The sequence below is a fragment of the Vigna unguiculata genome, chromosome 9 (assembly GCF_037176805.1).
Source record: "Vigna unguiculata cultivar grain cowpea cultivar isolate G323 ecotype 2 chromosome 9, ASM3717680v1, whole genome shotgun sequence".
NCBI classification, from domain to species: Eukaryota; Viridiplantae; Streptophyta; class Magnoliopsida; order Fabales; family Fabaceae; genus Vigna; species Vigna unguiculata.
In genome coordinates, this window is record NC_140800.1 from 23,498,166 (window position 1) to 23,570,254 (window position 72,089).

At 38.4% G+C, this 72,089-nt stretch overlaps 1 pseudogene; it reads right to left on the bottom strand.

Moving 5' to 3' along the window:
• Nucleotides 1-8,625: 8,625 nt before the first annotated feature.
• On the bottom strand, nucleotides 8,626-38,385 carry LOC146883689 (putative L-type lectin-domain containing receptor kinase S.7 pseudogene; annotated as a pseudogene).
• Between the last annotated feature and the right edge of the window lie 33,704 nt (nucleotides 38,386-72,089).

The following is a 72,089-nucleotide window of genomic DNA, read 5'->3' on the forward strand; positions in this document are numbered from 1 at the left end:
AATATATTCATCTTTGTTCCTTTCCAATGGTTGCAATCCGTGGAGCACTTTGCCTGCCAACACTACCCCACCTTGATATGTAACAATAAATAATTCCATGCGTTGTGTTTGACGAATTTGCTTCTCATCAGCGGACCAAATGCATAATAAAGCACTATGGACAAGCTTCCTTTTCAAACATGGAAGTTGGTATGTTTCATTCACATGCATATCCTTTTGTTCATGTAAAATGACATCACAAACTGTAGAAGAAAAAACATTGACAGATAAACTTTCCATCATATTTTTCTCTACTTCCATTTCTTTTTCTTCATTTTCCCTTCCTTCTACAGTTTTTATTGCTTCTTTTTTTATTCTTTCTTTTTCTATTTCCTCCTTCAGCCTATGTTGATCCTTACTGACTTGCCTTGGTGTCATAAATCTCAACTTCACTTTATTTCCTTCGTGCCTCAAACATAAGGAACGTTCATCAAGATTAAGTGTTTTAAAACAAAGTCATGCCCATTCCAAAAGAAGATGACAAGAGTCCATGGGACAACATCACACAATACTCTTGTATAATAAACTTCCATTCCTATTCCAAATCTAGATAGCCAAGCAATGAATACCAAATGATTTGGATGCAGAGGGTTGGATTCGTTTTACTGATCTATCAAGGTCTGAATGCTAATAAGCAAGATATTTGAGAAATTATTTAAAACGAAAGAATGGAAACATATAAGAAGATGGAGCAGAAATTGATCGACATCACACTTCCAAGAATGGAAGATAAGCCTAAGAGTTTAAACACACATAGTGATAAAGGACCTTTGACAAAACTCAGGGATTCTTGAATCACTCAAGAACTTAGGAGAATCACTCTCACTAAGACAGAAGAAATAAAACTCTGATATTTTCTGAATAAAACGCAACTTGCTTTCATTGATGAAAGTGGTTCAGTTTATATAGAAGATTTAACCATTAGAATGACAAAAGACACATAAATTTCAATTACAATTCGCTTTGAGCTATTAATGATCCACTCAAGCTAATTATGATACACTACTTAATGGTTGATTGTAACTGAAATTAAGGCTACCGAAAGTCATCTACAAATTTAAGCAATGGTCCTCTTGATCTTCCAAGGGCTGGTTCTTAAGTTGGCATGTGGACCCTTATTACAACTTGAAAATAAAGAAAAACTAAAGCGCATTAATTGGTTAAGCCAAAACACAATTTGGTAAGCCAATTTTATAAAGCATTGGGCCCTTATTTAAATAAAAGAAACTGCATCAATGTGGCGCATTAGTCATCCTCCATTTGGCCCATACGCAATTCACATCATACCCTCCTTGATGGAGGCGTGGTTCGGGACCATCAAGGGATTAGAAAACAGATGATGGAATCATGCCTAGGATCTTAAAAGAGATCTCAAATTAGCTTCAGATCGTAGAATATGAACTCTTTTATATTTTTTTGTAATATTTTTGTTTGGGTTTTTTCGGACCTTAAGTTATGTTGGACCTTTTTGTGTTTCGGCCCATAGTATATAAGCCCTTATGAGACACATTTGTATTCAGATTTGAGTTATATGAAAATTTGAGTTTTCTCTCAAGTCTCGAGGTTCTCCTCAGAACCACCGATCCTTATCTTTGAATCTCCGATTCAAAGTGGCGGATCTTCCTCACTTATCTTGGAACCTCCCCCAAGTGGCGTGAATTCCTCCCGTTCCGAAAACCCCCAAATCGACGTCTTCATTTTTTCCCCTTTTCATTTTAGGGTTCATACCCATTCCTGTCCAAGACGAAATTCATCCCCAAATCCGTGATGGTCCTTCATCACTCCTTCTTCGAGAAGATTCGTCCCAAATCTTAAGACTTTATTTTTCTACTAGTTTTAGTATATGTTTATTGTGATCTTGTGAAGGACTTTATTTTTCCACAACTTGAAACTAATTCTCTTCCTCCAGGATCAAATTCAATTTGAATATATTCATCTTTGTTCCTTTCCAATAGTTGCAATCCGTGGAGCACTTTGCCTGCCAACACTACCCCACCTTGATATGTAACAATAAATAATTCCATGCGTTGTGTTTGACGAATTTGCTTCTCATCAGCGGACCAAATGCATAATAAAGCACTATGGACAAGCTTCCTTTTCAAACATGGAAGTTGGTATGTTTCATTCACATGCATATCCTTTTGTTCATGTAAAATGACATCACAAACTGTAGAAGAAAAAACATTGACAGATAAACTTTCCATCATATTTTTCTCTACTTCCATTTCTTTTTCTTCATTTTCCCTTCCTTCTACAGTTTTTATTGCTTCTTTTTTTATTCTTTCTTTTTCTATTTTCTCCTTCAGCCTATGTTGATCCTTACTGACTTGCCTTGGTGTCATAAATCTCAACTTCACTTTATTTCCTTCGTGCCTCAAACATAAGGAACGTTCATCAAGATTAAGTGTTTTAAAACAAAGTCATGCCCATTCCAAAAGAAGATGACAAGAGTCCATGGGACAACATCACACAGTACTCTTGTATAATAAACTTCCATTCCTATTCCAAATCTAGATAGCCAAGCAATGAATACCAAATGATTTGGATGCAGAGGGTTGGATTCGTTTTACTGATCTATCAAGGTCTGAATGCTAATAAGCAAGATATTTGAGAAATTATTTAAAACGAAAGAATGGAAACATATAAGAAGATGGAGCAGAAATTGATCGACATCACACTTCCAAGAATGGAAGATAAGCCTAAGAGTTTAAACACACATAGTGATAAAGGACCTTTGACAAAACTCAGGGATTCTTGAATCACTCAAGAACTTAGGAGAATCACTCTCACTAAGACAGAAGAAATAAAACTCTGATATTTTCTGAATAAAACGCAACTTGCTTTCATTGATGAAAGTGGTTCAGTTTATATAGAAGATTTAACCATTAGAATGACAAAAGAAACATAAATTTCAATTACAACCCGCTTTGAGCTATTAATGATCCACTCAAGCTAATTATGATACACTACTTAATGGTTGATTGTAACTGAAATTAAGGCTACCGAAAGTCATCTACAAATTTAAGCAATGGTCCTCTTGATCTTCCAAGGGCTGGTTCTTAAGTTGGCATGTGGACCCTTATTACAACTTGAAAATAAAGAAAAACTAAAGCGCATTAATTGGTTAAGCCAAAACACAATTTGGTAAGCCAATTTTATAAAGCATTGGGCCCTTATTTAAATAAAAGAAACTGCATCAACGTGGCGCATTAGTCATCCTCCATTTGGCCCATACGCAATTCACATCATACCCTCCTTCTTCGAGAAGATTCGTCTCGAATCTTAAGACTTTATTTTTCTACTAGTTTTAGTATATGTTTATTGTGATCTTGTGAAGGACTTTATTTTTCCACAACTTGAAACTAATTCTCTTCCTCCAGGATCAAATTCAATTTGAATATATTCATCTTTGTTCCTTTCCAATGGTTGCAATCCGTGGAGCACTTTGCCTGCCAACACTACCCCACCTTATATGTAACATTAAATAATTTCATGCGTTGTATTTGACGAATTTGCTTCTCATCAGCGGACCAAATGCATAATAAAGCACTATGGACAAGCTTCCTTTTCAAACATGGAAGTTGGTGTGTTTCATTCACATGCATATCTTTTTGTTCATGTAAAATATAATCACAAACTATAGAAGAAAAAACATTGACAAATAAACTTTCCATCATATTTTTCTCTACTTCCATTTCTTTTTCTTCATTTTCCCTTCCTTCTACAGTTTTTATTATTCTTTCTTTTTCTATTTTCTCCTTCAGCCTATTATGATCCTTACTGACTTGCCTTGGTGTCATACATCTCAACTTCATTTATGTCACTCGTGCCTCAAACAAAGGGAACGCTCATCAAGATTGAGTGTTTTAAAACGAAGTCATGCCCATTCCAAAAGAAGATGACAAGAGTCCATGGGAGCAACATCACATAATACTTCTTTCACACACTGTTCTGTACTGAATTTGATCCATGCTTGATTCGGATAAAAGGTTGTTGGTAATTGCCGTTTCTCCACCAATCTTTCGCTCACAACATTGTTGTCGCTTCCGTACGCGAATGCAACTAAACATGGGTGACCTTCAATTAAACACCTTGTATAATAAACCTCTATTCCTATTCCAAATCTAGATAGCCAGGCATTGAATACCAAATGATGTGAATGCAGAGGGTTGGATTCGTTTTACTGATCTATTAAGGTTGGAATGATAATAAGCAAGAAGTTTGAAAAAAATTATTTAAAACGAAAAAATGGAACCATATAAGAAGATGGAGCAGAAATGGATCGACATCACACTTCAAAGAATGGAAGATAAGCCTAAGAGTTTAAACACACATAGTGATAAAAGACCTTTGACAAAACTCAGGGATTCTTGAATCACTCAAGAACTTAGGAGAATCACTCTCACTAAGATAGAAGAAATAAAACTCTGATATTTTCTGAATAAAACGCAACTTGCTTTCATTGATGAAAGTGGTTCAGTTTATATAGGAGCTTTAACCATGAGAATGACAAAAGACACATAAATTCAATTACAACCCACTTAAAGCTATTAATGATCCACTCAGGCTAATAATGATCCACTACTTAATGGTTGATTGTAACTGAAATTAAGGCTACCGAAAGTCATGTACAAACTTTAAGCAATGGTCCTCTTGATCATCCAACGGCCGGTTCTTAAGTTGGCATGTGGATCCTTATTACAACTTGAAAATAAAGAAAAACTAAAGCGCATTAATTGGTTAAGCCAAAACACAATTTGGTGAGCCAATTTTACAAAGAATTGGGCCCTTATTTACATAAAGGAAACTGCATCAACGTAGGACATTAATCATCCTCCATTTGGCCCATACGCAATTCACATCATACCCTCCTTCTTCGAGAAGATTCGTCTCGAATCTTAAGACTTTATTTTTCTACTAGTTTTAGTATAAGTTTATTGTGATCTTGTGAAGGACTTTATTTTTCGACAACTTCAAACTAATTCTCTTCCTCCAGGATGAAGTTCAATTTGAATATATATATTCAACTTTGTTCCTTTCCAATGGTTGCAATCCGTGGAGCACTTTGCCTGCCAACACTACCCCACCTTGATATGTAACCATAAATAATTCCATGCGTTGTGTTTGACGAATTTGCTTCTCATTAGCGGACAAAATGCATAATAAAGCACTATTGACAAACTTCCTTTTCAAACATGGAAGTTGGTGTGTTTCATTCGCATGCATATCCTTTTGTTCATGTAAAATGACATCACAAACTGTAGAAGAAAAAAAATTGACAAATAAACTTTCCATCATATTTTTCTCTACTTCCATTTCTTTTTCTTCATTTTGCCTTCCTTCTACAATTTTTATTGCTTCCTTTTTTATTCTTTCTTTTTCTATTTTCTCCTTCAGCCTATGTTGATCCTTACTGACTTGCCTTGGTGTCATAAATCTCAACTTCATTTATCTCACTCGTGCCTCAAACAAAGGGAACGCTCATCAAGATAGAGTGTTTTAAAACGAAGTCATGCCCATTCCAAAAGAAGATGACAAGAGTCCATCGGAGCAACATCACATAATACTTCTTTCACACACTGCTCTGTACTGAATTTGATCCATGCTTGATTCGGATAAAAGGTTGTTGGTAACTGCACTTTCTCCACCAATCTTTCGGTCACAACATTGTTGTCTGATGAAGGATTATCTTGTTCCTTTTTAATATTATTTAATATGGTGTGAGTTGATTAAGAAAGCTAAGCGAAATCCCTACTAGACATTAAGATAGCAAGTTATCTAGATGTGAAGGTTCCTTTCACAAAGCTCAAGAGAAGAAGATGATGGATTGATTCAAAATAAAAAGGAAATGGAAAGCACATAAACCATAGAAAACCAAGAACAATTAAAGGAAGAAGAAAACATAAAATGGAAAGGAAAGAAATGGTAAAAAAATGTGAGAAGCACGCCACTACAAGGCTAGGCTAGAAGCCATGGCAACCTTGAAGATGAGTGGATGTGTGCCGCCACTTGCTATGCAGGATAAGGCTTAAAAGTTTCACTCCCTAGGGAGGAAACTCTCACAAATGATTGAGACACAAGAGTGTTTTTACTTCAAAATGTTCAACCCTTTTACATGTCTAGGAGCACCCCTTATATAGAAGAGTTTATGGGCCTCTAAGCAAATAAAAGATACCTAAGGATGTCTGTACAAAAACCTAACCCTAGCTTCTAGAAACTAGGTCAAATAAGGTTTCAAAAATGAGAGACAAAAGAGCCAACTATGGTGTGTGCAAGGCTAATTTCGTTCTAGCACAAAAGGAGACAAAGAATGTGTCTCATATGTCTCCAAAAAGTGGCCAAAGTGTGCTAAATTCAAAGGAGACCAAAGGTACATAGGTACACTTGCTTTATGCCTTTTTCTTTATGCTTTATGCATTTATGCTCCCCAATCACCATGCGCCACCTAGCATTGCTTTCTTACTCCTAATTAACCTAGAAAGCAAATAAACATAGATTAGCATGTTGGCTTACGTCAAGTCAACTATAGTCAACAAGTCAAACCTAGTCAAAGGTCAACAAGTTAATTAAAGTTGATTCAACTAAGTCAACTTAGGGAATCAAAAATAACAAAAACAAATGAAAGGGATGAAGGATTAGTGAACTTCCTTTCTAAACATGCTTAGTCTTCTTAAGCATGTGCCTCCATCCTTGGTTGGGGTCAATCCTTCATCATCCTCCCCTTCTTGGAGAGAATTTGACCACAAATTCTTTAAGCCTTTGTGGATGGAACTTGACTTGATTTGGGGTAGGATTTGCGCCTCCCTTTTATGAGCTTTTGTTCCATCCTTTCTAAGGGTATTACCCCTAGCTTTGGTTAGGCCATCTTTATTTTCTAGACTACTCTTCCTCTCTTGCTTATGCTTTGGGCCTTCCTTTTTGGCTTGGGAAGAGAAGGAAGAGTGATGCACATCTTGCTTTGGAAGAATTTTTTGGTAGGCAAGTAACACCTTGGTGAAAGCTTGCCCCTTTTCTTTTTCTTCTTTATCTTTTCTTATTATATTTCTATTCTTATTAACTTCTTGAGGTGATAGAGGTAGTAAAGTGGTCTTTTTCCCATTTATGAAGAAAATGTATTCGTTGGTATGGCCATCATGTAAAGTTCGTTTATCAAATTGCCATGGCCTACCTAGTAAGATATGTGTGACTTCCATGGGAACAACATCACATAACACCTCATCTTTGTAGCTTCCTATAGAGAAGTTAATTAGGACTTGTTTATTGACATCTATTTCTCCCTCTTTACTTATCCAAGCAAGCTTGTAGGGCTTAGCATGAGGAATGGTCTCTAAGCTAAGCTTTTCCACCAACCTTGTGCTAGCTACATTGGTACTACTTCCTCCATCAATAATTAGAGAGCAAACCCATTTGTTAATTTTGCATCTAGATTGAAAAATGTTTTCTCTTTGAGTTGGCTCAAGCTCACTTTGATCTTGACCTATCATGCTCCTTAATAACATAGGGTCTTTCTCAAAAATTTTAGTTTTACTAGAGGAAGAAGATTCTTTTGAAAGAGAATGGGGAGATGAGTGTTCACTTTCAACATCATTACTCTTCTTTAAGATCACGGTCCTTTTGGTTGGGCAATTTAAAGCAATGTGATTATAACCCAAACATTTAAAACATTTAATGGAATGGTGAATGTGATCACTTGGTGACTTACTTTTACTTAGTGGTTCTTGATGAGAGTTAGAAGGGGACTTATCATGTTTCTTTTTATCCTTTCCCTTCCATGAGTGACTAAAGTAATTGTTGGGTGAGTAACTCTTCCTTGCCCTTCTTTTTCTTTTCAATTGAATTTCAATACCAAGGGCAAGTGTGAAAACATTTTCAAGAGTGGAGTACTCATACAACTCTACTTGGTCTTGTATGTCTCTCCTAAGACCACTAACAAATCTTTTTATTTTCTCTTTGTTAGTCTCTTTTATTTCAACCCTACGCATTTGAGACTCTAATTCTTTAAAGTACTCACTCACACTCATAGAACCTTGGTAAAGCCTTTGGAGCTTCAAAAGAAGTTCCTTCCTATAGGAGGGAGGAACAAATCTAGCGCGCATAAGAGTTTTAATGTCCATCCAAGAAGCCGCGGGTGGCCCTTGGTCATAATTCTTACAAACTTTATGCCACCAAGTATTGGCATACTCCAAAAATCCTAAAACTACTAGATCAACTTGTGTTTGATCCTCTACATGATTTTCATTGAAAATTTGATCAACTTTAGCTTCCCAATCAAGGAAGACTTTGGGATCACTTCCTCCATAGAACTTAGGAATCTTTGGAGTTTGCTTCTCTTGTGATGGGTTGCGCCTAGAATGCCTTCTTTTCCTAGCCTCTCGTTCTTGCTCTTTAGCTTCAAGTCTTTGAATGTGCTCTTGGATTCTTACACTAGTGCAGGGAAGTTAAACAACAGCGGTTATTTTTCGCTTTTGGTTTCAGTTTCGCACCCGAGGCATATACTGCCGAGGTAAAAAGACAATCCTTTATGCCTCGGTTGTCAACCCGAGACATATTGTGAAGTTAGTGCCTCGGTTCTGGTTCAACCGAGGCCTAAGATTGTATTAGAAGATACTGAAGATACTCAGGGGCAAGGTACCCATTATTCCAGCCGTCAAAGTGGACACATGACTCTTATCATGATCCATCAACTTTTCCAATCCGAAATCCCCCAACCTAGGATTCATGTTTCCATCCAGCAATATGTTCCTAGTTTTAATGTCCCTGTGAACCACTCTCCGCTCACATTCTTGGTGAAGGTAAACCAGCACAGAGGCCAATCCAACAACGATGTTCACCTTGTGAGACCAACTCAACAACCTTCCCACTTCAGGTTCCGTGTAAAGCATCTTGTCTAAACTTCCATTGGCCATAAACTCGTACAGCAGCAATAGCTCTCCCTTCTCAACACACCAACCATGCAGCTGAACCAAATTCTTGTGCCGAAACCGGCTATGATGGAGAGTTCAGACAGAAACTCGGTCTTCCCTTCGTGAGAGTGCCGCGACCTTTTCACTACAGCAATGGTTCCAGAAGAGATAAAGAAAGCCTTATACACCGTCCCAAATGATCTGTGACCAACAATCCTACTCGGATGAAACTCTCTTGTCGCAGACTTTAACTCTTTGTAATCGAACGCCCTAGGACACGCCATGAAACCATTCTGAAACTTTTCTTCTCTCTCACCCTGAAACTTTCGAACAAAGACATACCCCAAGACTGAAAAAACCACAAAGAAAGAGACAGATCCCGCAACAACCACACCAAAGCCAGAGCGTGAACCTGAAACTAGAAACAGAAGCAAAACCCCCTAAGCCAGAGCGTGAACCTGAAATAGGTACAGTTCCCACCACGGAAACATTGTGAGGGTGCAGCCTCGTTCTTGCGGGACTGTCAAGGTGCGCTGGACGTTGGAGAAGAAGAAGAATTGCAGAAGTGTGTCGCTACTGTAGTGAAGAAATTTAGGGTTTTTAAACCCTACAAAGGATACTGCCTCGGTTATTTGAAATCGAGGCATATTGTCTCATTATATGCCTCGGTTATAAAAGAACTGAGGCATATTGCTTCAGTAAAAAAAAATTCAAATTATGGGTCAATGCGAGTGGTCAAAATTTTTAGCTGTCTCTACTGCCTCGGTTAAAAAAGAACCGAGGCACATTCGTCAGTAAAAAAAAATAAAATAAAATTATGGGTCAAAGCGAGCAGTCAAAATTTTTTTTAAGCTATATGCCTCGGTTGGATTGGCAACCGAGGCATAAAAGATGATTTTAATTACAAAAATGCCACCGCGTGTTTATATGCAGCGGGTGCACAGGAACCGAGGCATATACTGCGATGTAAAAACTCTAAAATGCACTAGTGTTAGGTCACTTTGCTCCTTGTCTTTTCTTAATTGTTCAAAGGCCTCCTTCCTAGACAACTCCAAATCCTGAAGCAATCTCATCAATGTATTGTTTTTGTTTGGTGTAGGTGCATTTGATGAACTTGCCATGATTCCTACAACAAAAGTACTCAAAGCCAAGACAAAATAAATGAATTAGGGGTTAGACAACATGAAAACCGAGACCAATTCCAACCCAAGTGTTTAGATCACTCTCCCAAAAAGTAACAAGGTAACGCTACACTCAAAGCTCCTCCAAAGAAGTGAAGCAAACACTTTTAAAAACTTGTTCAAAACCTTTCAAATGCAAGACAAGTGATTCGGCCACAACATCCCAAGAGTTTCAAGAAAAGAAAACTACTAAGACAAAACAAAGAACACCTAGTGGCAAGCAAGAAAAGCACAAAAACAAGGAAAGCTAAACTCTAAAGAAGAAAAGTTTGAGACAACTTTTAACAAGACTAAAACAATGAAAAGCACTTTTAAGGACTCTATGGAAAGCATTTGAACAAGCCAAGATTATACCTCAAATTATGCATACACCATGAAAGATCATAACCAAGTCAAAACATGGAACTAATTTGCCAATATCACCCAAAATCCAAGTATAAATTTTGGTAGCATAACACCTTGTAAAAATGGCTAAATGGATTCACCAAACATTGTAAAAGCTCTCGGCCAAACTGTTTTTGGTCTTGAAAACACTTTTTCTTTTCAAAACTAGGTACTTAAAATTATGAGAAGGATGTTTTAGGGTGTCTTGAACACTTAGTTCCTTAAAATTAGGTCAAAATCAATTTCAAGGAGCATACAACAACACAATGCATAGATCTCATGCAATAGTTCAAAAACTTAGAAACAAGAACAAGAAAACTCAAATAAGCATATGACAAGAGACTGAAGCAAAAGTTAGACACATTTAAAGACTCAAACATGACATACACAAAGACACAAACATGTAGCTATCATGCATTTAAACTCATGGATTTGAGGCTCAAAGACTAAGCATCAAAAGACATGTTATCCAACCACATTTAGGAGCAAAAGAGTCACAAAACCGAAGCCAAAATTGCCACAACATAACCTGAAAACGTTGTTTTTCGTATTCTTGGCAGCTCTGACCTTTGCTTACTATTTCAATCATAACTCTCTCCACAGAACTCAAAATGCGTTAATTCTTATTTTGTTGGAAACTAGACTCACAGAGCTTTATTTTGATATAAAGAACGTTACTTTTGGACCACTGAGCTAGCTGCAGTATTTTTTTTTCAAAAACGCACACGTTGCTGCCAGCACTGTTTTTATGTGGACCATTCAAAGATAGCTACACAAGACAAGGTTAGAACATGAAACCACCATATTCAAGGACAACCTGGCTCTGATACCAAATGATGAAGGATTATCTTGTTCCTTTTTAATATTAATGAATATGGTGTGAGTTGATTAAGAAAGCTAAGCGAAATCCCCACTGGACATTAAGATAGCAAGCTATCTAGATGTGAAGGTTCCTTTCACAAAGCTCAAGAGAAGAAGATGATGGATTGATTCAAAACAAAAAGGAAATGGAAAGCACATAAACCATAGAAAACCAAGAACAATTAAAGGAAGAAGAAAACATAAAATGGAAAGGAAATAAATGGTAAAAAATGTGAGAAGCACGCCACTACAAGACTAGGCTAGAAGCCATGGCAATCTTGAAGATGAGTGGATGTGTGCCGCCACTTGCTATGCAAGATAAGGCTTAAAAGTTTCACTCCCTAGGGAGGAAACTCTCACAAATGGTTGAGACACAAGAGTGTTTTTACTTCAAAATGTTCAACCCTTTTACATGTCTAGGAGCACCCCTTATATAGAAGAGTTTATGGGCCTCTAAGCAAATAAAAGATACCTAAGGATGTCTCTACAAAAACCTAACCCTAGCTTCTAGAAACTAGGTCAAATAAGGTTTCAAAAATGAGAGACAAAAGAGCCAACTATGGTGTGTGCAAGGCTAATTTCGTTCTAGCACAAAAGGAGACAAAGAATGTGTCTCATATGTCTCCAAAAAGTGGCCAAAGTGTGCTAAATTCAAAGGAGACCAAAGGTACATAGGTACACTTGCTTTATGCCTTTTTCTTTATGCTTTATGCATTTACTTTACTCTCCCCTTCACATCATTTATGCTCCCCAATCACCATGCGCCACCTAGCATTGCTTTCTTACTCCTAATTAACCTACAAAGCAAATAAACATAGATTAGCATGTTGGCTTAAGTCAAGTCAACTATAGTCAACAAGTCAAACCTAGTCAAAGGTCAACAAGTTAACTAAAGTTGATTCAACTAAGTCAACTTAGGGAATCAAAAATAACAAACACAAATGAAAGGGATGAAGGATTAGTGAACTTCCTTTCTAAACATGCTTAGTCTTCTTAAGCATGTGCCTCCATCCTTGGTTGGGGTCAATCCTTCATCACTGTCGCTTCCGTACGCGAATGCAACTAGACATGGGTGACCTTCAATTAAACACCTTGTATAATAAACTTCCATTTCTATTCCAAATCTAGATGGCCATGCACTGAATACCAAATGATGTGAATGCAAAGGGTTGGATTCGTTTTACTGATCTATGAAGGTTGGAATGCTAATAATCAAGAAGTTTGAGAAATTATTTAAAACGAAAAAATGGAAACATATAAGAAGATGGAGGGGAAATTGATCGACATCACACTTCCAAGAATGGAAGATAAGCCTAAGAGTTTAAACACACATAGTGATAAAAGACCTTTGACAAAACTCAGGGATTCTTGAATCACTCAAGAACTTAGGAGAATCGCTCTCACTAAGATAGAAGAAATAAAACTGATATTTTCTGAATAAAATGCAACTTTCTTTCATTGATGAAAGTGGTTCAGTTTATATAGGAGCTTTAACCATCAGAATGACAAAAGACACATAAATTTCAATTACAACCCACTTAAAGCTATTAATGATCCACTCAGGCTAATAATGATCCACTACGTAATGGTTGATTGTAACTGAAATTAAGACTACCGAAAGTCATCTACAAACTTTAAGCAATGGTCCTCTTGATCTTCCAACGGCTGGTTCTTAAGTTGGCATGTGGATCCTTATTACAACTTGAAAATAAAGAAAAACTAAAGCGCATTAATTGGTTAAGGCAAAACACAATTTGGTAAGCCAATTTTACAAAGCATTGGGCCCTTATTTAAATAAAGGAAACTGCATCAACGTGGCGCATTAGTCATCCTCCATTTGGCTCACACGCAATTCACATCGTACCCTCCTTCTTCGAGAAGATTCGTCCCGAATCTTAAGACTTTATTATTCTTCTAGTTTTAGTATAAGTTTATTGTGATCTTGTGAAGGACATTATTTTTCCACAACTTGAAACTAATTCTCTTCCTCTAGGATCAAATTCAATTTGAATATATTCTTCTTTGTTCCTTTCCAATGGTTGCAATTCGTGGAGCACTTTGTGATGAAGGATTGACCCCAACCAAGGATGAAGGCACATGCTTAAGAAGACTAAGCATGTTTAGAAAGGAAGTTCACTAATCCTTCATCCCTTTTCATTTGTGTTTATTATTTTTGATTCCCAAAGTTGACTTAGTTGAATCAACTTTAGTTGACTTGTTGACCTTTGACTAGGTTTGACTTATTGACTATAGTTGACTTGACTTAAGCCAACATGCTAATCTATGTTTATTTGCTTTGTAGGTTAATTAGGAGTAAAAAAGCAATGCTAGGTGGCACATGGTGATTGGGGAGCATAAATGATGTGGAAGAGAGAGTAAAGCAAAGGCATAAAGCATAAAGTAAAAGGCATGAAGCAAGTGTACCTATGTACCTTTGGTCTCCTTTGTTTTTAGCACTCTTTGGCCACTTTTTGGAGACATATGAGACACATTCTTTGTCTCCTTTTGTGCTAGAACGAAATTAGCCTTGCACACACCATAGCTAGCTCTTTTGTCTCTCATTTTTTTGTAACCTTATTTGACCTAGTTTCTAGAAGCTAGGGTTAGGTTTTTGTAGAGACATCCTTAGGTATCTTTTATTTGCTTAGAGGCCCATAAACTCTTCTATATAAGGGGTGCTCCTAGACATGTAAAAGGGTTGAACATTTTGAAGTAAAAACACTCTTGTGTCTCAACCATTTGTGAAAGTTTCCTCCCTTGGGAGTGAATACTTTTAAGCCTTATCTTGCATAGCAAGTGGCGGCACACATCCACTCATCTTCAAGGTTGCCATGGCTTCTAGCCTAGCCTTGTAGTGGCGTGCTTCTCACATTTTTACCATTTCTTTCCTTTCCATTTTATGTTTTCTTCTTCCTTTAATTGTTCTTGGTTTTCTATGATTTATGTGCTTTCCATTTCCTTTTCATTTTGAATCAATCCATCATCTTCTTCTCTTGAGCTTTGTGAAAGGAACCTTCACATCTAGATAGCTTGCTATCTTAATGTCCAGTGGAGATTTCACTTAGCTTTCTTAATCAACTCTCACCATATTCAATAATCTTAAAAAGGAACAAGTTAATCCTTCATCATTTGGTATCTAGAGCTTTGGTTGTCCTTGAATATGGTGTTTTCATGTTCTAACCTTGTCTTGTGTAGCTATCTTTGAATGGTCCACATAAAAACAATGCTAGCAGAAACTGTTCACGATTTTAAAAGATTAAACTGCACCTGCTCAGTTGTCCAAAAATTACGTTCTTGATGTCAAAAGAAAGCTCTGTTAGTCTAGTTTGTAACAAAAAAAGAACCAATGCATTTGGAGTTCTGTGGAGAGAGTTATGATTAAAATAGTAAGCAAAGGTCAGAGCTGCCGAGAATACGAAAAACAACATTTTCAGGTTATGTTGTGGCAATTTTGGCTTCGGTTTTGTGACTCTTTTGCTCCTAAATGTTGTTAGATAACATGTCTTTGTGTGCTTAATCATTGACCTTCATTTCCAAAAGTTTAAATGCATGATAGCAACATGTTTGAGTCTTTAAATGCGCCTAACTTTTGCTTGAGTCATATGTCATATGTTAGCTTGAAGTTTTCTTATTCTTGTTTTTCCAAGTATTTGAATCTTGCTTTCACTTTATGTCTTGCTTGATGTATGCTCCATGAAATTGATTTTGGCCTAAAACTTGAGGAACTAAGTGTTCAAGCCACCTAAAACTCTTTCTCACCATTTTATGAAACTAGTTGTGAAAAGAAAAAAAATTTTGCACCAAATATTGTCTAAAAACCGAGAGCAATCTTGCTCATTGGTGAACTAAAAGTGTGTTTTTCACTAAGTGTTATGCAACTAGTTTCATGCTTGAGAAGTGGGTGATATTGGCAAATTAGTTCCATGCTTTAACTTGGTTATGATCTTTCTTGGTGTATGCATGATTTAAGACTTGAAGATGCTTGTCAAGTGCTTTCCATAGAGTCTTTAAAATGTGCTTTTCTTGTTTTAGTCTTGTTAAAAGTTTTGTCTCAAACTTTTCTTCTTTAGAGTTTAGCTTTCCTTGTTTTTGTCTTCTTGCTTGTCACTAGGTGTTCTTTGTTTTGTCTTAGTAGTTTTCTTTTCTTGAAACTCTTGGGATGTTGTGGCCGAATCACTTGTCTTGCATTTGAAAGGTTTTGAACAAGTTTTTAAAAGTGTTTGCTTCACTCCTTTGGTGGATTTTGAGTGCTAGCCTTGCCTTGTTACTTTGGGAGAGTGATCTAAACACTTGGGTTACATTTTGGGTTGGATTTGGTCTCGGTTTTCATGTTGTCTAACCTTTAATCCATTTATTTTGTCTCGGATTTGAGTGTTTTTGTTGTAGGAATCATGGCAAGTTCATCAAATGCACCTACACTAAACAAAAACAATACATTGATGAGATTGCTTCGGGATTTGGAGTTGTCTAGGAAGGAGGCCTTTGAACAATTAAGAAAAGACAAGGAGCAAAGTGACCTAAGAATCCAAGAGCACATTCAAAGGCTTGAAGCTAAAGAGCAAGAAAGAGAGGCTAGGAAAAGAGGGCATTCTAGGCGCAACCCATCACAAGAGAAGCAAACTCCAAAGATTCCTAAGTTCTATGGAGGAAGTGATCCCAAAGTCTTCCTTGATTGGGAAGCTAAAGTTGATCAAATTTTCAATGAAAATCATGTAGAGGATCAAACACAAGTTGATCTAGTAGTTTTAGGATTTTTGGAGTATGCCAATACTTGGTGGCATAAAGTTTGTAAGAATTATGACCAAGGGCCACCCGCGGCTTCTTGGATGGACATTAAAACTCTTATGCGCGCTAGATTTGTTCCTCCCTCCTATAGGAAGGAACTTCTTTTGAAGCTGCAAAGGCTTCACCAAGGTTCTATGAGTGTGAGTGAGTACTTTAAAGAATTAGAGTCTCAAATGCGTAGGGTTGAAATAAAAGAGACTAACAAAGAGAAAATAAAAAGATTTGTGAGTGGTCTTAGGAGAGACATACAAGACCAAGTAGAGTTGTATGAGTACTCCACTCTTGAAAATGTTTTCACACTTGCCCTTGGGATTGAAATTCAATTGAAAAGAAAAAGAAGGGCAAGGAAGAGTTACTCACCCAACCACTACTTTAGTCACTCATGGAAGGGAAAGGATAAAAAGAAACATGATAAGTTCCCTTCTAACTCTCATCAAGAACCACCAAGTAAAAGTAAGTCACCAAGTGATCACATTTACCATTCCACTTCTCAAAGATCAAGTTCCATTAAATGTTTTAAATGTTTGGGTTATAATCACATTGCTTTAAATTGCCCAACCAAAAGGACCATGATCTTAAAGAAGAGTAATGATGTTGAAAGTGAACACTCATCTCCCCATTCTCTTTCAAAAGAATCTTCTTCCTCTAGTAAAACTAAAATTTTTGAGAAAGACCCTATGTTATTAAGGCGCATGATAGGTCAAGATCAAAGTGAGCTTGAGCCAACTCAAAGAGAAAACATTTTTCAATCTAGGTGCAAAATTAACAAATGGGTTTGCTCTCTAATTATTGATGGAGGAAGTAGTACCAATGTAGCTAGCACAAGGTTGGTGGAAAAGCTTAGCTTAGAGACCATTCCTCATGCTAAGCCCTACAAGCTTGCTTGGATAAGTAAAGAGGGAGAAATAGATGTCAATAAACAAGTCCTAATTAACTTCTCTATAGGAAGCTACAAAGATGAGGTGCTATGTGATGTTGTTCCCATGGAAGTCACACATATCTTACTAGGTAGGCCATGGCAATTTGATAAACACACTTTACATGATGGTTATACCAACCAATACATTTTCTTCAAAAATGGGAAAAAGACAACTTTACTACCTCTATCACCTCAAGAAGTTAATAAGGATAGAAATATAATAAGAAAAGATAAAAAAGAAAAAGAAAAGGGGCAAGCTTTCACCAAGGTTTTACTTGCCTACAAAAAAATTCTTCCAAAGCAAGATGTGCATCACTCTTCCTTCTCTTCCCAAGCCAAAAAGGAAGGCCCAAAGCATAAGCAAGAGAGGAAGAGTAGTCTAGAAAATAAAGATGGCCTAACCAAAGCTAGGGGTAATACCCTTAGAAAGGATGGAACAAAAGCTCATAAAAGGGAGGCGCAAATCCTCCCCCAAATCAAGTCAAGTTCCATCCACAAAGGCTTCAAGAATTTGTGGTCAAATTCTCTCCAAGAAGGGGAGGATGATGAAGGATTGACCCCAACCAAGGATGAAGGCACATGCTTAAGAAGACTAAGCATGTTTAGAAAGGAAGTTCACTAATCCTTCATCCCTTTCCATTTGTGTTTATTATTTTTGATTCCCAAAGTTGACTTAGTTGAATCAACTTTAGTTGACTTGTTGACCTTTGACTAGGTTTGACTTATTGACTATAGTTGACTTGACTTAAGCCAACATGCTAATCTATGTTTATTTGCTTTGTAGGTTAATTAGGAGTAAAAAAGCAATGCTAGGTGGCACATGGTGATTGGGGAGCATAAATGATGTGGAAGAGAGAGTAAAGCAAAGGCATAAAGCATAAAGTAAAAGGCATGAAGCAAGTGTACCTATGTACCTTTGGTCTCCTTTGTTTTTAGCACTCTTTGGCCACTTTTTGGAGACATATGAGACACATTCTTTGTCTCCTTTTGTGCTAGAACGAAATTAGCCTTGCACACACCATAGCTAGCTCTTTTGTCTCTCATTTTTTTGTAACCTTATTTGACCTAGTTTCTAGAAGCTAGGGTTAGGTTTTTGTAGAGACATCCTTAGGTATCTTTTATTTGCTTAGAGGCCCATAAACTCTTCTATATAAGGGGTGCTCCTAGACATGTAAAAGGGTTGAACATTTTGAAGTAAGAACACTCTTGTGTCTCAACCATTTGTGAAAGTTTCCTCCCTTGGGAGTGAATACTTTTAAGCCTTATCTTGCATAGCAAGTGGTGGCACACATCCACTCATCTTCAAGGTTGCCATGGCTTCTAGCCTAGCCTTGTAGTGGCGTGCTTCTCACATTTTTACCATTTCTTTCCTTTCCATTTTATGTTTTCTTCTTCCTTTAATTGTTCTTGGTTTTCTATGATTTATGTGCTTTCCATTTCCTTTTCATTTTGAATCAATCCATCATCTTCTTCTATTGAGCTTTGTGAAAGGAACCTTCACATCTAGATAGCTTGCTATCTTAATGTCCAGTGGAGATTTCACTTAGCTTTCTTAATCAACTCTCACCATATTCAATAATCTTAAAAAGGAACAAGTTAATCCTTCATCACTTTGCCTGGCAACACTACCCCACCTTGATATGTAACAATAAATAATTCCATGCGTTGTGTTTAACGAATTTGCTTCTCATTAGCGGACCAAATGCATAATAAAGCACTATTGACAAGCTTCCTTTTCAAACATGGAAGTTGGTGTGTTTCATTCACATGCATATCCCTTTGTTCATGTAAAATGACATCACAAACTGTAGAAGCAAAAACATTGACAAATAAACTTTCCATCATATTTTTCTCTACTTCCATTTCTTTTTCTTCATATTCCCTTCCTTCTGCAGTTTTTATTGCTTCTTTTTTTTTATTCTTTCTTTTTCTATTTTCTCCTTCAGCCTATGTTCATCGTTACTGACTTGCATTGGTGTCATAAATCTCAACTTCACTTTATGTCCCTCGTGCCTCAAACATAGGGAACATTTATCAAGATTGAGTGTTTTAAAACGAAGCCATGCCCATTCCAAAAGAAGATAAGAAGAGTCCATCGGAGCAACATCACATAATACTTCTTTCACACACTGCTCTGTACTGAATTTGATCCATGCTTGATTCAGATGAAAGGTTGTTGGAAACTACAGTTTCTCCACCAATCTTTCGCTTACAACATTGTTGTCGCTTCCGTACGCGAATGCAACTAAACATGGGTGGCCTTCAATTAAACACCTTGTATAATAAACTTCCATTCCTATTCCTAATCTAGATAGCCAGGCACTGAATACCAAAGGATGTAAATGTAGAGGGTTGGATTCGTTTTACTGATCAATCAAGGTTGGAATGCTAATAAGTAAGAAGTTTGAGAAATTATTTAAAACGAAAGAATGAAAACATATAAGAAGATGGAACGGAAATTGATCGACATCACACTTCCACGAATGGAAGATAAGCCTAAGAGTATAAACACACAGAGTGATAAAGGACCTTTGACTAAACTCAGGGATTCTTGAATCACTCAAGAACTTAGGAGAATCACTTTCACTAAGATAGAAGAAATAAAACTAATATTTTCTGAATAAAATGCAACTTGCTTTCATTGATGAAAGTGGTTCAGTTTATATAGGAGATTTAACCATCAGAATGACAAAAGACACATAAATTTCAATTACAACCCACTTAAAGCTATTGATGATCCACTCAAGCTAATAATGATCCCCTACTTAATGGTTGATTGTAACTGTAATTAAGGCTACCGAAAGTCATCTACAAACTTTAAGCAATGGTCCTCTTGATCTTCCAAAGGCTGGTTCTTAAGTTGGCATGTGGACCCTTATTACAACTTGAAAATAAAGAAAAACTAAAGCGCATTAATTGGTTAATCCAAAACACAATTTGGTAAGCCAATTTTACAAAGCATTGGGCCCTTATTTAAATAAAGGAAACTGCATCAACGTGGCGCATTAGTCATCCACCATTTGGCCCATACGCAATTCACATCATACCCTCCTTCTTCGAGAAGATTCGTCTCGAATCTTAAGACTTTATTTTTCTACTAGTTTTAGTATAAGTTTATTGTGATTTTGTGAAGGACTTTATTTTTCGACAACTTGAAACTAATTCTCTTCCTCCAGGATGAAATTCAATTTGAATATATTCAACTTTGTTCCTTTCCAATTGTTGCAATTCGTGGAGCACTTTGCCTGCCAACACTACCCCACCTTGATATGTAACAATAAATAATTCCATGAATTGTGTTTGACGAATTTGCTTTTCATCAGCGGACCAAATGCATAATAAAGCACTATGGACAAGATTCCTTTTCAAACGTGGAAGTTGGTGTGTTTCATTCACATGCATATCCTTTTGTTCATGTAAAACGACATCATAAACTGTAGAAGAAAAAACATTGACAAATAAACTTTCCATCATATTTTTCTCTACTTCCATTTCTTTTTCTTCATTTTCCCTTCCTTCTACAGTTTTTATTGCTTCCTTTTTTATTCTTTCTTTTTCTATTTTCTCCTTCAGCCTATGTTGATCCTTACTGACTTGCCTTGGTGTCATAAATCTCAACTTCATTTATGTCACTCGTGCTTCAAACAAAGGGAACATTTGGTGGAGCTCCAAAGGTGCATGAAGAGCTCCATGGGCAGCGGAAATGGATGAAGGAATGGAGGCAAGTTGGAAGGCACTTGCAAGCAATGGAAGGTGAAAGAGGTGATAGGATTTCCTAATCTATGCTAGCCTAAGGAAGGTGGCTACAGGTAGAGAGAGGAAATCTCTAGAAAGTGGTGACTCTCAAAGGCAATAGAGGGAGGAGTGCTCTCAACTCAAGTTGCATCTATTGCATAAAATTTCAAGAGTGTCTACAAATGAGTGAAATTTTGGCTTTTATATGAAGCCATTAACACATGAGAAAGGAGAGCCATTGGATGGAGTGGGCCTTGATCTTTTCCCTTAGATTAAGCTTGGAGAAGGAGGCTTGATCTTGGCCATTGGATGATGCCTTGGAAAAGGAGGAAGCATTCCTAACCCTTGGATGCTTTGGATCCATGAGGTGTAGGAAGAAGTGTTGACTTTCACTTAGTCCACCTTGGCTCTTTTGATAGTTCATGGCCAAATCTCCTATTGGGCTTAGTCAAGCCCAATTTTATCAATTGAACTACTCATTGTTTGACTTATTATTCTAGAAAGCAAGGCCTAAACAATGGGCCAATCTTATTGCTATTCTATTGCTCTTTGATACACCTCTTCAAATCTTCATATCTTCTTTGGCCAATGTGAAGAGTGTGAGAAGCCTAAGTGGGTTTAGGCCATCTTGAATGAAGCCTAATTGGATCTTTTTGAGCATGCTCCTTGATATTGGGCCTCTTGATGGGCTCGGGCTTGAAGGTGAATGTGGGCTATGTATTGGGCCTTGAGCATGATTTGGGCCTAGGCGTTGACCCAAGCTATAAGCCTTGTTGGGATCACATCATCCCCTCCCACTTGAAGAGGATCTGACCTCAGATCAAGAGGGTTGTTTAAGGCTTACAGCAACCAAATTTGAGGTTCCACCAGGATCAAACACATATCTGCAATAGTCATCAAATAAAATGACATTAAAATCATGGAGACCATGCATCATACAGGAATGTGGAATTTGTGAAAATGGGCTTATGAAATGGAAAAAGGTTGATAATAGGCCCACTTCACAAAAAAAATGTCTTACACTTTGACTTAGATGATTTTTGAAAAGAGTTTTAAAGTCAAAGTGTATTTTGGTACAATATGATGAGGAGTATGAAATAAGTGAATGAGATGGAGAACAAAATGTTTGAGAGGGAAACAAAACAAAAGATTTAATGACAAAGTGAGAAGAGTTTAAAGATGAGAGAACTCCCTTTGGAAATTTGATCCTCATGGAAGGAATTGGTGAAGGATGGTACACCAAATCCCTAATAATGAGTTCCTTTTTTGCTTTTGAAATGCTCTTTAACTCTACCACTTGTAATTGTATTTCAAGCTCACTCTCTTGTCTTATTTTCTCTCTTTCTTCTAATTCTTTTCTCTCATTCTCTTCTTTGGCTTTTCTAAGACTTTCCTCTTTTGCCTTTTCTTCTTCATCTCTTTTCTTCCTCTCTTTTATCTCTTTTTCCTCTTGTTCTCTTTTAGCACAAAGTTTCTCAAGCTCTTCTTTTTCTCTCTTCTTTTCATACTCTCGAAGCTTTTTAAGTATTGCTTGCTCTTTCTTATGTTTTGCTCTCTTTCTTTGTTCACTCAAGAGCAAGTCCAAATTGTGCTTAAAATCTTTTTCTAGTCTAGAAAACTTAGCAAGATTTTGGATGAAAGCATCCCCTATGTCAATGAAGTTTTCTATCCTAGCTTGTTGCTCTTTAGTGATCCTAAATGAAGGGGGAATGAAATGTTTCCACATACATGCTTTCAATTCATAAAATGTATTAATGCATGATTTTGTCCCCTTTTTCACTTTATATTGCCTCTCTTGCCACCACTCGAATGCACGTCCTATAAACCTAGAAGTAACATGCCTAAGAATGTCAAATTGACTATATTTACTAAACAATGGTTTCACCAATTTCTCGGTATTCCACATCCAATCTCTAAATGATATTGGTCCTATATCCTCCCCAAAGAATGGAATGTCACTATGAAATGTATGATGCAACTCATGACTACCATGCTTATGCAACCTAGAACTATATGTAGAATATGTACTCATGGTGATTGAATGAACTTATGCAACTTGAAAAAAGTGTGGTAGAGGAAATCAATCACAAGTGGACCTCCAGGTTAGGCGAGGTGAGTCTTTAAGACTTCTTAAATACCAAGGCCAATCCTTGCCAAGATACACTTGTAAGAGGTTTCAAAGATCACACAATTGTCTAAGTGCTAAGTAAATAGAATCACTTGAGTCACTAAGCACAAAACAAGCAAACAAGACTCAAAGAAATTTAACACTAAAAAACGGACCCCTAATTGGCAAAATTTTAGAGACTTTGGTCTCACAAATCAAGCCACTATGCAACGTGAAAAAATGAATATAGTTATGCGGCCTAAAGTAAGGTGAGAAAGCACTTAGAACTTTCAACACACTTACTACTAAAACGCTCACTATATAGTATCATCAAAAGGTTTTACTTAGGAGATGGGATTGAACACCCTGTGGTTCCCCAAGACACCTAAGTAGGCCAAAATAAAAGTTCAAAGAGAGTTAAAATTGGTACACAAAATTTAGGCAAAGAGGAGCAACCCAAGAGCACCAAACTTTTAGAGAACTTTGAGTAGAAAATAAGGCACAAAGGATGCTCCAAATTGACCAAAAGAAGTGACCAAATTGTAGAAAAACTAGTAAACTAAAAGATACAACAATTACAAGCCACAATGGCCAACAAAAATGCTTGAAATTGGTGTTGGAAGCTACTCCCGAGGACAACTTGAACACCACAATTTTGCACATCAAAGTGATGCACTCCCAAGAGCACTTTGGTGCCAAACGAAGCCTTAGTTGATGGCTTTGAAGTATACACCAATTGGAGGAATATTTGGACCCCTTGTGGATGCAAAATGCAACACCAAACAGCAACAAAACCTGGCCAAAATAATGAACAAAAACAGCAAACAAACTATGCCAAAGGCATTGGTTAGCTCTCACTCAATCAAGAAATTGATGGCTCAAAATTTTCCAAAATATGGTGAAGGTGAGAGGAAGAATTCAAGCACACTCTCTAGAGTTTTACTTCTCAACCACCACCTAAAATGCTACCTTAGACTAGCAACCAATTTGGAAAATAAAATCACTTAATTGACAATCAAGAGCATTGAAGCCAACATTACTTGCCATTGAAATGTATAACACAAGAAAAGCTAATTAAGAAAGCTAAACCACATTGAAATGATTTGACAAGACTGAATTGAATAGCCAAAAACAAGGACAAGCAAGAAATTAAGGCTTGAAATAAAGGAAAGCACAACAAAAGAAATCCTAGAATGGAACTAGAATAGAGTAAAAACCAAAAACAGAAATTGCAGTGCTCATAAAATGCTTATGGTATTCATTACATGTATGCCAATGTGAGGGAAGTAATCCACTCCAAATGAAGAAATTGATGGCAATATTGAATACACACATAAACAAGCAAATGTATAGACCAAGAGTACTGAAATTCTGAAGCAAAACACACCAAAAACGCACTAAACAATGATTTTCCCGAAAACACAGCACCAGAAAACGCTGACAGATGCCTTAACTTTGAAGATTTTTCATATTTTTTGTACTGGACATATTTGAATGATTCTTTTTGCTACTTTTTCGTCCAGATGTTAAGAAAATTAGGAAAAAATCAGAGGGTGATTCGGTGCTATGAATCGTTACAGTTAAATCACACAAGAAAAGTGTGCGTCAGGACACAAGTGAAAACAGCAGCAAACTGGCACTGAAAAACGCAGAAAGTTGCCTCTACTTCAAAAATTTGTATAGAATTCAATTCTCAACATAATTGAATGATTCTTGTTGGAGAATTTTCGTCTATGACTTAGCTTTTCGAAGCAACAATCAGCTTAAAATTTGGTGCACTGAGTACTCGTGACACTTCTCAAACAGAAGGTGTGCAGTGGAAAAAAGTTGAAAACAGAAGCAAAAGCAGAGTGAAAGGGGAAGATGTTCAATAGACAAATCAATTCGATTTGGAGCTTGATTATGATCTAGAATCAAGCATAGATGAAGATGAACATCTTAGGACACTCTAAGGCAAAAACCAATCGGTGAAATGGCATTAAAACAGTGAGGAAAGCTGACTCAAACAACCACACGCATAGCATAAAGCTTCATTGCGTTTTGGAGTGGAGTTTGGCACGGTTTCACTCAAGCAAGTGCAGAAAATGAATGTAAACGGTAAAAAATTGAAGAAACATGTAAAAGAAAGCATGAACAAGACATAGAACACAACTTGAACGGTGGAAATTGAAAAGAAAAAAGAATCACCGAATAAAAATGACAAGAAACACAATGGAAGCAAAAAAAATGGTGCTGAAATGTACAGGAAAGCTAGTAAAATATGTGAACCATAGCAAGCAAGGAAATCTACAAATAGAGTGTAGAACACTCTTGTAGTCTCATAGTTGCATGGAATCAATGGAGAAACACAATATAATAGACAATGAATGGTAAATGTGAAAGAAAAACAAAGAAGAAGAAGAAGAAGAAGATGAGAACAAGACGGAAAATGAAGGAAACACAAGACTAGGAAAGAACCTTACCAAACCTTGAGAGACCATGGTTTGATGGCTCTTGATACCATTATGGTGGAGCTCCAAAGGTGCATGAAGAGCTCCATGGGCAGCGGAAATGGATGAAGGAACGGAGGCAAGTTGGAAGGCACTTGCAAGCAATGGAAGGTGAAAGAGGTGATAGGATTTCCTAATCTATGCTAGCCTAAGGAAGGTGGCTAGAGGTAGAGAGAGGAAATCTCTAGAAAGTGGTGACTCTCAAAGGCAATAGAGGGAGGAGTGGTCTCAACTCAAGTTGCATCTATTGCATAAAATTTCAAGAGTGTCTACAAATGAGTGAAATTTTGGCTTTTATATGAAGCCATTAACACATGAGAAAGGAGAGCCATTGGATGGAGTGGGCCTTGATCTTGGCCCTTAGATTAAGCTTGGAGAAGGAGGCTTGATCTTGGCCATTGGATGATGCCTTGGAAAAGGAGGAAGCATTCCTAACCCTTGGATGCTTTGGATCCATGAGGTGTAGGAAGAAGTGTTGACTTTCACTTAGTCCACCTTGGCTCTTTTGATAGTTCATGGCCAAATCTCCTATTAGGCTTAGTCAAGCCCAATTTTATCAATTGAACTACTCATTGTTTGACTTATTATTCTAGAAAGCAAGGCCTAAACAATGGGCCAATCTTATTGCTATTCTATTGCTCTTTGATACACCTCTTCAAATCTTCATATCTTCTTTGGCCAATGTGAAGAGTGTGAGAAGCCCAAGTGGGTTTAGGCCATCTTGAATGAAGCCTAATTGCATCTTTTTGAGCATGCTCCTTGTTATTGGGCCTCTTGATGGGCTCGGGCTTGAAGGTGAATGTGGGCCATGTATTGGGCCTTGAGCATGATTTGGGCCTAGGCGTTAACCCAAGCTATAAGCCTTGTTGGGACCACATCAACATTCATCAAGATTGAGTGTTTTAAAACGAAGTCATGCGCATTCCAAAAGAAGATGACAAGAGTCCATGGGAGCAACATCACATAATACTTCTTTCACACACTGCTCTGTACTGAATTTGATCCATGCTTGATTGGGATAAAAGGTTGTTGGTAACTGCAGTTTCTCCACCAATCTTTCGATCACAACATTGTTGTCGCTTCCGTACGCGAATGCACCTAAACATATAACACCGCCAGCGCGACCTGCGCAGTTCCGTCACGCATCCAACCTCCACCATCTCCGCTCCGTCGCGCGAACCTGCGCAGAACACACGAACCACCACCGCGAGTTCTTCTTCCCACGAGCGCGTCAGCCACCGCTGCAGCAACACCACCGCGTCGCGCCACCACACCGGAAAATGGCAGAAGCCGCCGTCAGCCGCGCAGCCAAGGAAGAAACATGGGGCAGAAACCCTAATTCTGGAAAGTGCACTCTGCGCCACGTGTCAGCCTCTGATAGGACAGTCAAACTGGTCAACTGGTCAAAGTTAGCAGTCAACACTGGTCAAAACTGCAAATATGGTTAAATGAGAGAGGCAGAATTGGAAATTGGACAGGAATTAAGTTGCTAATTAATTAAATAAAAATAAAAGATTTTAGCAACTGACAGATAAAGCCCAAAGCCCAGTGGAAGCCTATATAAAGAGACTTAAGGAGCAGAAGAGGGGGACTGAAATTTTTACAACTTATAGCTTAGACACTTAGAACTCTCTGGTTTTGGCAGATACCATCTCCACCACATCTCTCATTCTCTTCTTTTATTTTCTTTCCTTCATATCATCATGTATTCCATCAAAGCCATGGAGGGCTAAGCTTTTAGGGTTGATTCCACTGTAATTTCTTAAATGGATTCTGAGGTTAGATGAATTTATATGTTTTGTTATATTGATTATTGTTGTGGTTTTTTTGTTTATCTATGTCCTTTGCTTCTTAATCAAATAGAAAATAATGATTTTAAATCTACATGCATGCTAATCATATGAGTTAAAAGGTTTTTAAATTAAATTGAGACTTTACTTTGATTTTGTTTAGAAACTTTCATTTGATTAAATAAGTTTTTGCCAATAATTGAGACTTTAATTTGATTAGAGGTAATTACTTTAACTAAAATTAGTCAAGACTTTACTTTGATTAATTAAGTTTTCTATTTGGTAAAGAAACAAAGGAATAGACATGATTAGGCATAGTAAAATTAATTGAGACTGTACTTTGATTGAATTTACTATGGACAATCTAACAATTCTCACTTTTAATTGAGACTGTACTTTGATTAAAAGTGAGGATGCCAACAAATGAATTGAGTCTTTACATTGATTTATTTGTAAATCAACAACAATAATTAATTTAACAATAATCTCTAGATAACCAATGAAGAATCTTATTTAGAAAAAGCAGTGGAATTGACCTATTTACTATTACTGTGTTTACAATCTTCCATGTCATTTTCTTTGCATATCAAAACCTCCCTATTTTTATAGTTGCTAGTTTTAAATTGCATTTTTGAGAATCAAATATTTGAGATCAATTCCGTATTCGTTGTGAGACGACTCAGGGTTATCTTAACCCTAACTATTTTCTTCACTACAAACTGGCAATACTCAAGTTGCTAAAGTAGTGGTAATTTGATCGCCTAACGACAGCGATATCAATGACATCACAAACTAGAGAAGAAAAAACATTGACAAATAAACTTTCCATCATATTTTTCACTACTTCCATTTCTTTTTCTTCATTTTCCCTTCCTTCTACAATTTTTATTGCTTCCTTTTTTATTCTTTCTTTTTCTATTTTCTCCTTCAGCCTATGTTGATCCTTACTGACTTGCCTTGGTGTCATAAATCTCAACTTCATTTATGTCACTCGTGCCTCAAACAAAGGGAACGTTCATCAAGATTGAATGTTTTAAATCGAAGTCATGCCCATTCCAATAGAAGATGACAAGAGTCCATGGGAGCAACATCACATAATACTTCTTTCACACACTACTCTGTACTGAATTTGATCCGTGCTTGATTCGGATAAAAGGTTGTTGGTAACTGCAGTATCTCCACCAATCTTTCGGTCACAACATTGTTGTCGCTTCCGTACGCGAATGCAACTAAACATGGGTGGCCTTCAATTAAACACCTTGTATAATAAACTTCCATTTCTAATCCAAATCTAGATAGCAAGGCACTGAATACCAAATGATGTGAATGCAAAGGGTTGGATTCGTTTTTTATGAAGGATTATCTTGTTTTCTTTTAGAGTTATGAATATGGTGAAGTTGTTTAAGAAAGCTTTTTGAAAACTCCCACTGGACATTAAGATAGCAAGCTATCTAAATGTGAAGGTTCATTTCTCAAGCTCATGAAAGGAAGAAGAGAGTTGGATTCAAGCTTAAACTCACACGGCATTAACAACACTTAAAGAACCAAAATGAAAGAAGAAACATTAAAAATGGAAAGCATAGAAGATGAAGCATGGAAGAAGCACGCCACTCATAGGGGGGGATCTAAGCCAACCAAGCCCTAGAGATGAGTGATGGTGCCGCCACTTGCAAGCAAGATAAGGCAAAGGTGAGTTCACTTCTAGGAAGGAGAGCTCACGAAAATTTAATGGTTGAAACACAATAGTTTAGAAACAAAATGATCAACCCTTTTACAAGACAAGGAGCACCCTTTAAATAGGAGTTCATAAGGGTCCTTTAGCAAATACAAAAACATGAAAAAAGATTAACTAGCAAACCCTAAACCTAATGTGAGAGTGAGTCTTGGCCAAGTGAAGGCAGATGATTGGTGGAGGCATTCCCATGAGGATTCTAGGCCAAAAGAGGAAGGAGACCAAGTGACCTTCTAAGGCATAAACCACAAAGGCAAAAGGAGACAAGGTACATGTCGACTTTTGCTTTTGCTTTATGCTTTTTGCTTTCCTCTCTCTTCCACTTCATCCAAGTGCTCCAATCACCAAGTGCCACCTAGCCATGCTCTACTTTCTCTTAATTACCTACAAAACAAGACAAACAAGGATTAGCATGTTGGTTTAAGTTAATCTAATCTTGGTCAAAGGTCAACTTTGGATCAAAGTCAACAAGTCAACCAAAATAAATCAACTAGAAACCAACTTAGGGAATTCAAACTAAAGTAATGCAAAACAAAGATAAAGGTGATGGAATAGAAGACTCCCCTCTAGACATGCTTCTAGTGATCCTTCTTGATGGAACTTCTAAGGAGGTGGTCACGCCTTCATCATCCTCCCCTTCTTGGAGAGAATTCGACCACGAATTCTTAAACCCTACATCAAAAGGAGAAAGGTCACAAACATTAAATGAGTTACTTATGTTGTAGCTTGGGGGTAAGTCTAACTCATAAGCATTGTTGTTAATTCTCCTAATGACTTGAAAGGGGCCATCCCCTCTAGGGAGGAGCTTAGACTTCCTTTGAGTAGGGAATCTCTCCTTTCTCAAGTGAAGCCAAACCCAATCTCCCTGTTGGAAGATGACTTCCTTTCTTCCCTTATTACCATCCTCTTGTTGTTTCTTAACTTTGCTCTCAATGGTTTCCTTAACTTGTGAATGCAAGTCTTGGATGTACTTGGCTTTGGTCTCACCATCTTGGCAAGTCCATGCCTCATGAGTGGGTAGGGGAAGGAGGTCTAAGGGAGTTAGGGGATTGAACCCATACACAACCTCAAAAGGGGAATGAGAAGTAGTGGAATGCACAACCTTATTGTAGGCAAACTCTATGTAGGGAAGAAGTTCCTCCCACTCTCTAATGTTTTGCACTATCATACATCTTAGCATTTGCCCTAGGGTTCTATTAACCACCTCGGTTTGGCCATCACTTTGGGGATGACAAGTGGTGGAGAAAAGAAGCTTGGTGCCAAGTTTACCCCACAAGGTTCTCCAAAAATGGCTTAGGAACTTGGAGTCCCTATCACTTACAATGGACCTAGGTAGGCCATGTAGTCTTACCACTTCCTTGAAGAAAAGATTTGCAATATAAGTTGCATCATCAATCTTATGGCAAGGAATGAAATGGGCCATCTTAGAGAACCTATCCACCACTACCAAAATGGAATCCCTACCTTTTTTGGTCCTTGGGAGACCTAAGACAAAATCCATAGAAATGTCAACCCAAGGCTTGGAAGGGATAGGCAAGGGGGTGTAGAGACCATGGGGTTGGACTCTAGACTTGGCTTTCATGCATGCTATGCAACCTTTGCAATGCCTATCTACATGCTTCCTCATGTGAGGCCAATAAAAGTGTTCTTTCAAGACTTCCAAAGTCTTGTTTGGCCCAAAATGCCCCATTAATCCTACCTCATGTGCCTCTCTAATGAGTGAGGCTCTTAAGGAACCTTGGGGAATGTTACCTTTGAAAAGATATTGATTGAGAAGGTAAAAGTCTTTGTAAGCCCCTTGGTGGCACTCACTAAGAATGGGGGAGAAATCAACATCATTTGGATACAATTCCTTAATATGATCAAAACTAAGAAATTTAGTTTCAAGAATGGAAAGGAGGGAATGCCTTCTTGAAAGTGCATCCGCCACAATGTTACCCTTTCCTTGCTTATGTTTGATCACATATGGGAATTGTTCTAAGAACTCTACCCACCTAGCATGTCTCTTGTTTAACTTGCCTTGGCTTTTCAAAAATTTAAGTGACTCATGGTCACTATGTATCACAAACTCCTTTGAAAGAAGATAGTGTTGCCAAGTTTGCAAAGTTCTCACAAGAGCATAAAGCTCTTTGTCATAGGTGGAGTAGTTGATGTGACTCCCCTTGAGTTTCTCACTAAAATAAGCTATGGGGTGCCCTTCTTGGAGAAGCACGGCCCTAATGCCTACATTGGATGCATCACACTCAATTTCAAAAGTTTTGGAGAAGTTAGGGAGGGCTAAGAGTGGTGCATTGATCAATTTTTGTTTTAAAGTTTCAAAAGCCTTTTCTTGATCTTTGCCCCACTTATAGGCCACACCTTTCTTGACCAATTCATTGAGAGGGGCAGCTATGGTGCTAAAGTTTGGCACAAACCTCCTATAGAAACTAGCTAGCTAACCCATGGAAAGACCTAAGCTCACTTACATTCTTTGGAGGAGGCCAATCCTTGATTGCCATCACTTTTTCTTGGTCCACATGGACCCCATGTTGATTTATTTTGAAACCTAGGAAGATCACATGATCCATCCCAAACACACATTTCTCCATGTTAGCATACAAGGATGCCTTCCTTAAGGTTTCTAACACACTCCTTAAATGATGCAAGTGGTCATCTTGAGACATACTATAAATGAGAATGTCATCAAAGTATACCATAACAAACTTCCCTAAGAACTCTCTAAGAACATGGTGCATGAGTCTCATGAATGTACTAGGTGCATTGGTCAAGCCAAAAGGCATGACTAACCACTCATATAATCCAAACTTAGTCTTGAAAGAGGTTTTCCATTCATCACCTTCTTTGATTCTAATTTGATTGTACCCACTTTTCAAGTCTATTTTGGAAAATATGGTTGCACCATGTAACTCATCAATCAAATCATCTAACCTAGGAATGGGATGCCTATACTTGATGGTTATGTTGTTGATAGCCCTACAATCTATGAACATTCTCCATGTTCCATCCTTTTTGGGGACTAGGATCACGGGCATTGCACAAGGACTCATGCTATGTTGCACCCACCCCTTTTCTAACAACTCATTCACTTTTTTTTTGAATTTCTTTAGCCTCCTCGGGACTAGTCCTATAGGCTGGCCTATTAGGCAAAGATGAGCCTTGTATGAAATCAATTTGGTGTTCTATACCTCTTAGGGGTGGGAGACCCTTTGGAGGTTCTTGAAAAACATCTTTGAACTCATCTAAGACTAATGACAAGTCTAAGGGACATCTAGAGTGAGGGTTTTGGAAGGAGGGGGAAGATTCACTAGGATAAGCTAGGAAGATGGGTTTTTGGTCAAGCATTACCTTCTTCACCCCCTTGAGAGTGATCATGCTCTTCTTGGACTCATGCCCTTGCGCCTTCTTTTGTGCCTTCTCTTCTTTTCTTTTCTTAATCATTTGCAATTGGTCCTCATTGACTTCTCTTGGTGAAAGAGGTAGTAATGTGATCTTTTTGCCTTGGAAGCTAAAGGTAAACTTATTAGCATGGCCATCATGAAAAGCTTTTCTATCAAATTGCCATGGCCTTCCTAATAAAATGTGAGTTGCTTCCATGGGCACTAAGTCACATAATACCTCATCCTTGTAGTTTCCAATGGAGAAGTTAATAAGGACTTGTTTGTCCACTTTAATTTCACCTTCCTCACTAAGCCAAGAAAGCTTATAGGGCTTGGCATGAGGGATGGTTTTCAAGCCAAGCTTGTCCACAACCCTTGTGCTAGCCACATTAACACAACTTCCACTATCAATTATGAGGGAGCAAGTTTTGTTGTTGATTTGGCACCATGAGTGAAAAATATTTTCTCTTTGGTTTTCAAATTCTTTAAGTACTTGGCCTAGCATGCGCCTAACCACCAACAAACCTCCTTCATTAGGTTTGATTTCATCCTCACTTGAAGATTGGGAAGAAGTGTGGGAGGAAGAACTTTTAGGGGAGGGGGGAGAAGAATGTTCACTTTCAACCTCTCCTTTAGGGTTCAAGATCATGTTCCTTTTTGTTGGGCAATTTGAAGCAATGTGACCATAGCCCAAACACTTAAAACATTTGATGGAACTAGTTCTTGAACTTTGAGAAGAGTTTGCATTTTCATGGGAGGTTCTAGACGAATTGGTCCTAGGTGGGTGGTCTTTGGAAGGAGGTTTCTCATCCTTTCTTTCTTTTCCTTTCCAAGTTCTAGAGTAGTATTCATTGTATGAAGTATTCCTCTTGGCCTCTTGTTTCTTTTTCAATTGACTTTCAACTTTTAAGGCCAAGTGTAAAATTTTGTCAAGAGTGGAATACTCATACAACTCAACCACATTGAACTTCTCCTCTAAGACCACTCACAAATCTAGCTACCTTTTCTTCTTCACTTTCAAATTGGAGTCCTACTTTGAGAAGCATTGACTCCATCATTTTAAAATATTCATTCACACACATAGACCCTTATTGAAGCCTTTAGAGCTTCAAAAGAGTCTCCCTCCTATAGTAGGAAGGAACAAATCTAGCGCGCATCAAAGTTTTAATGTCCATCCAAGAGGCCGCGGGTGGCTCTTGGTTAATATTGTCCATACACAATTGGTGCCACCATGTCATGGCATAATCTTCAAATTCTAAAACTACTAAATCTACTTGTTCTTGATTACTAACTAAATGAATATTGAAGATTTGGTCCACTTTTTGCTCCCACTCTATGTAGAGGTTTGGATCATTCTCCCCCTTGAACTTTGGAATCTTGATTGGTGGAGGTTGTCTTTGTGGGAGTTGATTGCGCCTTCCACCACCATCATAGCCGTGTCTTCTTCTTCTTCCACCATGGCTAGAGTCCTCGGAAGAGGACCTCCTCCTTCTCCTCTCATCTTCCCTAAGCTCAAGTCTTTGGATGTGCTCTTGTAGGAAGATCTCACTTTGCCTCCTATCCGCCCTCAATTGGTCAAAAGTTTCTCTCCTACTCACTTCCATCTCACGTAAGATGTTGGCAAGGGTTATTAGTCCACTTTCTTGGGCCATAGGAGTCACCATGGGAGGGGAATAAGGTGAGGTCGACTCCTCCTCTTCTTCTACCTCCAAGATTGGATCCATATTCATGTTCCTACACCAAAAACTCACCAAAAACCGAGACAAGGAAGAGGTTAGCTAACAAACAATTCCAAACCCGAGACCAAGTGTGGTCTTCTCAAGCACCCAAGTCTTTTTTATCACACTCCCAAACCACACAAGCAAGGCTAGCACTCAAAAACCTTCCAAACAAGTGAAAACACCTTTAAAGAGATGAAAACCTTTTCAAAGCTCAAACAAGTGGCTCGGCCACAACACTCTAGGAAGACAAGGAAAAGAAAACTACTAAGACAAAACAAAGATTACCTAAAGACAAGCAAGCAAAGCTCAAAAAAAAAACAAGAAAGTTTAACTTCTAAGGAAACTTGTTTTTAAAGACAAAACTTGAACAAGACTAAAACAACGAAAAGCACTTTTAAGGACTCTATGGAAAGCATTTGAACAAGCCAAGATTATACCTCAAATTATGCATACACCATGAAAGATCATAACCAAGTCAAAGCATGGAACTGATTTGCCAATATCACCCAAAATCCAAGTATAAATTTTGGTAGCATAACACCTAGTAAAAATGGTCAAATGGATTCACCAAGCATTGTAAAAGCTCTCGGCTAAACTATTTTTGGTCTTGAAAACACTTTTTCTTTTCAAAACTAGGTACTTAAAATGATGAGAAGGATGTTTTAGGGTGTCTTGAACACTTAGTTCCTTAAAATTAGGTCAAAATCAATTTCAAGGAGCATACAACAACATAAGGCATAGATCTCATGCAATAGTTCAAAAACTTAGAAACAAGAACAAGAAAACTCAAAGAAGCATATGACAAGATACTCAAGCAAAAGTTAGACACATTTAGAGACTCAACATGACATACACAAAGACACAAACATGTAGCTATCATGCATTTAAACTCATGGATTTGAGGCTCAAAGAGTAAGTATCAAAAGACATGTTATCCAACCACATTTAGGAGCAAAAGAGTCACAAAACCGAAGCCAAAATTGCCACAACATAACCTGAAAACGTTGTTTTTCGTATTCTCGGCAGCTCTGACCTTTGCTCACTCATTTGATCATAACTCTCTCCAAAGAACTCCAAGTGCGTTAATTCTTTTTTTGTTGGAAACTAGACTCACAGAGCTTTCTTTTGATATAAAGAACGTTACTTTTGGACCACTGAGCTAGCTGCAGTATTTTTTTCAAAAACGCACACGTTGCTGCCAGCACTATTTTTATGTGGACCATTCAAAGATAGCTACACAAGACAAGGTTAGAACAAGAAAACACCATATTCAAGGACAACCAAAGCTCTAGATACCAAATGATGAAGGATTATCTTGTTTTATTTTAGAGTTATGAATATGGTGAAGTTGTTTAAGAAAGCTTTTTGAAAATTCCCACTGGACACTAAGATAGCAAGCTATCTAGATGTGAAGGTTCATTTCTCAAGCTCATGAAAGGAAGAAGAGAGTTGGATTCAAGCTTAAACTCACACGGCATTAACAACACTTAAAGAACCAAAATGAAAGAAGAAACATTAAAAATGGAAAGCATAGAAGATTAAGCATGGAAGAAGCACGCCACTCATAGGGGGGGATCTAAGCCAACCAAGCCCTAAAGATGAGTGATGGTGCCGCCACTTGCAAGCAAGATAAGGCAAAGGTGAGTTCACTTCTAGGAAGGAGAGCTCACGAAAATTTAATGGTTGAAACACAATAGTTTAGAAACAAAATGATCAACCCTTTTACAAGACAAGGAGCACCCTTTAAATAGGAGTTCATAAGGGTCCTTTAGCAAATACAAAAACATGAAAAAGGATTAACTAGCAAACCCTAAACCTAATGTGAGAGTGAGTCTTGGCCAAGTGAAGGGAGATGATTGGTGGAGGCATTCCCATGAGGATTCTAGGCCAAAAGAGGAAGGAGACCAAGTGACCTTCTAAGGCATAAACCACAAAGGCAAAAGGAGACAAGGTACATGTCGACTTTTGCTTTTGCTTTATGCTTTTTGCTTTCCTCTCTCTTCCACTTCATCCAAGTGCTCCAATCACCAAGTGCCACCTAGCCATGCTCTACTTTCTCTTAATTACCTACAAAACAAGACAAACAAGGATTAGCATGTTGGTTTAAGTTAATCTAATCTTGGTCAAAGGTCAACTTTGGATCAAAGTCAACAAGTCAACCAAAATAAATCAACTAGAAACCAACTTAGGGAATTCAAACTAAAGTAATGCAAAACAAAGATAAAGGTGATGGAATAGAAGACTCCCCTCTAGACATGCTTCTAGTGATCCTTCTTGATGGAGCTTCTAAGGAGGTGGTCACGCCTTCATCAGCTTTACTGATCTATCAAGGTTGGAATGCTAATAAACAAGAAGTTTGAGAAATTATTTAAAACGAAAAAATGGAAATATATAAGAAGATGGAGCGGAAATTGATCGACATCACACTTCCAAGAATGGAAGATAAGCCTCAGAGTTTAAACACACATAGTGATAAAAGACCTTTGACAAAACTCAGGGATTCTTGAATCACTCAAGAACTTAGGAGAATCACTCTAACTAAGATAGAAGAAATAAAACACTGATATTTTCTGAATAAAAGGCTACTTGCTTTCATTGATGAAAGTGGTTCAGTTTATATTGGAGCTTTAACCATCAGAATGACAAAAGACACATAAATTCAATTACAACCCACTTAAAGCTATTAATGATCCACTCAGGCTAATAATGATCCACTACATAATGGTTGATTGTAACTGAAATTAAGGCTACCGAAAGTCATCTACAAACTTTAAGCAATGGTCCTCTTGATCTTCAAAAGGCTGGTTCTTAAGTTGGCATGTGGACCCTTATTACAACTTGAAAATAAAGAAAATCTAAAGCGCATTAATTGGTTAAGCCAAAACACAATTTGGTAAGCCAATTTTACAAAGCGTTGGGCCCTTATTTAAATAAAAGAAACTGCATCAACGTGGCACATTAGTCATCCTCCATTTATCACATACGCAATTCACATCATACCCTCCTTCTTCGAGAAGATTCGTCTCGAATCTTAAGACTTTATTTTTCTACTAATTTTAGTATAAGTTTATAGTGATCTTGCGCGGACTTTATTTTTCTACAACTTGAAACTAATTTTCTTCCCCAAGGATCAAATTCAATTTGAATATATTCATCTTTGTTTCTTTCCAATGGTTGCAATCCGTGGAGCACTTTGCCTTCCAACACTACCCCACCTTGATATGTAACAATAAATAATTCCATGCGTTGTGTTTGACGAATTTGCTTCTCATCAGCAGACCAAATGCATAATAAGGCACTATGGACAAGATTCCTTTTCAAATGTGGAAGTTGGTGTGTTTCATTCACATGCATATCCTTTTGTTCATGTAAAATGACATCACAAACTGGAGAAGAAAAAACATTGACAAATAAGCTTTCCATCATATTTTTCTCTACTTCCATTTCTTTTTCTTCATTTTCCCTTCCTTCTGTAGTTTTTATTGCTTCCTTTCTTATTCTTTCTTTTTCTATTTTCTCCTTCAGCCTATGTTGATCCTTACTGACTTGCCTTGGTGTCATAAATCTCAACTTCATTTATGTCACTCGTGCCTCAAACAAAGGGAACGTTAATCAAGATTGAGTGTTTTAAAACGAAGTCATGCCCATTCCAAAAGAAGATGACAAGAGTCCATGGGAGCATGATGAGTTCAAATTTTTGCCCTCATTTAATATTTAAATTTGGCGATTTAATTGAATTTTCTGTGCTTAAAGATTGATTTAATTAGGATTTGTGATTATTGGATTTATTGAGTAAGTTTGGTAAAAGTGGCGTAAAAATTGATTTTAGTTGCATTAAATATTATTGGATATTCTAACGTTTGTTAATGCAGCTGGAATTTATTTTTGGTCAATTAATAGTGTGATTTTGAAGTATTCAAAGTTACAAAATAAGTCCAAAATCAAGAAATTCTGAAAAAGAATAAATCAGGAGCTAAATGCACCCCCAGATTTTACTTGCACACTCCTTTTAAAGTGGACCACAAAAAAAAACCTGTTCTGCACCCCCAGTTTTCACTAAGTTGCACCCCTCCTACCACTTAAACTCCACTCAACCAGATCATGCCATGTGGCAATCCCCACCTTTTAAGATTAGCCAACCATAAGCCGCCACGTGTCATAATCCCCACCTCACCAAATTGACCACTTAGACTCTGCCACGTCATCATCTTCATCTCCCAAAACCCTAACCCTAATTTTCTCGTCTCCTTCCACCACTATGGCAGCCGCCGCCGCACCTCCTCACCTCGCCGGCGACGCACCAGAAACCACGGCAGCCACCATCTTCGTCCGCGACCACCATGATTCTGCAGCACACACCATCTTCTCGCCTCCGCGCCACTTCACTCGCGCATCGCATCCACCACGACCACCACGCCGCTGCAACAGATCCGCTACTGCTCCGCGCATCCAGCCTCCATCATCTCTGCATCTCGCGCGGCGCCACCACCATCTCCACCTTGCGCCACCGCGAGTTCTTCTTCCTCACGCAGCAGCCACGGAAAACGCAGGAGTAAAACCAGAACAACAAAGCCATCTTCTTCTCGCGTCCAGCAGCTCCGTTCACGCTCCGCAATCACTAGTTCCGCCACCATCAACAGCGCGAACCTTTTCCGGCCACCACGAACACCATCTTCTTCGTCATTCACTCGCGCCACCACAGATCGCGCAAGCTCCGCCGCACCACGCACCACCATCTGCGCGAACCAGCACCGCGACGCGTCACCACCACGCTCGCCAGAGAAGAAGCCGGAGCAGCCGCGCAGCCAAGGAGAAGAGTGTGAGAGTGAAACCCTAATTTCTGGAGAGAGAATCTGCACTGCCACGTGTCAGCATCTGATAGGCAGTCAACTGGTCAAACTCTGGTCAAACTGGTCAAATTCTGGTCAATTTGGTAAAAATGCTTAAATAAGAGGGGCAGAATTGGAAATTGGACAGAAATTAAGTTGCTAATTAATTAAATAAAAATAAAAGATTTTAGCAACTGACAGATAAAGCCCAAAGTCCAGTGGAAGCCTATATAAAGAGACTTAAGGGAGCAGAAATGGGGACTGACAATTTACAGCTGACAGCTTAGACACTTAGAACTCTCTGGTTTTGGCAGATACCGTCTCCACCACATCTCTCATTCTTTCTTTATTTTCTTTCCTTCATATCATCATGTATTCCATCGAAGCCATGGAGGGCTAAGCTTTTAGGGTTGATTCCACTGTAATTTCTTAAATGGATTCTGAGGTTAGATGAATTTATATGTTTTGTTATTTTGATTATTGTTGTGGTTTTTGTTTATCTATGTCCTTTGCTTCTTAATTGAATAGAAAATAATGATTTTAAATCTACATGCATGCTAATCATATGAGTTAAAAGGTTTTTAAATTAAATTGAGACTTTACTTTGATTTTGTTTAGGAACTTTCATTTGATTAAATAAGTTTTTGCCAATAATTGAGACTTTAATTTGATTAGAGGTAATTACTTTAACTAAAATTAGTCAAGACTTTACTTTGATTAATTAAGTTTTCTATTTGGTAAAGAAACAAAGGAATAGACATGATTAGGCATAGTAAAATTAATTGAGACTGTACTTTGATTGAATTTACTATGGACAATCTAATAATTCTCACTTTTAATTGAGACTGTACTTTGATTAAAAGTGAGGATGCCAACAAATGAATTGAGTCTTTACATTGATTTATTTGTAAATCAACAACAATAATTAATTTAACAATAATCTCTAGATAACCAATGAAGAATCTTATTTAGAAAAAGCAGTGCAATTGACCTATTTACTATTACTGTGTTTACAATCTTCTGTGTCATTTTCTTTGGATATCAAAACCTCCCTATTTTTATAGTTGCTAGTTTTAAATTGCATTTTTGAGAATCAAATATTTGAGATCAATTCCGTATTCGTTGTGAGACGACTCAGGGTTATCTTAACCCTAACTATTTTCTTCACTACAAACTGGCAATACTGAAGTTGCTAAAGTAGTGGTAATTTGATCGCCTAACGACAGCGATATCAAATTTGGCGCCGTTGCCGAGGAATACATATCTAGTTTTCTGTTAATATATTCCAAGCAAATTTCTATTTTTGTTTTGATTAAGAATTTCTTTTAAGAAATTTTTTGAGACTAGTTTGGAAAACTCTGTCTAGGAAAGACTTGGTATTTAAGTTGTCTACTGTGACGCACCTCTCTTTCCTGGGAGTAGACCCAACGACATCTTAACTCATTTCTTTCTTGAAATCTTTCTCCAAAACAAGAATAGGAAGAAAAAAAAACACACAGGGAAACACTTTCAGGTGGACTTGCATAGTGCATGACTCGGGCCAATCCGGGTCAATTTTATCAACTTGATTCAGAACTTGAAAGGAACTTGCGTAAATCACGTAGGAGACTTGAACTCAGGTGTTCTACTGAAGGAGCACCATCATCATCTGAACCTACCACTGAAAGTGTACCGCTGGAATCACCTCCGATGATTAACATATCTTCTGATCCATCACCTGAACCAGAAATTCAAGAAGATAGAATGGAAGAAAGAACAATAAGAGAGTTGGCTTCACCGGATGCAGCAATTACACAAAACATGTGCATCCAATATCCAGATGGAGAATGTGAGCTTAAGTCTGGGTTAATCCATCTTTTACCCAAATTCCATGGATTAGCAGGAGAAGACCCGTACCATCATTTGAAGGAATTTCATGTTGTTTGTTCATCCATGAGACCTACAACAGTGACAGAGGAACATATCAAGCTTAAGGCTTTTCCATTCTCATTGCAAGATGCCGCTAAGAATTGGTTATACTGCCTTCCGCCAGGATCCATCAATACCTGGGAGACTCTGAAAAGATTATTTCTGGAAAAGTTTTTTCCAGCATCTAGAGTTGCTGCTATTCGCAAAGACATTTATGGGATAAGGCAACAAGAAAGAGAAAGTCTTCACGAGTATTGGGAAAGATTCAAAAAGTTATGTGCTTCCTGTCCTCATCACCAAATAAACGAGCATCTCCTCATTCAATACTTTTATGAGGGATTGAGTATCATGGATAGACAAATGATAGATGCTGCAAGTGGAGGGTCATTGGTAGACAAAACGCCAACAAATGCAAGACAATTGATTGAAACTATGGCATCGAACCATCAACAATTTTCCACAAGGAGTAATTCTATAACTCTATTGAAGGGAACCCATGGAGTAGAAGCTTCATATGTTGCAGATCACAAGAAATTAGAAGGGAAGTTGGATGACTTAGCGGCCATGGTAAGGACCTTGACAGACTTACAGAAAAAGCCTATCCCTTCTACTTTATGTGGAATTTGTGCTTCTACTAATCATCCTACAGAGGCTTGTTCTATGTTAAAAGAGACAGGGACGTTAGACAATGAACAACCTCAGGCATATGCTGCAAACATCTATGGCAATAATAGACCACCTCGGCAGCAATACAACCATGATTTGTCCTCCAACAAGTACAACCCTGATTGGAAGGATTATCCCAGCCAGAAATGGGGAAATCAACAGCCTCAACACCAACAAGTCTATGTTCCACCTCAACAGAGGCAACAACCACAACCAGCTGCAACCTCTGGTGATTCAAACATGGAGGTAATGATGAAAATGATGGCTGACATGATGAAGGGACAATTCAATGAGTTGAAACAGACAATGGAAGCAACCAATCAAAATTTGCAAAACCAGATTGGACAAATGGCAAATGAGTTAAATCAGATGAAGTCTCAACAAGGCTCGAGCAATTTGCCTGCACAAACTGTAATCAACCCGAGAAATGTAAGTGCTATTACTTTAAGATCGGGTAAGCAAATACAAGGTCTTGGGGATACCCAAGAAGATGAAGATAAGGACAATGAAGTTGTACCTAATGATGAAAGAGGAAGATCAGATGAAGCAACACAAGCAACATCTGAGATGCCTGCACCCAGTGATAACTCCAAGTTGGTATCCCCTAATACTTCCTCTGAAAATCCTTCTCCTTATTCTCCTCCTCCTCCCTATCCAAACCGTTTGAAACCAAAATCTAAAAAGATGGAGGAGTTAGACAAAGAAATCCTGAATACCTTCAAGAAAGTGGAGATAAACATTCCTTTGTTGGATGCTGTGAGACAAATTCCTAAATACGCCAAGTTTCTCAAAGAATTATGTACACATAAAAGGCGTATTATGGACAAAGAGGTAGTGAACATGGGAAGAAACGTCTCTAGCTTAATTAAGAAGCCTGCAGTCAGAATGCCGCAAAAGTGTAAGGATCCACGTATGTTTTCTGTTCCCTGCATTATAGGTAGTACTAAGTTTGACAATGCTATGTTAGATTTAGGAGCTTCTATTAATGTAATGCCTTTATCTGTTTTTACTTCACTTCATCTTGGACCTCTTAAGTCTACTGGTGTGGTCATTCAATTGGCCAACCGTAGCACAGTTAACCCTGCAGGTGTGCTAGGAGATGTGCTTGTCCGTGTGGACAAGTTAATTTTTCCTGCAGATTTCTACATCTTGGATATGAAGGATGATGAAGGAATGAGTTCAACCACAATCATCTTGGGAAGACCATTCATGATGACAGCACGTACCAAGATAGACGTGCATGCAGGATCCTTGACTATGGAGATAGGAGATGAGAAGGTGCAGTTCAACGTGCTAGAAGCCATGAAGCACCCAATTGAAGACCATTCTTTGTTTTGTATTGATTTATTGAGTAGTGTAGTGAACAATTATGCTTTTGGACTTTTGGACGCTTTATCTGGTTTTTCTTCTTCTTTGGATTTTTCTCTTTCGAATATTTCGGGTTCAATTTTAGACGAAAGAGAAAATTGTAAAACAGGTGATGTTGAGGACGCGGTGTCACTATTTGATACCTCTGTGGCGTCCAAGTGTGATGCTGAGGTGGCTGAAATTACCTTAGGCAGTAAAATGTTGCCATCTGTGGAACAGCCACCCACTTTGGAGTTTAAACCTTTACCATCTCATTTGAAATATGTTTATCTTGAGAGGGATGGGAAACTCCCTGTTATTATATCTGCCTTGCTTACTGACGAGCAGGAACAAAAGCTATTGCAGGTTATCAAAGATCACAAGCGAGCAATAGGCTGGACTTTGGCAGATATTCCTGGTATTAGTCCTTCTTTCTGCATGCACAGAATACTCTTGGAGGAGGATGCTAAGCCAGTAAGGCAACCTCAGAGGAGACTGAATCCCCAGCTGATGGAGGTTGTGAAGAAAGAAGTCACCAAGTTGCTACAAGCAGGTATTATATATCCCATTTCTGACAGCACTTGGGTGAGTCCTGTACATGTGGTCCCCAAGAAATCTGGGATCACCGTGGTCAAGAATGAGAAGAACGAGTTGATTCCTACTCGTATTCAGAATAGCTGGAGGGTCTGTAATGATTATAGAAGACTAAACCAGGCCACCAGGAAGGACCACTTTCCTTTACCATTCATGGACCAGATGTTAGATCGATTGGCAGGTAAGTCTCATTACTGTTTTCTTGATGGATTCTCTGGGTATTTTCAGATTTGTATTGCCCCAGAGGATCAACATAAGACTACTTTTACTTGTCCATTCGGTACATATGCTTATAGGAAAATGCCATTTGGCCTTTGCAATGCTCCTGGAACATTTCAGCGATGTATGATGAGTATTTTTACAGATTTGTTGGAGCATTGTATTGAGGTTTTTATGGATGATTTTAGTGTATATGGTTCATCTTTTGATCATTGCTTGTCTAATCTTGCTAGAGTCTTGGGGAGATGTGAAGAAACTAACCTTGTTCTAAATTTTGAAAAATGTCATTTTATGGTAGAACAAGGTATAGTTTTAGGTCACGTTGTTTCCAAGAATGGTATATCTGTAGATCCTGCTAAAATTGATATTATTTCACAATTGCCTTACCCCTCTTCTGTGAAAGAGGTTCGATCTTTTCTTGGACATGCAGGATTTTACAGGAGGTTTATCAAGGACTTCAGCAAGATAGCCAACCCTCTCTCCAACTTGTTGCAAAAGGATATAGTATTTGACTTTGGAGAGAGGTGCAAAGATGCATTTGATACATTGAAAAAGGCGCTTACCACCACTCCTATCATCCAGCCACCTGATTGGACATTACCATTCGAGTTGATGTGTGATGCATCAAACTTTGCAGTAGGAGCGGTGCTTGCACAAAAAGATGGGAAGCTATCACATGTGATATATTATGCTTCCAGAACGTTGGACACAGCGCAGGCTAACTACACCACGACTGAGAAGGAATTATTGGCTGTTGTGTTTGCCTTGGACAAATTCAGACCGTATATACTTGGTTCCAAGGTAATTGTTTATACTGATCATGCAGCATTAAAATTCCTTCTGAAGAAAGCAGATTCGAAACCAAGGTTGATCAGATGGATGCTACTGCTCCAAGAGTTTGACATTGAGATTCTAGACAGAAGTGGAGCACATAACTTGGTAGCCGATCATCTTAGCAGGATTGAAAATGGAGAAGATAACATTCCTATTAAGGATGACTTTCCTGATGAAGTCCTCCTAGCATTGACTGCTGTGAAAGGTATGTTTCCTGAACCTTGGTTTGCTGACATTGTTAATTATTTGGTTGTTTCTGCTATTCCTCCTTCCTTCTCCAAATATGAAAGAATCAAGCTAAAAAGTGAGGCAAAGTACTATATCTGGGAAGACCCAATCTTATGGCGTATTGGTAGTGACCAAGTCATAAGGAGGTGTGTTCCAGATATCGAGATACCTCATGTGCTTGAGTTCTGTCATTCATCTCCTTTTGGTGGACATTATGGCACACAAAGAACAGGTAGGAAGGTGTTGGATTGTGGATTATATTGGCCTACTATTTTTAAAGATGCACAGAGGGTATATGAAAATTGTGAGCAGTGCCAAAGGGCAGCCAGATCCATTACAAGAAGGGATGAAATGCCTCAACAACCCATGCTATATTGTGAGGTATTTGATATTTGGGGTATTGATTTTATCGGTCCTTTTCCTCCTTCTTTTGGGTTTTCTTATATTTTGCTTGCTGTAGACTATGTCTCCAAATGGGTGGAAGCCATAGCTACAAGGACTAATGATTCTCGAGTTGTTATAAGTTTTGTCAGGTCTAACATTTTCTGCAGATTTGGGATACCACGAGCCATCATCAGTGACCAGGGGACTCATTTCTGTAATAGGCTACTTGAGAACATGTTGAAGAAGTATGGGGTGACACATCGCATTGCTACACCATATCACCCCCAAACCAATGGACAAGCAGAGATCTCTAACAGAGAGATTAAAAAGATACTAGAGAAAGTAGTGAAGCCTAGTCGAAAGGATTGGGCCAGAAGATTAGATGAAGCACTTTGGGCACACAGGACAGCCTACAAAACACCTATAGGTATGTCACCTTTCAGGGTGGTTTTTGGAAAGGCTTGTCATCTACCTGTGGAGATTGAACATCGGGCCTATTGGGCCGTGAAAGCATGCAACTTGGATTTGGAAGAAGCAGGAAATGAGCGAAAACTTCAGTTGCAAGAACTAGAGGAGATTAGGCTAGCAGCCTATGAAAATTCAAAGTTCTACAAAGAGAAAACCAAGAAGTTCCATGACCAAAAGCTTGTGGCTAGAAAGGATTTCAAGGTAGGCCAGAAGGTGTTACTATACAAATCCAAGCTTGGTCACATGAGTGGTAAGTTGCGCTCGACTTAGGAAGGACCATACATTGTTACAGAAGTCTTCCCTTATGGAGCAGTGGAGATCAAGGAAGAATCTTCAGCAAGAACTTTTAAAGTTAATGGGCATCGTCTTCGGATATTCAATGAAAATCAAGATATGCTGAATAAGACGATGCATGGGATGAACTTGACTTCTCCCTCATACCTTCCACCTTGAGGAGGTAAGTACACTTCATACTTTTTCTTTGCATTTTATACATATTGAATACATTGAGGACAATGCATGGATAAAGTGTGGGGGTGTGGGGAGATTTCCCCCTTTTCTGTTTTTGTTTTCTATTTGTTTTGTTTTTTCTTTTCTAATTTTCTTTTCTGCTTGTTTTTATTTAAAAAAAAAAGTTTCTGTTTTCAATAAAACATATTGACATTGGATTTTTGGATTTGATTCACTAATTGGAACGGTCATAATTCTGGGAAAATAAAAGTCATGTGCTATGAATGGATTGTTTCTGTGATTTACTAATTGAGTTGATTTGAGTGTTTCTGGAATAAATCTTTTGTGAAAGAGTTTTTGACCTTGTGAGTTTTGAGCTTTATTGTAAGGATGAACTGCCATGTGTCATTCCCATTTTTCTTGTGTGATTTGCTCATGTCTTGTTGGTACTCAAATGTTTAGCTTGATTCTGTTGTTTTGCATCTTAGGTGAACATGCATGATTTGATATGACTGAGGCATTTCTTGTTTTTAGCTACTTGGCCAAATAAGCTAACCATAACATTGATCCATTGGTAGCCCCTTGAGCTTAAACCTCTTTTTCTTGTTTTGAGCATATTACTAAACCTTAAAAAGAAAAAGACCATGTTTGTCCTTAGGGAGAAAGCAGGAGCTAGTGGATTATGTTGAGATTGGTTGAGGAATAAAGTGTGGGGGTGTGTATTTCCCCCACAAAGTTGTAAAAATGGCAAAAGGAAAATAAATGTTGATGAGAGAGTGTTGAAATGAAAAATGATTGCTGTCTGAAAAAAAAAAGAGCAACAAAGGATAAAAAAAAAAAAAAAACAAAGAAAAAAAGGATTGTTTTTGAAACTATGCTCCATAACTCTTTCTTCCTTACTATTTCAAAAACACACAAATCCTAAAGTTTTTCCTACCTTTGCCTTGGCCTCATTATAACCTGTGAAAAGTCCTCATGATTTTTGAATGCATGTTTTCTGAAAGCTGTGAATATTAGAGTCTTGCTAAGCATTGAGAGTGTTTACTTGCATGGGTATTTTGAGTGAAAACACAAGCCAAAACACTTGAGCGAATCTTGGTGAGAAAATATATATTTAACTTGAGTGTTTCTCTTTCATAGTTGATTATCTTGTAAACTCAAAAGATTAACTCATGTGTGAAAAACAGAATTTTATCCATTTGTTTGTGCATGACAACATGATTTCTAGAAGATTGATCTGTTTCCATTGGTATTCATTTCTTTAATCCACTGAAAATATGGAATAAAAGACCTCAGAAAAGAGTTTTTGAAATTGTTCAATTTTGCCCAGGAGTGCAAAAGGATAAGTGTGGGTGTGTGATGAGTTCAAATTTTTGCCCTTATTTAATATTTAAATTTGGGGATTTAATTGAATTTTCTGTGCTTAAAGATTGATTTAATTAGGATTTGTGATTATTGGATTTATTGAGTAAGTTTGGTAAAAGTGGCGTAAAAATTGATTTTAGTTGCATTAAATATTATTGGATATTCTACCGTTTGTTAATGCAGCTGGAATTTATTTTTGGTCAATTAATAGTGTGATTTTGAAGTATTCAAAGTTACAAAATAAGTCCAAAATCAAGAAATTCTGAAAAAGAATAAATCAGGAGCTAAATGCACCCCCAGATTTTACTTGCACACTCCTTTTAAAGTGGACCACAAAAAAAAACCTGTTCTGCACCCCCAGTTTTCACTAAGTTGCACCCCTCCTACCACTTAAACTCCACTCAACCAGATCATGCCATGTGGCAATCCCCACCTTTTAAGATTAGCCAACCATAAGCCGCCACGTGTCATAATCCCCACCTCACCAAATTGACCACTTAGACTCTGCCACGTCATCATCTTCATCTCCCAAAACCCTAACCCTAATTTTCTCGTCTCCTTCCACCACTATGGCAGCCGCCGCCGCACCTCATCACCTCGTCGGCGACGCACCAGAAACCACGGCAGCCACCATCTTCGTCCGCGACCACCATGATTCTGCAGCACACACCATCTTCTCGCCTCCGCGCCACTTCACTCGCGCATCACATCCACCACAACCACCACGTCGCTGCAACAGATCCGCTACTGCTCCGCGCATCCAGCCTCCATCATCTCTGCATCTCGCGCGGCGCCACCACCATCTCCACCTTGCGCCACCGCGAGTTCTTCTTCCTCACGCAGCAGCCACGGAAAACGCAGGAGCAAAACCAGAACAGCAAAGCCATCTTCTTCTCGCGTCCAGCAGCTCCGTTCACGCTCCGCAATCACTAGTTCCGCCACCATCAACAGCGCGAACCTTTTCCGGCCACCACGAACACCATCTTCTTCGTCATTCACTCGCGCCACCACAGATCGCGCAAGCTCCGCTGCACCACGCACCACCATCTGCGCGAACCAGCACCGCGACGCGTCACCACCACGCTCGCCGGAGAAGAAGCCGGAGCAGCCGCCGTCAGCCGCGCAGCCAAGGAGAAGAGTGTGAGAGTGAAACCCTAATTTCTGGAGAGAGAATCTGCACTGCCACGTGTCAGCATCTGATAGGCAGTCAACTGGTCAAACTCTGGTCAAATTCTGGTCAATTTGGTAAAAATGCTTAAATAAGAGGGGCAGAATTGGAAATTGGACAGAAATTAAGTTGCTAATTAATTAAATAAAAATAAAAGATTTTAGCAACTGACAGATAAAGCCCAAAGTACAGTGGAAGCCTATATAAAGAGACTTAAGGGAGCAGAAACGGGGACTGACAATTTACAGCTGACAGCTTAGACACTTAGAACTCTCTGGTTTTGGCAGATACTGTCTCCACCACATCTCTCATTCTTTCTTTATTTTCTTTCCTTCATATCATCATGTATTCCATCAAAGCCATGGAGGGCTAAGCTTTTAGGGTTGATTCCACTGTAATTTCTTAAATGGATTCTGAGGTTAGATGAATTTATATGTTTTGTTATTTTGATTATTGTTGTGGTTTTTGTTTATCTATGTCCTTTGCTTCGTAATTGAATAGAAAATAATGATTTTAAATCTACATGCATGCTAATCATATGAGTTAAAAGGTTTTTAAATTAAATTGAGACTTTACTTTGATTTTGTTTAGGAACTTTCATTTGATTAAATAAGTTTTTGCCAATAATTGAGACTTTAATTTGATTAGAGGTAATTACTTTAACTAAAATTAGTCAAGACTTTACTTTGATTAATTAAGTTTTCTATTTGGTAAAGAAACAAAGGAATAGACATGATTAGGCATAGTAAAATTAATTGAGACTGTACTTTGATTGAATTTACTATGGACAATCTAATAATTCTCACTTTTAATTGAGACTGTACTTTGATTAAAAGTGAGGATGCCAACAAATGAATTGAGTCTTTACATTGATTTATTTGTAAATCAACAACAATAATTAATTTAACAATAATCTCTAGATAACCAATGAAGAATCTTATTTAGAAAAAGCAGTGCAATTGACCTATTTACTATTACTGTGTTTACAATCTTCCGTGTCATTTTCTTTGCATATCAAAACCTCCCTATTTTTATAGTTGCTAGTTTTAAATTGCATTTTTGAGAATCAAATATTTGAGATCAATTCCGTATTCGTTGTGAGACGACTCAGGGTTATCTTAACCCTAACTATTTTCTTCACTACAAACTGGCAATACTGAAGTTGCTAAAGTAGTGGTAATTTGATCGCCTAACGACAGCGATATCAGAGCAACATCACATAATACTTCTTTCACACACTGCTCTGTATTGAATTTGATCCATGCTTGATTCGGATAAAAGGTTGTTGGTAACTGCAGTTTCTCCACCAATCTTTCGATCACAACATTGTTGTCCCTTCCGTACGCGAATGCAACTAAACATGGGTGGCCTTCAACTAAACACCTTGTATAATAAACTTCATTTTCTATTCCAAATCTAGATAGCCAAGCACTGAATACCAAATGATGTGAATGCAAAGGGTTGGATTCGTTTTACTGATCTATGCAAAGGGTTGGAACGCTAATAAGCAAGAAGTTTGAGAAATTATTTAAAACGAAAAAATGGAAATATATAAGAAGATGGAGCGGAAATTGATCGACATCACACTTCCAAGAATGGAAGATAAGCCTAAGAGTTTAAACACACATAGTGATAAAAGACCTTTAACAAAACTCAGGGATTCTTGAATCACTCAAGAACTTAGGAGAATCACTCTCACTAAGACAGAAGAAATAAAACTGATATTTTCTGAAAAAAAGGCTACTTGCTTTCATTGATGAAAATGGTTCAGTTTATATAGGAGCTTTAAGCATCAGAATGACAAAAGACATATAAATTCAATTACAACCCACTTAAAGCTATTAATGATTCACTCAGGCTAATAATGATTCACTACTTAATGGTTGATTGTAACTGAAATTAAGGCTACCGAAAGTCATCTACAAACTTTAAGCAATGGTCATCTTGATCTTCCAAAGGCTGGTTCTTAAGTTGGCATGTGGACCCTTATTACAACTTGAAAATAAAGAAAAACTAAAGCGCATTAATTGGTTAAGCCAAAACACAATTTGGTAAGCCAATTTTACAAAGATTTGGGCCTTTATTTACATAAAAGAAACTACATCAACGTGGCACATTAGTCATCCTCCATTTATCCCATACGCAATTCACATCATACCCTCCTTCTTCGAGAAGATTCGTCTCGAATCTTAAGACTTTATTTTTCTACTAATTTTAGTAAAAGTTTATTGTGATCTTGTGAGGACTTTATTTTTCTACAACTTGAAACTAATTTTCTTTCCCCAGGATCAAATTCAATTTGAATATATTCATCTTTGTTTCTTTCCAATGGTTGCAATCCGTGGAGCACTTTGCCTTCCAACACTACCCCACCTTGATATGTAACAATAAATAATTCCATGCGTTGTGTTTGACGAATTTGCCTCTCATCAGCGGACCAAATGAATAATAAGGCACTATGGACAAGATTCCTTTTCAAACGTCGAAGTTGGTGTGTTTCATTCACATGCATATCCTTTTGTTCATGTAAAATGACATCACAAACTGGAGAAGAAAAAACATTGACAAATAAACTTTCCATCATATTTTTCTCTACTTCCATTTCTTTTTCTTCATTTTCCCTTCCTTCTATAGTTTTTATTGCTTCCTTTTTTATTCTTTCTTTTTCTATTTTCTCCTTCAGCCTATGTTGATCCTTACTAACTTACCTTGGTGTCATAAATCTCAACTTCATTTATGTCACTCGTGCCTCAAACAAGGGGAACTCATCAAGATTGAGTGTTTTAAAACGAAGTCATGCCCATTCCAAAAGAAGATGACAATAGTCCGTGGGAGCAACATCACATAATACTTCTTTCACACACTGCTCTGTATTGAATTTGATCCATGCTTGATTCGGATAAAAGGTTGTTGGTAACTGCAGTTTCTCCACCAATCTTTCGGTCACAACATTGTTGTCGCTTCTGTACGCGAATGCAACTAAACATGGGTGGCCTTCAACTAAACACCTTGTATAACAAACTTCCTTTTCTATTCCAAATCTAGATAGCCAAGCACTGAATACCAAATTATGTGAATGCAAAGGGTTGGATTCGTTTTACTGATCTATCAAGGTTGGAATGCTAATAAGCAAGAAGTTTGAGAAAATATTTAAAACGAAAAAATGGAAATATATAAGAAGATGGAGCGGAAATTGATCGACATCACACTTCCAAGAATGGAAGATAAGCCTAAGAGTTTAAACACACATAGTGATAAAAGACCTTTAACAAAACTCAAAGATTCTTGAATCACTCAAGAACTTAGGAGAATCACTCTCACGAAGATAGAAGAAATAAAACTGATATTTTCTGAATAAAAGGCTACTTGCTTTCATTGATGAAAATGGTTCAGTTTATATAGGAGCTTTAAGCATCAGAATGACAAAAGACATGTAAATTCAATTACAACCCACTTAAAGCTATTAATGATTCACTCAGGCTAATAATGATTCACTACTTAATGGTTGATTGTAACTGAAATTAAGGCTACCGAAAGTCATCTACAAACTTTAAGCAATGGTCATCTTGATCTTCCAAAGGCTGGTTCTTAAGTTGGCATGTGGACCCTTATTACAACTTGAAAATAAAGAAAAACTAAAGCGCATTAATTGGTTAAGCCAAAACACAATTTGGTAAGCCAATTTTACAAAGCACTGGGCCTTTATTTAAATAAAAGAAACATCATCAACGTGGCACATCAGTCATCCTCCATTTATCCCATACGCAATTCACATCATACCCTCCTTCTTCGAGAAGATTCGTCTCGAATCTTAAGACTTTATTTTTCTACTAATTTTAGTATAAGTTTATTGTGATCTTGTGAGGACTTTATTTTTCTACAACTTGAAACTAATTTTCTTTCCCCAGGATCAAATTCAATTTGAATATATTCATCTTTGTTTCTTTCCAATGGTTGCAATCCGTGGAGCACTTTGCCTTCCAACACTACCCCACCTTGATATGTAACAATAAATAATTCCATGCGTTATGTTTGACGAATTTGCTTCTCATCAGCGGACCAAATGCATAATAAGGCACTATGGACAAGATTCCTTTTCAAACGTGGAAGTTGGTGTGTTTCATTCACATGCATATCCTTTTGTTCATGTAAAATTACATAACAAACTGGAGAAGAAAAAACATTGACAAATAAACTTTCCATCATATTTACCTCTACTTCCATTTCTTTTTCTTCATTTTCCCTTCCTTCTACAGTTTTTATTGCTTCCTTTCTTATTCTTTCTTTTTCTATTTTCTCCTTCAGCCTATGTTGATCCTTACTGACTTGCCTTGGTATCATAAATCTCAACTTCATTTATGTCACTCGTGCCTCAAACAAAGGGAACGTTCATCTAGATTGAGTGTTTTAAAACGAAGTCATGCCCATTCCAAAAGAAGATGACAAGAGTCCATGGGAGCAACATCACATAATACTTCTTTCACACACTGCTCTGTATTGAATTTAATCCATGCTTGATTCGGATAAAAGGTTGTTGGTAACTGCAGTTTCTCCATCAATCTTTCGGTCACAACATTGTTGTCGCTTCCGTACGCGAATGCAAGTAAACACGGGTGGCCTTCACCTAAACACCTTGTATAATAAACTTCCTTTTCTATTCCAAATCTAGATAGCCAAGCACTGAATACCAAATGATGTGAATGCAAAGGGTTGGATTCGTTTTACTGATCTACCAAGGTTGGAATGCTAATAAGCAAGAAGTTTGAGAAATTATTTAAAACGAAAAAATGGAAATATATAAGAAGATGGAGCGGAAATTGATCGACATCACACTTCCAAGAATGGAAGATAAGCCTAAGAGTTTAAACACACATAGTGATAAAAAACCTTTGACAAAACTCAAGGATTCTTGAATCACTCAAGAACTTAGGAGAATCACTCTCACTAAGATAGAAGAAATAAAACTCTGATATTTTCTGAATAAAAGGCTACTTGCTTTCATTGATGAAAGTGGTTCAGTTTATATAGGAGCTTTAACCATCAGAATGACAAAAGACACATAAATTCAATTACAACCCACTTAAAGCTATTAATGATCCACTCAGGCTAATAATGATTCACTACTTAATGGTTGATTGTAACTGAAATTAAGGCTACCGAAAGTCATCTACAAACTTTAAGCAATGGTCCTCTTGATCTTCCAAAGGCTGGTTCTTAAGTTAGCATGTGGACCCTTATTACAACTTGAAAATAAAGAAAAACTAAAGCGCATTAATTGGTTAAGCCAAAACACAATTTGGTAAGCCAATTTTACAAAGATTTGGGCCTTTATTTACATAAAAGAAACTACATCAACGTGGCACATTAGTCATCCTCCATTTATCCCATACGCAATTCACATCATACCCTCCTTCTTCGAGAAGATTCGTCTCGAATCTTAAGACTTTATTTTTCTACTAATTTTAGTAAAAGTTTATTGTGATCTTGTGAGGACTTTATTTTTCTACAACTTGAAACTTATTTTCTTTCCCCAGGATCAAATTCAATTTGAATATATTCATCTTTGTTTCTTTCCAATGGTTGCAATCCATGGAGCACTTTGCCTTCCAACACTACCCCACCTTGATATGTAAGAATAAATAATTCCATGCGTTGTGTTTGACGAATTTGCTTCTCATCAGCGGACCAAATGCATAATAAGGCACTATGGACAAGATTCCTTTTCAAACGTGGAAGTTGGTGTGTTTCATTCACATGCATATCCTTTTGTTCATGTAAAATGACATCACAAACTGGAGAAGAAAAAACATTGACAAATAAACTTTCCATCATATTTTTCTCTACTTCCATTTCTTTTTCTTCATTTTCCCTTCCTTCTATAGTTTTTATTGCTTCCTTTTTTATTCTTTCTTTTTCTATTTTCTCCTTCAGCCTATGTTGATCCTTACTAACTTGCCTTGGTGTCATAAATCTCAACTTCATTTATGTCACTCGTGCCTCAAACAAAGGGAACTCATCAAGATTGAGTGTTTTAAAACGAAGTCATGCCCATTCCAAAAGAAGATGACAATAGTCCGTGGGAGCAACATCACATAATACTTCTTTCACACACTGCTCTGTATTGAATTTGATCCATGCTTGATTCGGATCAAAGGTTGTTGGTAACTGCAGTTTCTCCACCAATCTTTCGGTCACAACATTGTTGTCGCTTCCGTACGCGAATGCAACTAAACATGGGTGGCCTTCAACTAAACACCTTGTATAACAAACTTCCTTTTCTATTCCAAATCTAGATAGCCAAGCACTGAATACCAAATGATGTGAATGCAAAGGGTTGGATTCGTTTTACTGATCTATCAAGGTTGGAATGCTAATAAGCAAGAAGTTTGAGAAAATATTTAAAACGAAAAAATGGAAACATATAAGAAGATGGAGCGGAAATTGATCGACATCACACTTTCAAGAATGGAAGATAAGCCTAACAGTTTAAACACGCACAGTGATAAAGAACCTTTGACAAAACTCAGGGATTCTTGAATCACTCAAGAACTTAGGAGAATCACTCTCACTAAGACAGAAGGAATAAAACTCTGATATTTACTGAATAAAACGCAACTTGCTTTCATTGATGAAGGTGGTTCAATTTATGTAGGAGCTTTAACCATCAGAATGACAAAAGACACATAAATTTCAATTACAACCCACTTAAAGCTATTAATGATCCACTCAAGCTAATAATGATCCACTACTTAATGGTTGATTGTAACTGAAATTAAGACTACCGTAAGTCATCTACTAACTTTAAGCAATGGTCCTCTTGATCATCCAAACGCTGGTTCTTAAGTTGGCATGTGGACCCTTATTACGACTTGAAAATAAATCAAAACTAAAGCGCATTAATTGGTTAAGCCAAAACACAATTTGGTAAGCCAATTTTACAAAGCATTGAGCCCTTATTTAAATAAAGGAAACTGCATCAACGTGGCGCATTAGTCATCCTCCATTTGGCCCATACGCAATGCACATCATACCCTCCTTCTTCGAGAAGATTCGTCCCGAATCTTAAGACTTTATTTTTCTACTAGTTTTAGTATAATTTTATTGTGATCTTGTGAAGGACTTTACTTGTCCACAACTTGAAACTAATTCTCTTCCTCCAGGATCAAATTCAATTTGAATATATTCATCTTTGTTCCTTTCCAATGGTTGCAATTCGTGCAGCACTTTGACTGCCAACACTACCCCACCTTCATATGTAACAATACATAATTCCATGCGTTGTGTTTGACGAATTTGTTCCTCATCAGTGGACCAAATGCATAATAAAGCACTATGGACAAGCTTCCTTTTCAAACATGGAAGTTGGTGTGTTTCATTCACATGCATATGCTTTTTTTCATGTAAAATGACATCACAAACTATAGAAGAAAAAACATTGACAAATAAACTTTCCATCATATTTTTCTCTACTTCCATTTCTTTTTCTTCATCCTTCCTTCTGCACTTTTTAAAGCTTCTTTTTTTATTCTTTGTTTTTTTCTATTTTCTCCTTCAGCCTATGTTGATCCTTACTGACTTGCCTTGGTGTCATAAATCTCAACTTCACTTTATCTCCCTCGTGCCCCAAACAAAGGGAAAGTTCATCAAGATTGAGTATTTTAAAACAAAGCCATGCCCATTCCAAAAGAAGATGACAAGAGTCCATGGGAGCAACATCACAAAATACTTCTTTCACACACTACTCAGTACTAAATTTTATCCATGCTTGATCCGGATGAAAGGTTGTTGGTAACTACAGTTTCTCCACCAATCTTTGGCTCACAATATTGTTGTCGCTTCCGTACGCGAATGCAACTAAACATGGGTGGCCTTCAATTAAACACCTTGTATAATAAACTTCCATTCCTATTCCAAATCTAGATAGCCAGGCACTGAATACCAAATGATGTGAATGCAGGGGATTGGATTCGTTTTACTGATCTATCAAGGTTGGAATGCTAATGGGCAAGAAGTTTGAGAAATTATTTAAAACAAAAAAATGGAAACATATAAGAAGATGGAGCGGAAATTGATCGACTTCACACTTCCAAGAATGGAAGATAAGCCTAAGAGTTTAAACACACATAGTGATAAAGGACCTTTGACAAAACTCAGGGATTCTTGAATCACTCAAGAACTTAGGAGAATCACTCTCACTAACCTAGAAGAAATAAATCTGATATTTTCTGAATAAAACGCAACTTGCTTTCATTGATGAAAGTGGTTCAGTTTATATAGTAGCTTTAACCATTAAAATGACAAAAGACACATAAATTTCAATTACAACCCCCTGAAATCTATTAATGATCCACTCAAGCTAGTAGTGATCCACTACTTAATGGTTGATTGTAACTGAAATTAAGGCTACCGAAAGTCATCTACAAACTTTAAGCAATGGTCCTCTTGATCATCCAAAGGCTGGTTCTTAAGTTGGCATGTGGACCCTTATTACAACTTGAAAATAAATCAAAACTAAAGCGCATTAATTGGTTAAGCCAAAACACAATTTGGTAAGCCAATTTTACAAAGCATTGGGCCCTTATTTAAATAAAGGAAACTGCATCAACGTGTCGCATTAGTCATCCTCCATTTGGCCCATACACAATTCACATCATACCCTCCTTCTTCGAGAAGATTCGTCCCGAATCTTAAGACTTTATTTTTCTACTAGTTTTAGTATAAGTTTATTGTGATCTTGTGAAGGACTTTATTTTTCCACAACTTGAAACTAATTCTCTTCCTCCAGGATCAAATTCAATTTGAATATATTCATCTTTGTCCCTTTCCAATGGTTGCAATCCGTGGAGCACTTTGCCTGCCAACACTACCCCACCTTGATATGTAACAATAAATAATTTCATGCGTTGTGTTTGACGAATTTGCTCCTCATCGGCGGGCCAAATGCATAATAAAGCACTATGGACGAGCTTCCTTTTCAAACATGGAAGTTGGAGTGTTTCATTCATATGCCATCACAAACTATAGAAGAAAAAACATTGACAAATAAACTTTCCATCATATTTTTCTCTACTTCCATTTCTTTTTCTTCATTTTCCCTTCCTTCTGCACTTTTTAAACCTTCTTTTTTTATTCTTTCTTTTTTCTATTTTCTCCTTCAGCCTATGTTGGTCCTTACTGACTTGCCTTGGTGTCATAAATCGCAACTTCACTTTATCCGCTTCGTGCCCCAAATAAAGGGAACGTTCATCAAGATTGAGTGTTTTAAAACGAAGCCATGCCCATTCCAAAAGAAGATGACAAGAGTCCATGGGAGCAACATCACATAATACTTCTTTCACACACTACTCTGTACTGAATTTGATCCATGCTTGATTCAGATAAAAGGTTGTGGGTAACTATAGTTTCTCCACCAATCTTTGGCGCACAAAATTGTGGTCGCTTCTGTACGCGAATGCAACTAAACATGGGTGGCCTTCAATTAAACACTGATGAAGTATTATCTTTTTCCTTTTTAAGATTATTGAATATGGTGTGAGTTGATTAAGAAAGCTAAGTGAAATCCCCACTGGACATTAAGATAGCAAGCTATCTAGATGTGAAGGTTCCTTTCACAAAGCTCAAGAGAAGAAGATGATGGATTGATTCAAAACAAAAAGGAAATGGAAAGCACATAAACCATAGAAAACCAAGAACAATTAAAGGAAGAAGAAAACATAAAATGGAAAGGGAAGAAATGGTAAAAATGTGAGAAGCACGCCACTAGAAGGCTAGGCTAGAAGCCATGGCAACCTTGAAGATGAGTGGATGTGTGCCGCCACTTGCTATGCAAGGTAAGGCTTAAAAGTATTCACTCCCAAGGGAGGAAACTCTCACAAATGGTTGAGACACAAGAGTGTTTTTACTTCAAAATGTTCAACCCTTTTACATGTCTAGGAGCACCCCTTATATAGAAAAGTTTAGGGGCCTCTAAGCAAATAAAAGACACCTAAGGATGTCTCTACAAAAACCTAACCCTAGCTTCTAGAAACTAGGTCAAATAAGGTTACAAAAATGAGAGACAAAAGAGCCAACTATGGTGTGTGCAAGGCTAATTTCGTTCTAGCACAAAAGGAGACAAAGAATGTGTCTCATATGTCTCTAAAAAGTGGCCAAAGTGTGCTAAAAACAAAGGAGACCAAAGGTACATAGGTACACTTGTTTTATGCCTTTTACTTTATGCTTTATGCCTTTGCTTTACTCTCTCATCCACATCCTTTCTGCTCCCCAATCACCATGCGCCACCTAGCATTGCTTGCTTACTCCTAATTAACCTATAAAGCAAATAAACATAGATTAGCATGTTGGCTTAAGTCAAGTCAACTATAGTCAACAAGTCAAACCTAGTCAAAGGTCAACAAGTCAACTAAAGTTGATTCAACTAAGTCAACTTAGGAAATCAAAAATAACAAACACAAATGAAAGGGATGAAGGATTAGTGAACTTCCTTTCTAAACATGCTTAGTCTTCTTAAGCATGTGGCTTCATCCTTGGTTGGGGTCAATCCTTCATCAAACACCTTGTATAATAAACTTCCATTCCTATTTCAAATCTAGATAGCCAAGCACTGAATATCAAATGATGTGAATGCAGGGCGTTGCATTCGTTTTACTAATCTATCAAGGTTGGAATGCTAATAAGCAAGAAGTTTGATAAATTATTTAAAACGAAAAAATGGAAACATATATGAAGATGGAGCGGAAATTGATCGACATCACACTTCCAAGAATGGAAGATAAGCCTAAGAGTTTAAACACACATAGTGATAAAGGACCTTGGACAAAACTCAGGTATTCTTGAATCACTCAAGAACTTATGAGAATCACTCTCCCTAAGACAGAAGAAATAAAACTCTGATATTTTCTGAATAAAACGCAACTTGCTTTCATTGATGAAAGTGGTTCAGTTTATATAGTAGCTTTAACCACTAAAATGACAAAAGACACATAAATTTCAATTACAACCCACTTAAAGCTATTAATGATCCACTCAAGCTAATAATGATCCACTACTTAATGGTTGATTGTAACTGAAATTAAGGCTACCGAAAGTCATTTGCAAACTTTAAGCAATGGTCATCTTGATCATCCAAAGGCTGGTTCTTAAGTCTGCATGTGGACCCTTATCACAACTTGAAAATAAAGCAAAACTCAAGCGCATTAATTTGTTAAGCCAAAATACAATTTGGTAAGCCAATTTTACAAAGCATTGGGCCCTTATTTAAATAAAGGAAACTGCATCAACGTGGCGCATTAGTCATCCTCCATTTGGCCCATACGCAATTCACATCATACCCTCCTTCTTCGAGAAGATTCGTCCCGAATCTTAAGACTTTATATTTCTACTAGTTTTAGTATAAGTTTATTGTGATCTTGTGAAGGACTTTATTTTTCCACAACTTGAAACTAATTTTCTTCTTCCAGGATCAAATTCAATTTGAATATATTCATCTGTGTTCCTTTCCAATGGTTGCAATCCGTAGAGCACTTTGCCTGCCACCAGTACCGCACCTTGATATGTAGCAATAAATAATTCCATGCGTTGTGTTTGACGAATTTGCTCCTCATCAGCGGACCAAATGCATAATAAAGCAGTATGGACAAGCTTCCTTTTCAAACACAGAAGTTGGTGTGTTTCATTCACATGCATATCCTTCTGTTCATGTAAAATGACATCACACACTGTAGAAGAAAAAATATTGACAAATAAACTTTCCATCATATTTTTCTCTACTTCCATTTCTTTTTCTTCATTTTCCCTTCCTTCTGTAGTTTTTAATGCTTCTTTTTTTATTCTTTATTTTTCTATTTTCTCCTTCAGCCTATGTTGATCCTTACTGACTTGCCTTGGTGTCATAAATCTCAACTTCACTTTATGTCCCTCGTTCCCCAAACAAAGGGAACGTTCATCAAGATTGAGTGTTTTAAAACGAAGCCATGCCCATTCCAAAAGAAGATGACAAAAGTCCATGGGAGCAACATCACATAATACTTCTTTCACACACTGCCCTGTACTGCATTTGATTCATGCTTGATTCGTATGAAAGGTTGTTGGTAACTGCAGTTTCTGCACCAATCTTTGGCTCACAACATTGTTGCCGCTTTCGTACGCGAATGCAACTAAACATGGGTGGCCTTCAATTAAACACCTTGTATAATAAACTTCCATTCCTATTCCAAATCTAGAAAGCCAGGCACTGAATACCAAATGATGTGAATGCAGGGGGTTGGATTCGTTTTACTGATCTATCAAGGTTGGAATGCTAATAAGCAAGAAGTTCGAGAAATTATTTAAAACGAAAAAATGGAAACATATAAGAAGATGGAGCGGAAATTGATCGACATCACACTTCCAAGAATGGAAGATAAGCCTAAGAGTTTAAACACACATAGTGATAAATGACCTTTGACAAAACTCAGGGATTCTTGAATCACTCAAGAACTTAGGAGAATCACTCTCACTAAGACAGAAGAAATAAAACTGATATTTTCTTAATAAAACGCAACTTGCTTTCATTGATGAAAGTGGTTCAGTTTATATAGTAGCTTTAACCATTAAAATGACAAAAGACACATAAATTTCAATTACAACCCAGTTAAAGCTATTAATGATCCACTCAAGCTAATAATGATCCATTACTTAATGGTTGATTGTAACTGAAATTAAGGCTACCGAAATTCATCTACAAACTTTAAGCAATGGTCATCTTGATCATCCAAAGGCTGGTTCTTAAGTTGGCATGTGGACCCTTATTACAACTAGAAAATAAAGCAAAACTAAAGCACATTAATTGGTTAAGACAAAACACAATTTGGTAAGCCAATTTTTCAAAGCATTGGGCCCTTATTTAAATAAAGGAAATTGCATCAACGTGGCGCATTAGTCATCCTCCATTTGGCCCATACGCAATTCACATCATACCCTCCTTCTTCGAGAAGATTCATCCCGAATCTTAAGACTTTATTTTTCTACTAGTTTTACTATAAGTTTATTGTGATCTTGTGAAGGACGTTATTTTTCCACAACTTGAAACTAATTCTCTTCCTCCATGATCAAATTCAATTTGAATATATTCATCTTTGTTCCTTTCCAACGGTTGCAATCCGTGGAGCACTTTGCCTGCCAACACTACCCCACCTTGATATGTAACAATAAATAATTCCATGCGTTGTGTTTGACGAATTTGCTCCTCATCAGCGGACCAAATGCATAGTAAAGCACTATGGACAAGCTTCCTTTTCAAACAGGGAAGTTGGTGTGTTTCATTCACATGCATATCCTTTTGTTCATGTAAAATGACATCACAAACTGTAGAAGAAAAAACATTGACAAATAAACTTTCCATCATATTTTTCTCTACTTCCATTTTTGTTTCTTCATTTTCCCTTCCTTCTGCAGTTTTTAATGCTTCTTTTTTTATTCTTTCTTTTTCTATTTTCTCCTTCAGCCTATGTTGATCCTTATTGACTTGCCTTGGTGTCATAAATCTCAACTTCACTTTATGTCCCTCGTTCCCCAAACAAAGGGAACGTTCATCAAGATTAAGTGTTTTAAAACGAAGCCGTGCCCATTCCAAAAGAAGATGACAAGAGTCCATGGGAGCAACATCACATAATACTTTGTTCACACACTGCTCTGTACTGAATTTGATCGATGCTTGATTCGGATGAAAGGTTGTTGGTGATGGCTTCTTCTTGTCTGTATTGAAGCTTGCATGAAGAATGGAGGCTCCATGGATGGTGTTGGATGCGGAAGCATGAAGGAAAGAAGCTTAAGGTGTTTGGTTTGGTGTAGGTGAAAGGTTTCTTAAGGGAGGTGAGGCCAACTCCTAAGGAAGAAGACTAGAGTAAACTAGAGAAGAGTTTACTCTATGGTGAGCTCAAGAGAGATTTGTGCTGAAATTTGGGCAGCAATTCATTACTCAATTTCAAGCTGAAAAATACATCTCCTAAGCCTTCTATTTATAGACTAAAATGAGACCAAGGGGTCTCCAAAAAGTGGAGGGAAAAAGGAGTCTAGAAAGTTGAATTTTGGAGCCAAAAAGGAGCATGTGGGATGTGTGACTTGCCACCTAAGCAAGTCACACTTGTCTTGCCATGGGAAGCTAACTCTCATCCTTGGAGAGCAAGTTTGAGAAGTTTCTAGGCTTTTCTAGAGTAGACACACTACTCTTGGCCCATTTGGCCCAATTCCCCTTTTCGGTCCAAAATTACTTCTGAAGCCCAATTTCCTCTAAGGCCCAATACATGGCCCAAAGAAAACCCTATTCTACTGGGCCCAAAATACAAAGCCCAAAATAAAATCCTAATCTAGTATTTACAAGCAAAATGTCCTAGGCTAGGTCTTCACATCTTCCTTGGCCCATGTGAAGTTCATCTTGGGCCTTGCATGCGCATTTAAGGCCCATTCCTCTTGTATTCTCCTAGCCATGGCTCTTGTTGTAGATCCCTTGGCTCGAGGCATCTCATCATCCCCTCCCTCTTGAGAAGGATTTGTCCTCAAATTTGTAGTCTCTGTCTCATCATCTGTACCACCTGCAAAAGGTATTAAGTCAGCAACATTAAAGGTGGCATGCACATCATAGCCTTCAGGCAACTCTAGCCTATACGCATTATCATTTACTCTTTTCAGCACTTTAAAGGGACCATCACCTCGAGGACTAAGTTTAGACTTCCTTTGCTTAGGAAATCTATCTTTTCTAAGGTGTAGCCACACCCAATCCCCTTCTTCAAAAATCATTTCCCTCTTCCCCTTATTGTTATACTTAGCATACCTCTCTGTTTGTTGCTGGATTTGGCTTTTAATCTTTTCATGCATTTTTTTAACAAAATCAAATTTTGCCACCCCTTCTTTATGAATAAAATCAAAAGATGTAGGAAGTGGTAGCAAGTCCATGGGAGTGAGAGGATTAAAGCCATAAACAACTTCAAATGGAGAGATTTTAGTAGTCCTATGAACTACTCTATTGTAGGCAAACTCAATATGGGGAAGGCATTCATCCCAAGATTTGTGGTTCCCTTTCAAAATTGCCCTTAACATAGTAGACAGAGACCTATTAACAACTTCAGTTTGCCCATCAGTTTGTGGGTGACATGAAGTAGAGAAATTAAGCTTAGTTCCTAACCTTGACCATAGTGTTTTCCAAAAGTGGCTAAGGAACTTGGTGTCTCTATTAGAAACTATGGTGCGGGGTATACCATGAAGCTTGACCACATCTCTAAAGAAAAGCCTAGTAATGTTGCTAGCATCATCCACTTTGTGGTAGGGTATAAAGTGTGTCATTTTGCTAAAACGATCTACCACCACAAAAATGGAATCAAAACCCCTTTGTGTTCTTCGGAGTCCTAAGACAAAATCTATACTTATATCTTCCCAAGGGGCTGAAGCAACAGGCAAGGGGGTGTATAATCCATGAGGCATTGTTTTAGACTTAGATTGTAAGCATGAAATACATCTATTACAATGCCTTTGGACATCCTTCCTCATATGGGGCCAAAAGAATTTCTCTTTTAAAAGACCTAGGGTTTTTTCTACCCCAAAATGACCCATTAATCCCCCTTCATGTGTTTCTTGAACAAGGAGTTTTCTTTGTGAACATTGGGGAATACAAATTTTTCCTTCTTTAAACAAATACCCCTCATTCACATAGAAACTTGCTTGAGGTATTTCCATACATTCAGCATAAGTAGATGAAAACTCAGAATCTTGATTATACATTTCTGGAATGTGATCAAATCCAAGAATTTGGGCTCCCAATTTTGAAAACAAGGTGTGCCTTCTAGACAAGGCATCAGCCACCACATTACTTTTGCCCTTCTTGTACTTTATCACATAAGGAAATTGTTCCAAGAATTCCATCCACTTAGCATGTCTTTTATTCAGCTTATGTTGGCCCTTTAAATATTTTAGCGACTCATGGTCACTATGAATGACAAACTCTTTGGACACAAGGTAGTGTTCCCAAGTTTGAAGGGCCCTAATTAAGGCATACAATTCCTTATCATAGGTGGGATAGTTGAGGGAGGCACCATGAAGTTTTTCACTGAAATAAGCAATTGGGTGCCCTCCTTGCAACAACACAGCACCTATTCCTACACCGGATGCATCACACTCTAGCTCAAAGGTTTTTGAAAAGTTTGGTAAAGCTAGAATGGGTGCATGGGTGAGATTTTCCTTGAGTTGTTGAAAAGTAGACTCTTGTTTTTCACCCCAATTAAAAGATACATCTTTCTTGACAAGTTCATTGAGGGGTGAAGCCAAAGTGGAGAAGTTAGGAACAAACCTCCTATAAAAGCTTGCCAAACCATGGAAGCTCCTAACCTCTCCAACATTTTTAGGAGTAGGCCATTCTTGGATGGCCTTTATTTTTGTAGGGTCAACATGGACCCCATTTTTGTTCACAACAAAACCTAAGAAAACTATACTATCTACACAGAAAGTACATTTCTCTTTATTAGCAAACAAACTATTTACCCTAAGGATGGTAAGGACAGACCTCAGATGGTCTATGTGCTCATGCAAGCTCTTGCTATAAATCAAGATATCATCAAAATAGACAACCACAAACTTTCCTATGCACTCTCTAAGGACATGGTTCATTAGCCTCATGAATGTGCTAGGTGCATTAGTAAGCCCAAAGGGCATCACCAACCACTCATATAGTCCAAATTTGGTCTTAAAAGCGGTTTTCCACTCATCACCTTCTTTGATTCTTATTTGGTGATAACCACTCTTTAGATCAATTTTAGAAAACATGAGGGACCCATGCAACTCATCAAGCATGTCATCAAGCCTAGGAATTGGATGCCTATATTTAATGGTGATGTTATTTATGGCTCTACAATCACAACACATTCTCCATTTCCCATCCTTTTTAGGTACTAACAAAACAGGCACAGCACAAGGGCTAAGGCTCTTTTGAACCCAACCCTTATCCAACAACTCTTGGACTTGAGACTCTATCTCCTTTGTTTCTTGAGGATTTGTCCTATAGGCTAGTCTATTTGGTAGACTAGCCCCAGGCACTAAATCTATTTGATGTTAAATTCCTCTAAAGGGAGGAAGCCCAATAGGCCCCTCCTTAGGGAATATATCCTCAAACTCTTTCAAAAGATTTTCAATTTTAGGAGGTAAATTCTTAAGTTCAAGAGCTGTGGCAGTACATGTGAGTGTTCCTTTACACAACAAGAGGCATGAAGGTTGTTCATCATTGAGAACTTGGTTCAAAGATTTTATAGTCAAAATGTTCTCATGTTGAATGACCTTGGAAGAAGGAACACCAATCTCTCCCACCTCAGATTCATCTTTAGTTACTTTTTTTGGGAGAGAGGGAGGACTTTTTTTTTTATCCTCTTTTCTCTCCTTTTCCAACTTCTTTCTCATTTGGGTTTGATCCTCTACCACTTGGGATGGTGATAAAGGATGCAAGACAAATTTTCTATCCTTGTAAGTGAAGGTGATTTCATTGGTAAGACTGTTCCTGCAGAGGGACAAATAAGATAAGTTAGGCACGAGTGTCACCTTACCATGTAGTCCGTTATCTCTTCAGTTGGCCTCTTCCCATTCGATACATGTCGGCTTGAACCCAGGAGGGGTTACCTGCAGAAGAATCTCCGAAGCTCAAGTAAGTCAAAGCTCTCAAAGAGTCAAATTAGTGATTAATGAATGCGTACCTTTAAATGATGGGGTCCACGTGTATTTATAGAACATTAATGACGTTTGACCATTGCATGGGCTGGGTTTTGACTTGGGCCCCAGCTTGGGCCATGAGTGGGCCTGGGCCCCCAAAACAGGCCCTGGAGGGCTTTTGAAGGCGGGGCATTGATGTTAGTTAACTTTCTAGACAAGTAGTCGGTTTCGACCGGCTACCTGCCTAGGTGGCTTATGCCAGTGGTGTCCGGGTACTAGATGCTAGGCGGTTTTGATGCGTATATTGTTTACTTGGTTGAGTTTGGCTAGGTACGGTACACCAGTCCCCCAGCCTTGTCCGATATGAGTTGTCGATCAAGGATTACATGTGTTGGTGAACTAGCAAAACCGGCTAGGTGTGATACACCAGTCTCCCAGCCTTTAAGTGTGGTGAACAATGTTAAGGCTTGGGATTTGAAGGTGTCAGAAGGTAGGTGCAATGGCGTCAGGTGGTCTCATCGTTAACTTTTGGCGCCATCGTTTTATGTGTCATATCCTTCATAATGATGGTGTCGATTGGTATGGGGTTTTATTTTGGCGGGAAGAATTTTAGTCGTTTGGGATCGTGGACTATAAATATGGGTTTGAAAGCAGCGGAGGGTTTACTTGGTTCATTTGCGAGAGTTTCGAATTCAGAGATCTTGTGCGCCTCATATTGTCCGACTAGTTCCCAAATTCAACCGACATCTTTTCGTAAAAACGAAAACAGGTATGTCTAGTAGCGATAGCACATCGTTATCTACGTCTAGTAGTAGTCAAAGTACTGAGTCAGATAGGAGTAGGGATGAACGGCTTCGCGGAGAGGGTATGAGTGCTGGAGTTGGCACAAGCGGAATGCCAATGGAGGTGGTGAGGGAAGTTCGAGAAGATCCTCCTGAGGAGCTGGAGGAGAGTAACTGGCCAGCCAAGGGCGGTTATGCGTGGGTCGCATCTGATGTTCGTGACCAGTCATCACTGTTTAGGTGGTCTCGCTTGTTGAACTCTTGGCTAAACTGTAAACCCGTCATGTCTAGAGGGGTCAGCGGAGATATTGTTTCGTTGGAAAGGGTGAGCGCCATCGACCGGGTATGCCACGGGAAAGAAGGGGCTGCCGAGAAGTTCTTTTATATGTATATGTGCCATTTTTCTCAGCTTCACATACGACTACCCTTTGACGACTTCACTATGGGCGTGCTGCGGGCGTTGAATGTGGCGCCTACTCAGCTACACCCTAATAGTTGGGCTTACTTACAGGCCTTCCGCATTCTGTGCGAGTCGTTGTACTTGGAGCCTTCCCCTTATGCATTTTTGTATTTTTATGATACCAAACCCCGGAGGCCGGCTACTTGGCTTTCTTTAATCAGTCGTCCTAGCATTAGCAGGTTGGATGCATTCTCCCAATCTTTCAAGCACTTCAAAGATGGGTACTTCAAGGTCGTAGTGAAGGAGGGAGGTGAGCCGTATTTTCTGAATGCGGATGGGAGTACCAAGTTCCCTTTTAGTTGGACCAACAATCCTTCTCGTTACAAGGACATGGGAGTGGAAGAGTTGTCGGCTGGAGACAAGGAGGTGGTGGGGATGTTGTTAAGATTTGTGGATAAGTTGCCCACTAAGGGCTTAGTTAGGGTTTATAATTCGGTGCATCCGATAATAGATATTAAAGGTATCTGTTTATTACTTAAGCTGTGTTAATGATGCTAAGTTGTTTTGATCCGAGTTGTGATATGTTATTGCAGAGCATATGGCGCAATCTGGTAAGAAGAACTTGGCGCTCTTTCAAGCACTGAGGAAGGAGATGGCCGCCAAGGCCAAGGAGGCTGGGAAAGCTGGTGTTCCCAATTTGCAGGAATCCGTGGTGGAAGTACATGTACATGGCGGAACGAAGAGGAGAGCTGAGCTCCCGCCTCGACCTGGGAAGGGTAAGGATGTGAAGAAAATAAGGGCATCTATCCTCGGGTCAGCTGTTGGGGCGGGATCGGCTAGCGGGGAGAAGTTGCCGGAGGCCGGTCTGATTGAGTTGCTGGAGATATCCGTGAGGAAGGACATCTCGATCAACCTCCCAGATACTGTTGTGAACTCTATCGATAACATGGAGGTTGATCATATCGTGAGAACAATGGTTGAGTTTGGGAGCAAGGCGTTAGTCTTGGGCCGACGTGTGGGGTCCCTTTACAGAAGGGAAGTGAAGGAGGTGGGGGAGTTGCAGGGTAAGGTGGACAAACTTGCGGAGGAGAAGGCGGCGCTAGAGAAGGAGAAGGAAGGTTGGGAAGCTGAAAGGAAGAGGTTGGCGTCATGGAAAGTGCGTTGTTTAGATTCCGAGGAGAAACTGAACAAGCGTATAGGGGAGCTGGAAGAAGACTGTGAGGACTTGAAGGACAAATATGACGGAGCATATAAATGGTTTCGAGAAGGGGTTGCGGCAGGCGGCTTTCTTCTATAAGGATGTGGATGCCCTGGATTCGAGGTTCGATGTGGATAAAGATGTGGTTGGCGGAAAGTTGGTAGGGGAGGATGAAGAGGGTGGGGAAGAGGTTGGGAATGAGGCGGCCGAGGAAGAGAAGGATGTGGACGCGACCGTGGAGGGTGATGACAACAAAGCAGCTTAGGATGTAGTTTTTATGATGTTCTATTTCGCACTGAATCCTAAGTCTGTAATAACTCGTACAATATTTTGACTTGTTTTTAATGTGATGCATATTGTGGATATATATGTTTTGTGGTTGTTGACGATAGCATATGTGATAGGAACGTGTTGGTTGGATAATGATGTTTTGTATGTGATATGTTATGTTATATGCGTATTTACCTAGGGGAGTATTGCTGACGTTTGTATGTTAAATTAGAGTACTCGACTCGGGCCGCTAGCGTGTGGATGAGGTGATGAACTAAAAAGATTTGAAATTAAGTAAAGGGTGTTCGACCCAGGCCGCTTACTTGTGGTAAGGGTGGGGAACTTAAACGAATTAACCACGAGTAAAGGGTGTTCGACCCAGGCCGCTTACTTGTGGTAAGGGTGGGGAACTAGAAAGATTTGAAATTAAGTAAAGGGTGTTCGACCCAGGCCGCTTACTTGTGGTAAGGGTGGGGAACTTAAACGAATTAACCACGAGTAAAGGGTGTTCGACCCAGGCCGCTTACTTGTGGTAAGGGTGGGGAACTAGAAAGATTTGAAATTAAGTAAAGGGTGTTCGACCCAGGCCGCTTACTTGTGGTAAGGGTGGGGAACTAGAAAGATTTGAAATTAAGTAAAGGGTGTTCGACCCAGGCCGCTTACTTGTGGTAAGGGTGGGGAACTTAAACGAATTAACCACGAGTAAAGGGTGTTCGACCCAGGCCGCTTACTTGTGGTAAGGGTGGGGAACTTAAACGAATTAACCACGAGTAAAGGGTGTTCGACCCAGGCCGCTTACTTGTGGTAAGGGTGGGGAACTAGAAAGATTTGAAATTAAGTAAAGGGTGTTCGACCCAGGCCGCTTACTTGTGGTAAGGGTGGGGAACTTAAACGAATTAACCACGAGTAAAGTAGTATAGAGTCATAAAGTAGGGAACCACTCATTTTATTTATTCAAATAGGGGTGCCTCGTTAAAACCTCCTTGGCCAAAACCCTCCTTAGGGAAAAAAGACCAAGTGAGGAAAAAGAGTACACCTGTGGTTACAAGTATTGATCCGCTTATGATACATGTTCAACTGAAGTAGAACTTGAGGTGGGATACATTCCATGTGTTGGGGATTTCTTCCCCAGATAGGTCCTCTAAGCGATAAGCCCCACCTCCTGCGTCTTCTTGTATGCGGTATGGGCCATCCCAATTGGCGGAGAACTTGCCATCCTTCTTTCTAGCACTGCTGGCCATTCTCCATACTAGGTCTCCTATGACAAACGATTGTGGGTGCAGGTTTGCGTTATATTTCCTGGCAGCTCGTTGTTTGGCAGCGAGATTGCGTATTTGGGCCTTTTCTCTAAGTTCGGGAAGGAGGTTGAGATGTAAGGCCATGTTATGGTGGTTGTGAGTTGGGTCGTACAGTTCTCGGCGCAGGGATGGTTCGCCAATTTCTACTGGTATCATGGCGTCTGCGCCGTAGACTAGGCTGAAAGGGGATTCATTTGTGGACGATTGAGGGGTGCATCTGTAGGCCCATAGCACTTCAATTAATTCTTCTGGCCATCGGCCTTTAGCGGTATTCAATCTTTTACGCAGCTCTACGAGGATAACTTTGTTTGCCGCTTCCGCTTGCCCATTGGTCTGTGGGTGTTCTACAGAACTTGTGATGTGTTTGATGCCTAAACTGGTGTAGAATTTTGCTAACTCCTTGTCAATGAATTGTCGGCCGTTATCTGTTATGATGGTATGCGGTACACCATATCTGCATATGACGTCCTTCCACACAAACTGCTGGACCTGCTGGGCCGTGATGGTGGTCAATGGCTTGGCTTCAATCGATTTGGTGAAGTAGTCAATAGCTACGATTAGGAACTTAACATGTCCTTCCCCGGGTGTGAAGGGGCCTAGGATGTCCATTCCCCATTTAGCGAATGGCCAAGGGGACAATATGTGGTGTAGCTGTTCTTGTTTTTGATGTATAAGGTTGCCGTGCTTTTGGCATGGTTTACATTTCTTGACGTAGTCTTGGCAGTCCGCCTCCATTGTGGGCCAGAACTACCCGGCTCTGAGAATTCTTGTGGCCATGGTGCGCGTGCCTGAATGATAACCACATATTCCTTCGTGTAGTTCCTTAATGACGTACTGGGCTTGTTCTGGCGTGACACATTTAAGTAGGGGCTGGCCGTATCCGCGTTTTTAGAGGTCGTCGCCTACCATAGTGTACCTGGCGGCCTTGGCTAGCCAAGTTTTGTCCGCGTCGGCAGGGGGGTTGCCAGTTTTGAGGTACTGAATGTAAGGGGTGGTCCAGTTTGGGTTTTGGGTGGGGGTGAAACTGTTTGATGGGGTGTGGGTTAACGTATGGCAAGTGTGTGTGACGGAGGGTGTGGATAGTGTTTGCTGTAGCAAGGACCGATTACGGTTTTTTTTATCCTCTTTTCTCTCCTTTTCCAACTTCTTTCTCATTTGGGTTTGATCCTCTACCACTTGGGATGGTGATAAAGGATGCAAGACAAATTTTCTATCCTTGTAAGTGAAGGTGATTTCATTGGTAAGACCATGGTTTTCTTGTTAAATTGCCAAGGTCTTCCCAATAAAACATGGCAAGCTTCCATAGGTACTACATCACATAGCACCCTATCTTCATATTTCCCTATGGATAACTTGACCTTCACTTGATGTTGGACTGTCAAATCCCCACTTTCATTAAGCCAATGCAATTTGTAAGGTTTTGGATGGGGAATGATAGTCAAAGCCAACTTATCAACCAACCTTGTACTACAACAATTGCAACATGAACCACTATCAACAATGAGAGAACAAGTGTTTTCTAAAATTTTACATCTTGTATGAAAGATGTTCTCTCTTTGTGTTGGCTCTTTTGGAATGGGTTGGTTGCTAAGAAGTCTTCTAATCATTAGAAGGTCTCCTTCACAAGGATAGGCAATTTCCTTAGCCTCATCATTAGACTCCTCACTAGAAGTCTCACTCTCACTTTCTTGCTCATCTTGGCTACTATAATGGTCAACACCCCTTAAGATCATGGTCTTTTTGGTGGGGCATTGAGATGCAACATGACCTCTACCAAGACACTTGAAACATTTGATTTCACTAGTGCGAGTGTGTGAAGATGTGCCTTCCCTTGGTTTCTCCTTTTCCTTGAAACTTTTGGAGGGTTCCTCTTTGACTTGTTTACCCTCCCTCTTGAATTCTTTCTTGGTATAAGAGTTAGAGTAGTCATTTCAAAAATTTTTCCTTAGAATTTGTTGCTCTACCTTTATGCAAAGTTGAACCAAGTCATTTAA